The sequence below is a fragment of the Apium graveolens genome, chromosome 4 (assembly GCF_009905375.1).
Source record: "Apium graveolens cultivar Ventura chromosome 4, ASM990537v1, whole genome shotgun sequence".
Classification (NCBI taxonomy): domain Eukaryota; kingdom Viridiplantae; phylum Streptophyta; class Magnoliopsida; order Apiales; family Apiaceae; genus Apium; species Apium graveolens.
The window spans coordinates 46,418,844-46,490,932 of NC_133650.1; the positions used below are offsets into that span (position 1 = coordinate 46,418,844).

Here is a 72,089-nt window from a genome sequence, read left to right on the forward strand (position 1 = left end):
AAAGAATATTGGGTCCTTTATTTCGATGGAGCATCAAAAACAAATTCAAGTGGAGCAGGTTTGGTTTTACAAAGCCCTGATGGGTTCTTGATTGAGTATTCCATGAAGTTAGACTTCCCGACCACAGATAATGAGGCAGAATATGAAGCTTTGATAGTTGGCCTTGGCTTAGCAGGGACACTTAGAGTCAAGAACTTAAAAATCTGTGGAGACTCGAAGCTGGTCATATCCCAGGTAAAGGGAGAGTTTGAGGCAAGGGATGATACGATGGCTAAGTATGTCCGCCTAGTAAGGGCTGTGATGACCCAATTCGATGAATGCCATATTGAACAAATTCCAAGGGCGGAAAAAGCTAAGTCATATGCGTTATTAAAGTTTGCTTCATCCGAGATTAGGAAAGTTCGGGAAGTGTATACTTTCGCGTTCTGAAGACACGAAGCATTGATGTTAATCTTGTAGCTCCTATAGGTCTGGGGACTTCATGGATTGATCCCATTAAGACTCATATTCAAACCGGATGGTTGCCAAATGATGCTACTGAAGCACGGAAGTTGGCTGTTCGAGCACTAAGATACTCTTTAATAGATGGGATTTTGTATAAAAGATCTTTTGTGGTGCCTTACTTAAGGTGTCTGAGGCCCGATGAGGCACGTTTGGCTCTTGAAGAAGTACATGAAGGCATATGTGGGCAACACTTGGGGGACAGAGCATTAGCTCATAAGATGGCCCGTTTAGGCTTCTATTGGCCAGAAATGATGGCTGATGCCAAAGAATATGTGAAGAAGTGTGACCGCTGTCAGAAGCATGCACCTGTTGTTAGACAACTCCCTGAGATGCTGACATCCGTCAACTCACCTATCCCCTTTGCTATGTGGGGAATGGATATACTTGGGCCTTTCCCCATGGCCACGGCACAAAGGAGGTTTTTGATTGTAGCCATCGATTATTTTAGCAAGTGGATTGAAGCCAAGCCCTTGAACAAAATCACAACTAAGCAGGTAGCACAATTCCTGTGGGAAAGTATTATGTGTCGGTATGGAATTCCCTGCATCCTAGTCACTGACAATGGAACACAATTCAATAACGAGGAATTCAAGAAGTATTGTAAAGAGAACGAAATTGAGTTATGATTCACTTATGTAGCTCATCCGCAAGCCAATGGGCAAGCGGAAGTGGCAAATCAGATAATCCTGGATGGACTAAAGAAGAGGATCGAGAAGTCGAGGAATAACTGGGTAGATAAAATACTCCCAATACTATGGGCCTATAGGACCACCTATAGAGTCACGACTGGAGCAACTCCCTTCATGTTAGCATATGGGGCAGAAGCAGTTGTTCCGTAGAGATATCACATTCCTCTCCCAGGATTCAAGCTTTCAATGCTGAGGAAAATGAGGAAGGGCAAAGACTAGCTCTGGATCTAATTGATGAAGTGCGAGACAAGGCACATGCGAAAATAGTAGAGTATCAGAAAAAGGCTTCATTCTACTACAACCTAAGGGTTAAAGAAAGTTTCTTTAAACAGGATGACTTAGTCTTGAGGAAAGTGGAAGCTTCTGGTGTAGGGCAGAAAGGGAAGCTTGCCCCAAATTGGGAAGGCCCATACAAGGTCAAGAGTGTACAAGGTAGAGGAACCTACAGGCTGGAGACTATGGATGGTGTTGAAGTCCCGAGAACTTGGCATGCACAAAACCTGAAGGTTTACTATGTGTGAAGCCATTAAACATGATTCTCACTTGTCAAGGTGACAAAAAGGTTGAAAAGCACCTTGAAGCTTTGCTTGCTTAGGATTTACATGTTTTAGCTTTGTTTTTCAGGATTATTAGGAGTTGTGTAAGGGATGAATCCTAAGAGTTGCCATAAACTTGTTTTACAATTGTTTAGTTCATCTTATCATAGAACTGTTTGGTGCATACTATATGATTGAGTTTGCTTATCTATTTTAGTACAAGTACGAGGAAATTAAGGAACAGCTCTTAAAAAGCTAGCAAACTAATAGTACAAGTACTTGAAAGGATAGTAGAAAAGCAAACAAATAACTTAAGATAACATAATCAACCCCAAAGGGTAATAAGTTCGAGATACGAATAAGTCAATACATAAAAAGCCACGATGGGCCAAATAAGAAAAACAAACTACTCAAGATCCTTGAAAAAGTCATCATCAACGTTTCCCTCATCAGCAACAGTAGAAGGGGGAACGGGCATAGGATCAGCATCTCGAGGAGAAACAGCTGTGGCCTCAGCGGAAGTAGTCAGAGTAGGAGAGAGAGGAATATCCATAAGAAGAGGCTCTTTCCCAAGAATAACAGGGACTGGATAGGCTGTGAGAGTCACCTCCGGGATCTTCTTCCCAATCTCCTCCACTATCTGCTCCCAACAGCTAGAGAAGGTCTCCGGGAAGTTAGCATCGTACTCAGCATTTAGGACATCCTGAAAGTCCTGAGATGCCTTATACTCAGCTATCACCTCATCCCGGGCCCTCTGAGCATCCAGCTCCAGCTTACGAACTTTCTCCTTTTCATCCGCCAGCTCCTTCTCTACCTCACGAAAATGAGTGAAGTTGTCCTCGGAAGCCTTGAGGTACCTGTCCCTATCTCTCTCAGCAATGGTCAGGCTAGTCCTCACATCCTTCAGATTGTGAAGGGCAGCCTGGAGATAGGTATTCATCTGCACGAGCATAATATAGTAAGTAAGTATGAAAGAATTGAAAAATAGTCAAAAAGGAGACAAGGAAGAGGCTTACAGAAGCCATGACCTGAGCACCCAGACGCTCAATCTGTAGGTTATCAGTAGACTCTACTATCTCAGCCCTGTCACGAGGCGTAATCACACTCTCGGACCAAACAGCTGAAAGAGATATGTCCTAAGTCCAATCATGTATGAGGATTTAGGAATAACTTTTATGTAATCTGTTTTGATTTCATTGATATTAATAAAAGACTTGTTTTGTTTTTATTGCGGGCTCTATCTATTTAAATGTTTAAATAAGATATACCACAGTTTAGAGTAAAGCTTTTTATGGATTGTGATGAGATCATAATAATGAGACCTAAAAGATGATAACTCTAAACTTAAATAGTTCCTGGTCGTAGGATTACTAACTGGTAATTAATAATCCGCAGAGATCGGTACATACTATGCTTGCTTCTTTATGAAGGATGTATGTTCTTATAGACATTTGTGTGGTGACACTATAGCTAGTATGTAGGTGCTTATTATAGAATAAGTTCACTGAACATGACTCACACAGCTGAACAACTTATGGAGTTCACTCATTTGTCAGCAGTTGTTCACATAGTGATAGTTGTACAAGTATCCTTAGATTTGAGGTCATCATAGTCATCTTGTGTACACTGAACTATGTTTTGGTTTAGTTCTTAGTCTCAAGGGACAATTATAAGGGCTCTACTGGGTATAGGAATTTATACACGAAGATAGTGTATGATCAATAAAGGATCTACCCCTTCCAGTGAAGGAAGAGAATGTTCAATGCTGATCCACTTATGCTAGTTCAGGAATCTCTGGCCAGAGTGAATGAAATTAGAAAAGAGTATTTAATTTACATTAAATAGAATAAGCATAGTGAATGGGAAAGCAAGTGATTAAATAAGATAGGCTTGACACAAGTTCCATGCCTTGTATTTAATCGTGACATTGCAGGGTAGAAGGAATTGATTGTACGGTAACTACTCACTGAATAGGTTCTTGGTATTCTAAGCAGTGAATTCGTATTATCCGGATAGTCGTGATATGCTGAGAAGTATCCCTCACGATGTAGAATAAATACGATTAATTAATTAATCATATTTAATGAATTAGAGAATTTATATAAATAATGATAAAATAGTTTTATTATTATTTATTTCTACTACCGGCTTAATATTGAACCTACAGGGTCATTCCATAAAAGCGAATGATTTAATGGTGGAGGAATTAATTAATAATGGCTGATAATTATTTATTTATGAAATAAATAATTAATTGGAAAATTTAATAATTGATTAAATGAGATTTAATTGATTATAAATTAATTAAGAAAAGGTTCTTAATATTATTAATTAAGAATTTAATTTTTGGAAATTAAATCAAGTGAGAGAATTATTTCTAAAGAGTTTAGGAAAATGATTAATAATTAAAAGGTGTTTTAATTATTAGTGAGAATAATAAAGGGTTAATAATAATAATATTTTATGGGAAAATTTTCAGCTGAAAATTTTGCCTATAAATATACTATTATAGACCCTATTTTTGCCTCAACCAAAAAGATTTATAAAACCCTAATTCTCTCCATCTCCTCCTCCTTCATTACATCGTTTTCTTGGTGGATACCGGTAGAGTGCTTCACACTTGAGGAGCAGCTGCTAAGGATCTCCGTTCATCATTTTTGGATCGCCATTAAAGACCTCCATCTTTCCATTAACGTAAGCTTGTTAAGGTAAACATACTGGACTACGAATTAAATATTATTTTTTACATGGATCCTGCGGAGGGTTTCGGTTTTTTTTTTTTTTAAGATTTAAATTTACGTTTTCGCTGCGTTTATGTGCTAAAAACCCTTCAACAGCGGCAGCCTCGGAACTCCCTACCACTGTGTCCCTCCTCTGAAGGCCCCAAGTGACAGTGAAAGGAGAGGTATCCTCATCAAGGCTAAGGGGCCTCTGGGATAAAAAGGTAGGGACGGCCTCCTGAACCGTGACTGAAGGGCCGTCACCAATCCTGACCCGCTTGTCGCGATGGGTACCAACCGCAGAGCCCTTGGCAGCACGGGCCTCCCGCTTCTTGAAGATCGTGTCCAAAGCTGCCCTAGCTGCAAAAAGATACAGGCACATAAGAAGAAGGACAAATAAGGAATTAAGAAAATGGAATAAAAAGGGAAAGAAATACCCTCGAGACCTAGGTCACTTAGACCTAAATCTTGCAAATTACCCTCTGAAAGGATGAGAGTGCGATGATGCAAGTTATCAGCTGATGGCCTTCATAGACGCATCCTCATCTATCCCCAATTTTAGGTCTCTTAAAGACCCGTCTATACTTTTTGAGAAGTTGGGCCTGAAAAAATGGTCTCAACCCTCCTCGGAATCCAGAAACACATAAAACCACTCGCTCTTCCAAGTTGGATACGAGTCAGGGTTGCTGCCAGAAATAAAGCAGGAGCGGGCCAAGGATCTATGAACTATTTTGACCCATCCTTGGTCCTCAGAAGCATTTACAAATTTAAATAAATAGCGAAAGACACAAACATTGGGCTCAAAACCGTGTTTACGTGATTGGGCCATATAACAGTGAATACAACGCCAAGAATTGGGTGTGAGTTGGGTCGGACAGACTCGGGCCTCAGCCAAAAGGCAAAAAACGAAAGGATGAGGAGGAAGACGAAAACCAGCATAGAAGGTTTCCTTATAGACCCGAATGGCCCCAGGCTTTGGGTAACAGGCCCTATCATTTGGGCCTGGAGCCTCGGCCCTATAAGGGTGAGAAATGCTGAAGAGGCGAGCTATGGTACCTACTTGTTCTGGACCAAATCTAGAAGGGCAATTATATGCATCTAAGTGTAACATGTTAGGGAAGGCTTGCCCGAATTCGGTTAAAAGATCCCTAAGAGAAATAACTGAGGAATGGACAAGAGATTTTTTACCTCGGCTGGCCCTAGATGGACGGGCAACAGCTTGGGGAACCTGGGAGTGGGATGAGTCGGAATCCGCCATGGATGAAGACTGAAACCTAGGAAGCTCTTGAAGATAAGCGAAGAAGATGAAGATTCAAACAGAATCTTCAAAATAAGCCCAGAAAGCGGTGGTGTAGAAAGCCGGAAATCGCTTTGAGGTGGCGATTCTTGAGAGAATAGTTGCAGAGTGGAAAAAGTTAGAGGTGAAGAAATTTTTGGGGAAGTGAAGTGTGAGAAATGAACTCACACTCCACCCCTTATATAGAAGAGCCTGTGGAAGCTCAAACGTATCTGGGCCAAAGAAAATGGGCCTAATAAAGGCGGGAAGCCCATGAAGTTTAAATTTTGAAAAGATCTATAATGTTCTAAACCAAAAAAAAATCATCAAAATTTGTTGAATAAATCAAGGCATGAAAAGCCCAACCACGCCTAGAGGGCATGATTCCTAGGCGTGGTGCAAAACATGTCTCCTAGGCGTGGGTACACAACGCCTAGGAATTATGGACGAATTAACCTCCAACAACGCCCAGGACGCAAGTTTCCTAGACGCTGTTGGAGGGATGTCTCCTAGGTGTGGGTACACAACGCCTAGGAATTATGGACGAATTAACCTCCAACAACGCCCAGGACGCAAGTTTCCTTGACGCTGTTAGAAGGATGTCTCCTAGGCATGGGTACACAACGCCTAGGAAATACCAACGGATTGGCCCTCAACAACGCCCAGGACGCAAGTTTCCTAGACTTTGTTATGGCTCCTAGGCGCGGATCAACAACGCCCAGGAAGCATCAGCCTCCAACAACGCCCAGGACGCAAGTTTCCTAGACGTTGTTAGAAGTGTGGCTCCTAGGTGCGGATCAACGACGCCCAGGAAGCATCAGCCTCCAACAACGCCCAGGGAGCATTGTTCCTAGACGTTGTTAGAAAACTGTCTCTTAGGCGTGGATCAACAACGCCCAGGAAGTATCAGCCTCCAACAACGCCCAGGGTACATTGTTCCTAGACGTTGTTAGGAAACTGTCTCATAGGCGTGGATCAACAACGCCTAGGATGCATTGAGCAACAAAATTCTATTTTTCTGATTATTTAATTAGAAAAAGGATAAAATCAAGGAAATTGCTAATAAATTCCCAATAAATAGGGAAAATAAGCAAAAAATCCCAGAAAATCAAGAAAATTAAAAAATAATTTTCAAAAATTATTTTTGTTGAATATTCTTGAAAAATTAGGGAAAAATACCTGTGAGTACTAGTGAATTAAGGGAAAAATCCCCGGAATTAGGGAAAATTCCTATAAATTCGGAAAAAATCCCAGAATTTAGGGAAAAATTTAGAAGATTAAGGGTAAATCCCAGAATTAAGGGAAAATTCTAAAAAATTAGGGAAAAATCTCAGAAATTAAGAGAAAATTCCTAAAAAATACCAGAAAATTCCCAAAAAGAAGGAATAAGGTAAGGAAAATAATAGAAAGGTTATAAAATAACCCCGAAGCCGTGTGCAAGGCAAATCGTTGTAAATGTATAGGTCGCTCCACACTTTACGCAAAAACGACACCTTGAAAGGGAACAAATAAACTTAACTTCTGCGAAATCTTTTACGGTTTCTCAGAAGTTGGGGGGCAAATGATATGGGCCTAAAATTAGCCTAGAATTATAATTAATGTTGAATTAATTAGACCTGGTATGGTCCAGTAACGAAGCCCAATTAACGAGACCCAAAACACAACTAGAAAATCAGCATTAGACATCGCACATTAGACATCAGTCAGAAAAGTCACTGATGTTAAAAGCCTTTTTTACATCACATAAAAAAAAGTGATGTCTTTTTGGTATGTTTACATCAGCTTTTGAGTAAAGTGATGTCTAAGTTGTTCTTTTAAAAACTACGTCACATCAGTTAACATATAAACCGATGTCCAATTTTTTTTAACATCGGTTGACATAATAACCGATGTCTAAGCTCAATTTTAAAAAATTAGAGCCCGCTGCTTCTCCCTTTTGCTCCCCGCCCTTAGCCAAATTTTCCCCCCCCTAGTATATTTCCCCATCCCGCCTATTCACTCATTCACTTTAATAACATTATAACATAAAACTAAAAATAAATCAAAATCAAAACCAAAACAAAAAATTACAATCTCCACAAAAATAAAAACAAAAACTCATTCAGTCATTCCCCCTTTCTCTCTCGACTGCTAAACCTAGAACTCTCAAATATATGCTTACTATCTTTCCCCCCTTTCCGATTAGACCTTGAATCTCCAATTAAACCTCTCAATTTCTTCAACTCATCTCTTAATTTCTTACTGTCTTTCTTTCAAATGTTTTTTTTTTCATCTGTTTCAATTTTTGTGACAGATTCGAAGATTAAGGAGTTAAGTGTGTTCATTGAAGTTTAAGGTGACGAGTAGAGTTTCTTGGAGCTAAATCTTGTAGCTAAGGGTTTATTAAAGCTTAAATCTCGGAGCTAATTAAGTTGGATTTTGGTCTTGGAGTTTGTTGCTGTGTTTTTTGGGATTTTGGAGCTTGCTTTGTTAGGTATATTCTTCTTTACATATCTATCTATATATGTTTGGGCTGCATTTTGTGTAGTTGTATGTATGCATGTGAAATTGAAATGTGTAGTTGTTGCATGTGTAGTTGTATGTGTAGTTAAAATACGGATTTACATGTAATAACAAGTGCTTGTATATATCTGTGTTTGTGTTGTTTGTAAATATATTTGTGTTTAGTCTGTTTACTAATTCATATTATAATCTTAAAATCATGTATTCAGATATTCTTAGTTTTCCTAGGCAGAATAATTCAGTTTGTGTCAGTGTCGAAAAGATGCTACATGGCCATTAAGAGTTCAAATGTAGTATATTGCATTTTGGGCAGTAGGTTTCTTTTGGTTACAAATTTGCTTAGAGTAATCTCCAGTTTATGGTTGTGATATATCATATATGAAATTATATTTAAATATGCAGCATTGTCTTTGATTTTTAACATAACTCTCATTACAACTTTGCAGATTACAGATGTTGAAAATTTGATAGTAGCACCAATATCAAAAGCATCAACTAGGCAAAGAATTGGAAGGGCAGGAAGAGTACGTCCTGGAAAATGTTATAGTTGCTGAACTGAGAAGTTCTCATTTTATTGACAATAGTTTCTTTTTAGAAGTTGTGCCTATTATTATTATCTATTCTAAATATCAAGAAGATTTTAATGGTTTAGGTGTGATATTGTGTCCAAATTCTGCCTACTGTGTGCACAGTTTGAAGTGAATTAGATCTTGAAAAACAGGGCGTGATATGAGTTGATAATTTTCATAGATTGATGGGTGAATATCTTCCATAGCATCTCTCCTGGTTTGAATTAGGGGTTACCTGTGTAGGCCGAGTCTTGAATAATTTCTCCCTCTATATCATCCAACTAGACTTAATGAATAAAATACTAGTCGGTAGGTGTTTATTATATGTAATTTCAGCTTTGATTGATCATTCTAGGTTTTAACAGCTCGATAACTCATGATTTTGATATTACGCTTTCATATGTATATGCATGTCTTTATCTTTCTACTTTTTGAGCTTATCTCTGGCACTGGATGTCTCTGTTGTTTTTTTATTGCAATTATGTCCAAGTTCCACCTCTTTGGTATTTTTGTTATTGAAAATGGATGGTTGAATTTAATTATAATTCATCTTCGGCATTCTTCTCAAATATCACTACATGAGTTCTTGTTCATAAATTTATTAAGTTTTTGTTTTGATTTTGCTGGAGAGCAAGACTTTGTTGAATAATATTAATTTGAGCTATACGATATTAGGCTCTACATAGAGGAGTATTACGTCAATGAATTGTCTACAGAGGGGATTCCAAAGATTCAGAGAACAAGTCTTGTTTCCTCTGTAATTGATGATGATGCCAAACTTACTTCACCAGTTGGTTTCCAAATAGCTAAAATTCCATTAGTATGTTGCAGTATATCTTTCTTTTAAAAAATTGAATAATTTTATCTTTCTTCCTGAGCACACACACATGAGATGCCTGGTATAATTTCTGCACTTCTCTCTGTTATCCAAGTGCAAAACCACCTACCTAGACATATAGTAAACATAATTTATACTGATTTCATGATTTCTAGTACTCAGAATATTTAACTTTATGTAGGAACCAATGTTCTCAAAAATGATCTTAGCTTCAGATGAGCTTGGATGTTCCGAGGAGATCTTAAAAATTGCTGTTGTCCTTTCCATACAGGTAGACTCTCCCCTATATCATAATCTTTTTGGAATTCTTCATATTTGATCTAGCTGTTTGCATAACATAGAAATATGAACATCTTGAGTTGAATGATACAATAATTGTATGATAAGTTACATTCTAAGAGTTCTCTAATCAATTGTATACATATAGTCTACACTGGATCTTCAGAATTCTGCAAATATTTGAGATGCTTAAGATATTACTAGTAAATTAATGTGAGGCTGCAGATAGTAGTCAAGCTGCGATTCTATACACTGGCCTATATTTAGTCGCATTTGGGGCTGGTGGACTAAAAGCGGCGCTTCCTTCCTTGGGGGCAGACCAGTTTGATGAGTCAGACCCTGAAGAGTCTAATACCCTTTCTAGTTTCTTTAACTGGTTCCTATTTTTTGTTGTTACTGGGGCTATCTTTGGTGTCACTTTCTTGGTCTGGATTAGTGAAAATGAAGGCTGGAACTGGGGATTTGGGGTGTCTACTTTTGCAGTAGCAATTGCAATCTTGTTCCTGTGCATGGGAAGATCACTCTACAGGAACAATGTCCCAAAAGGAAGCCCACTCAGTCGAATAATGCAGGTGTGCACCATTTTGTACAATTACACAGGATGTATGCATGGTCATTGTAATTGTAGATAGATATACTTTGATGTCCATTATTTTGATGGGGCTAATTCATGACTTCAAATGCTTTTTTCTAAAACTAGGTATTTGTGGCTGCAATTAGAACCCGTAATCTTTCACTGCCAGAAAACGCAGTAGGATTCCACGAGGTTCATGATAAACAATCTGAGACTCTTCACAGAACAAATCAATTCAGGTGCCTACTCTTATTCATCTAAATTAGCTAGTGGAGATTCTTAGTGTTCGGAAAATTTAATCTCTCTATATTGCAGGTTCTTGGATCATGCAGCAGTTATTGTGACTACAGATTCATCTACTGTTAACAATCCGGGACCCTGGAAAATGTGTACTGTGACACAAGTCGAGGAAACAAAAATTTTAATTCGGATGCTCTCGATAATTTTAAGCACTATCTTCATGAATACATGTTTGGCTCAACTCCAAACTTTCAGCATTCAACAGAGTAATACGATGGACATAAATCTTCTTGGTTTTCAAGTCCCTGGATCTTCAATCCCTGGCATTCCACTAGTGTTTATGTTTATATTGATCCCAATATATGATCGTGTCTGTGTTCCAATTCTTCGAAAGTTCACAGGGATTCCCACTGGAGTCACACACCTCCAAAGAATAGGAGTTGGACTCGTTCTCTCAGCCATTTCTATGGCTGTGGCAGGAATAGTAGAGACACACCGCAAATCTGTTGCTGTCGAGTACAACATGGTTGATTCTGCAGAGCCTTTGCCTATGACTGTGTTCTGGTTAGGTTTCCAATATGCAATATTTGGAATGGCTGATATGTTTACATTGTGAATAGTCTAGTAAAGCTCATGTTTTTTTTAAAAAAAACTTCTGTTGCAGTCTATCTGGGTATCGTCCAGGGGATCACAGAAAGAGCTAGATGAAGCAAAGATGAGATTTGCTGCTGCCGAGGTTTCATCTCAACTCATGTTTAATTTATATAGAGCTTCAGCTGGTTTAGCAGCTGTTAAATTTTAGAAGAGTTTCAGCTGGTTTAGCAGATGTATTTCTGTTTGGGATGAACTATGTAAATGATCGATGGTGGATGTCTAGTACTTGTTTTTGCAGTTATGTAGCTTGTTTGGATTATGAAGTTTGGTTGGTGGTGGATATATGTACGTAATTGGTATAATCTATGGTAAATCAATGAATGTATGTTTGTTTTTGCGTTTGTTTTGGTTTGGTTAGTTTTGGAATGATAAAATGGCAGTTGGTATGTTTTTGGATGACTCTTATTTGGGTTTTGGGCATTTGATTGAAACAGGGGATTCATGAATAAAAAAAATAAACAAACATCACTTCATGAACAAAATAACTGATGTAAAATGTAGTCAAATAAGATATTTCATACAATAAACTGATGTCATAAGCAGGCACATATATCAGCTCACAAGAAATGACTGATGTAAAACAATATAATAGATATCACATTTTGAAAGAACTGATGTTAAACATACACAAAGACATCGGTTTCATTAAAAAAAGAAAGGTACGACATCGCTTCTGATAAAAGACTGATGTAATATGTTAAGTTACACATCAGTTTAACAAGTTTTTCGATGTTAATTTATCATATTGCTTTATATGTGATAAGTTTAAAATGATATACATGACATATGAATGAATAACTGAAACCATAGTGAAGGTATACATTGAAGAAAAATACATCACATTGTTAAGAAAAAAGATGTCTAAACTGTGTATAGACATCGGCTAATAAGCGATGTGTAATGCACTTACCTTTCTCATCGCATGCAAAGACATCGCTTGGATTTTAAATAGACATCGGCTAATAAGCGATGTCTATTGACAAATTTCTAGTAGTGAAACTCTGATTATTTATTAATTTCGTAATTAATAAATAAGGGAGATTAACAACTCATTAAAAGAGTCCAATCAGTGATATAAATCTATAGAAGATAGCCCCAAGGGCACCTACACCCACTAGGAATCTAATTCCTTTATTTTAGGACTTCTAAGTCTATCTAAAGTCTGAGAACTTGATCAACAAGTCTCTTATACCAAGTCCAATTCAAGGACTCCCAACATCTATATAAGGGGCCTCACCCCACAAATCAGAACTACGTTTTTTGACTTGATTCTCTAATTCACAGAAATACGTAGGCATCTCGTAAAAACAGAGTTAAGCTACGAAACACGAGAGCAGTCATTAAAGGCCTTGAGCTCATTAATACAACAAATAATAACCTTAGATTTTTATCCATAACACTAAATATATAACTATAAAAAGTATAATTTTTTAAAAAATACATTATTCATGGAAAACATAAAATATATTTAAGAAATAAAATTATCTTATTAAAAATTAGTTAAATAAAGAATAAATATTGCAAAAACGAAATTATTTAAAAAAATAATAAGCATCCCGTGCATCGTATGGGTACAAAGCTAGTAATATTAGTATGCGTAATTAAATTATTTGGTTATGTAATTTGGTTTATTGACGGAAGAATGCAACTAAACACTTGGTATGTAAGTATGTAATTTATCATAATCATATTTTGACAACCGTTCATCTCCTACATTTCCTCTGACTCTTTCATTTTGTGCATCAACTTTTTCATTTCTTCATTCTTGTAACTTGACGCTTTCCCCCTCAAATTTGGTTTATTTCTCAAATTCTGGTAACTTTGTGTTGTTTACATTTAAAATATATGTGCTATTTTTAATGATGGACAAGGGAGATATATCATCATCAACAACATTACCCAAGTTATACACAAAGTTGAGACTCTGGGAGTTTCCTGATCAGTATGTGATTGAGCCTACTGATGGTTCTTCTGGTTCTTGTTTATCCATTAGTCGTGTTGATGGTTCTATGCATTTGACAGGTTTGTCACATTCTTGTATGGTTTTTCATCATTATATATATACACACACACTACATGTTTACCCCCTGTTTGTTTGATTTCTGTTTTCTAGAGGAAATTCCACATTGTAGTGCCGTTCGAGTGCCTAAAATATTAACAATTTTTGGTCTAGTTGGGATGCTTAAGCTTTTGGCAGGTTAGTTTTTGTTAATATTTGGTTTTCAAATATGCATAACCACATTGTTGTAGTCCTCAGTTTGAATAGTTGATGAAATAACCTGTGCCCTCCCTGCCTGCCTGTGGCTTTACATTTAATAAACCATTGAGCAAATATTATTACAGACGACCTCTTCCCCCCCCCCCAACCATTATTGCCATTGCTACTTGATGGGGGTTTACTTGGAATCTTTTGTTAAAATTCATTTTTTAAATTTTTTTATTCAACCTACATTTACTGGGCTCCATCGTACTCATGTAGCTAGTCTACTGCTTCCATTTATTGAATTGCTACGAAAGTAAAATGAATTTATTCTATGAGTATCCTAATTTTTCAAATTTTGTTTGTAAAACTTAGTCAAAAATTTAATTTTTACATCTTTTAATTTCTGTTAATCTTATAGTAGACTGCTTAAAAATCATGTATAATAATTTTAAAAAAAAGATTTAGAAGTTAGTTGGCATTCTAAAATTATTATTTAGTTAAATAATTTTTAAATAATAATAACATAATATATATAGGGAAATTATAAATAATACCCTCTTGATATTGGCTCTTCTAAGAGGTAATATTTAACATTTTTTACTTTTAAGTGGTACATGGATCCATCTCTCTAATACCATTGTGTTAAACAAATGTTAAATGAACGTTATAAATTATGAATCATACCATTTTATAATTAACTTTTTTCATCTGCTACCATTAAATATTTTTTTTACTTTTATGTGATATCATTTAATATTTTTTACTTTTGTGTGGTACCATTTTCCCTTACTAAAATCCTATAATTTTTTATAATTTTTATAATTAATCTATATATTTTCCCTACTAATTAATTAATCATCTTAATATATTACTAATAATATCATTATATAATTCATTTTTTCAATTGGTACCCTTAAAAATAATGTTTGTCTGTGAACAATAATACAATGTCAAAAATGTTAAATGAAACCACCCAGGAAAGCCAATAAGTCAAATAGCAGAAGGGTACTAATGATTATTTATATGAATGATCGTATTTTCATTATTTCCTTATTTGAACTGTGCCAGTACCGGAAGCCTCCGACAACTCACTACCGCAGCCTCCAATAGCAATAGCAACCACCATCTAGCCTCCAGTTTCCCCCCACTACCAGCCACCCTTTTACCTTGAAACCCTAATATTGGTCAAGTAATTCTGTATTAGATATATATTTACAATTATGAAATTTGGTAAAAAATCAGAGTTCCGTACCTCGTGCTTTCCAGAAAATCACAAAACACTCCAGGCCCTTTTATAAATATACAAAACTGTCTCTGCCCTTCCAGAAAGTTCCACAACAGTACCCCAATTTCCTGAAAGTTACAATACAACCTTGCATTTTCTAAAACATGCAAACCAGCCCCCGAATTTTCCAAGAGTTGTAATTTAGTCCTTGTATTGATAAAATGGTTATTGCTACCGGAGTAAAAAACTGTTTTGATAGGTTTATCGAGTAAAGCAAAATGAGGTTACGAAATTTGGAGAATAAATTTAACGATTTGAGTTTGCAAATGTAAGATGTACAAGCAGCACTCAAATTAATTTTGGAAGAGTTTGGCGTACCACATAATCCTCCACCTCCACTTGTAAGACCTGTTCTCGCCTCAACATCAGCCTATAGGTGAAAGGATTGTAAAACTTAAACATGCTGAATTTCACAGAGAAAAAATTTCAAGGGAGCCTATTAGACAATATCTAGATATTTTAAATGTTGAAGAGATGCTTCGTCTTGATGAAAACTTTAAATTTGACATTAACTAGATTAAAAGATAAAGTCTTAAGCTCAATGCATATTTTGAAAATGCCTCATGAAAATATGCAAGTACATGTGCATATGTCTCTTCATCTACATTTAATGTACTGTATATATTGTAAGTAGAGTTTCCATTGTTTAAGTTAAGCACATGAAACCTTGTGTCATCTGAAAAGCCGTGAGTTTAACAGTAGTTACATTGGCGTCAGTGCTGGGAGCACTCGTTTAAAACCTTCTTTTCGGTGCTGAAACAAATATAAAAAAAAGGTTGTATTCAGGTCCATAAAACCCTTGTGTAGATAACTTTTTTTCTAAACAAGAGATTAAAGAACAAATAATTTATACAAAATTGTATTACACTGAATTGATCTTTATTTAGATCTCATTTACGATTTTGTTCAAAAATTACCAGATAGACTTTCATATGTGGTTCTATTCAATATGACTTTCTACAATTCTTATGAACCCCCTACCCCCCAAACGCCCTCTTTTTTCTTTTTCTATTCCATTTTGTATTAACATTGATGTTGGGTGCACCTCATGGCTATTGTAGGTTCATATTTGATAGTTATCACGGAACGCGAGTGTGTGGGATCTTACTTAGGGAATCCTTTTTATAAAGTTACATCTCTAAGAATACTTCCGTGTGACCATTCTCTCAAGAATACCCCTACAGAACAGGTAAATCATTTTTAGTAGCAATCATATACTTTTACTTTTAGTGAGCCGTTTATGATGATTACATATGTGTACATTATCTTTGTTGGATACACTCTTATGATAAATTTACACTTATTTCACAGAAAAAGATGGAAACTGAGTTTTTGGGCTTACTAAATGTCGCAGAGAAGACTCATGGTCTTTATTTCTCGTATGATGTCAACATAACCTTGAGGTGATTATCATCCACTCAAAGTTCCTAAGTTAGTCTAACAACTTCATTCTAAATAAAAGTCGTAAACGATTTTAGCCGGTTCCTTGACTACTAGCTATTTTTAGTTTGTTATGCCCTTTATTCAAGAGCATACAATATACCAGACAATTACATAGCAGTACATTTGAGTTACTACTTGAAGCGCCATAAAATTGTTCAAGACTATTTTGGAGTTCCTCAATAATCACACACAGACACACATAATCCCCTCTTTTCTGAATCTATGCTTTTCATTTTGATACTTCCAGTTGAACATAATTCTCTTTTTCTTTAAAGGACACTCAAACTTCAGTTTAATTAGAAAAGCCCTTTAAACTTCTTCATGGCACACTAAATTGTTTCGATCTGACAATAGAAAATTGTATTTAATGCCAATGTTTTATAGTTTAAATAAAATGTAATCTGTAATATTTGGTCTGTAAAACTCAAACATTTACATTGTTTTAACTTTTAGGAATTATTAGGACTATATATATAGTAAGAAATGTGCTATTAACATTTTATTGTAAATTGTAATAAACTTCATTTGCGTAGTTGGCTGCAAATTGCTTGGCCTCAAGATGGTTGAAATGTCAATTGAATCATATCTTCTATTTTGTTCTATTTATTATTTTATCCTAAAATATGATCTCCAAATGGTCAAAACTCCACGTCATAACCTTTCTTTTCAGAGTTTACTTTGCATGAACTTACCTCCTCATGTAACTCCATTTTACATGTCATGTAGTACAATGAAATTTTTGTGTACGGTCATTGTGAGGGTGAATATTCGTCCTTTTAACTGCCCTATTGATTCTTCCAATTATTTTCCTTTGGTTTTGGTTAAAGTTACTTTTCCAAAAGAAAGAACTCTTTCGGTAGTTTAGACAAATGATCTAATAAGATATGTCAAACATTGTTCACATATATTACCAACTAACATTTTTCGAGTGATGGTTAAAGTATCCTGCCTAAACTCATTGAGCCCCATTAGTTATCATTTATTAGACATTGTGTCTTTAAGGAACGTTGTATCAGTTATATTTTCCTTTTCTTTCTTATTTCCAAATTTCAAAATCTTATGATTATGTTTTTATGTCTACTTTCAAATTATTTGTTATGGTTTACCCAACCAAACCAAACGTACCCAGTATATCCCGTAAAAGTAGGGTCTGGGGAGGGTATGATGTACACAACCTTCCTTTTCATTTAAAAGAATGAAGATGATGTTTCTTGAAAGACCCACGTCTTGTGTGTGAACATGTGAAAATACGAAATATAACTATAAATAAGATACAATACACAATACCGAATAGTGACTTTTTGAAGTCATCTTTATTCCGCATAAAAGCACTTTTGATATCTTAAACTCAATCTTACTTAAAGACACTCATAGAACTTCTGCTTTGTAAATCAAATGACTTCCAGTTCAAAAAAAGTCAAAGACAAGACATCCGATCTACCAAAAAAAAGGATTAGTGCCAATAATGTATGAAACCCATAATAAAATAATAACAAAATTAAGCACAATAACAAAATAAAAACAAATGAATAAACTGACACTATATACAACTAACACCTCAAAATACAAGATCCATCTATCCCATAAGTCAATCAACCACTCTAATTCGACGCCTCCAAGACCTTCTAAATAAACGATGTCACTAAATACGTCTCTTTTTTATGCCTTGTTTTATCTTGCAGTTCACAACGGTTACATGAGTTAGGGGACGATACCAAATTTCTTCCTCTATGGAGACAGGTACCCTCTGCTTTTCGTTTAGTGGGCACAAAATATATTAATAACTCTTAAGAAATCTCAATAACTTGCCTTCGAGAGAAGTTTAACTCTGTAGATTCTATATTCTTATAGTCGGTCCCACTTTGAAAAGCTAATGTGACATATATGATTATGAACTATAAATAACATCGAAATGTTTATGCCTCAGGCAGAGCCTCGATTTCTGTGGAACAATTATATGTTGGAAGTGCTTATAGATAATAAGGTCTTCTTGCTATCACATCATTTCATTATGTGTTGTCAGTTTTTCAGAATTTATTTATACGCATGTTGACTATGCTATCTTGGTTTTGCAGCTTGATTCTTTTTTGCTTCCTGTAGTCCAAGGGAGTATCCTGGTTTTTGCAAATATGCGTCATTATTATCTACATTAGGTTTTACACGCGGATCCAACTTTAGGATTGACTTATAAAGTCCTCAGTTTTCTTAAAGTTATGCCTTAACAAGTAATCAGGTTTTCAAAGTTTTCAAGCAGCAATCGGGAAAGATATTATTGATGTTACCCTCATTGCTAGGAGGTGTACTCGAAGATCTGGTATTACCTTCTTCTTTTTGCTTATATATGTAATTTCTTTCTGAAATAAATTTTCTATCTAGCCCTGTCAATTTTTTTTGTTCAAGTTTAACTTTAATCATCATTGTGCATTTTGGTAATAAATTATGTCCTTGTTAAAGTACAATATGATCTTGAGATGTAATTTTCTATGTGACCTAGGACTTTTCATAGGTGCATAAACATTCGTCTTTTTGGTGAAGAATTATGTCTACAGTTTTTATTAGGTTTTTATATCCTTGTTATCATAAGAATGTCCATACTTGGGGGACATTCCCTATCTAAAAAGTTTACCTATATGTTCAGATTGCTAATTAGATTCTTTTCATAGAGTAGACCATGGCTCATAATTTAATATTGATTTGTCTTGAATAATATGAGTTTTCTGATTCATATATATTTATTCAGTATCAAGTTTTTTGATTACCTGTCTTTCATATTAAAGAAATAATTGTGTCGCCTACAAAAAAAAACAATTTTTTATACGTTGAAGATTCCATATGTAGAAGTCTTATGTGTCGTTGTGGAAAATATGTAGGACAATTGTGTAGACAACAGGGAAAATACCAGCACCACCCACAGGAAGGGTTGGATAAAGAAAAGTGGTTAGCCAAAATATTCCTCAATGCTTTAAGTATTCCTATTCTGAAATATGGAACTAATATCAGCCCATGTTAACTGGAACTAATATCAGCCCATGTTAACTGGACGGGATATATGGAGGCTGTAGGCTAATTTTAGTTGGCAGATTACTCAAAAATTACTTAATGTTACATCGTTTACCTTACACATTAACATAAGACCATTTTTTGTCTTGTTTCATGAAGCTTTTTCTTTTTATTTAATAGTAAACTTAGATATTATCTTTGTATTATTACTATCTGCTGGTTTATGTTTCTGTGTAATTAAAATGTTTATTTGCTCGGAATCTGTCCAGTTGACTGCACTTCACTTATCTACATATTCATTTATATTAATGTATCTAAATAACATTGAGAAGGTTATGCTACTATTTTGATGGTAGTGACATAGTCCCCCCCACGTGTCATTTGACAAGGTCTTGAAACATCTTTTAGTTAGGTGGAATTCTTTAGATAATAGTCTATAATTATTTTTAATTTTTTTAATTAGTTTACCAAGTTTAATAGGATAAAGTGATTATGAAAAAAGAAAAAGTTTATACCCAGTACATAAATGTCCTGCACAAGTTCACAATTTACACCGCCTTATCCTTATTGTCTAGGTGGCTCTCTCTTTTTTCATCGTGTTATGTTTACTTGTGAAGGGACTCGGATGTGGAGAAGAGGGGCTGATTCTGATGGGTACGTTGCTAATTATGTCGAGTCAGAGCAAATTATTAAGTTCCATGGATATAGGGCATCTTTTGTGCAGGTAACACCACTATATGTTTCTTCTAGTCAATATCTCAGAACCCTATTCATTAGTCGTTATAAACGATCATGTTAATTTAGATTCAAGTTCTTTCGAAAGTATTAACCTCATGAACTATAACATTTAAAATTTTGTTAGAATTAGTAAGGGGTAAGATACCAATATTTGATATTGCTATAGATACTAAGTCTAATGTGTAAATTTTTCTTCTAGTCAATATCTCAGAGCCCTATTCATTATTCGTTAAAAACGATCATGCTAATTTAGATCCAAGTTCTTTCGAAAGTATTAACTTTATGAACCATAGCATCAAAAATTTTGTAAGATTTAGAAGGGGTAAGATACCAAGATCTGAGGCTGTTATAGATACTAACTCTCATGTGTATCCTTTAGATTGCAATAGCCACACTCTTTTGCTCGTGTTTTTGTCCTAACATTGAGAAACTTAGGCTTGCAAATTTAAATAACTGAAGATACTTTTCTCTTTTTCTTAATGAATAATTGTGTATGTAATATTCTCTATAAATATCTTATTAACACATTTCTTAGTTATCTGTCATTTCTGTCTTTAATTAACTACTAGCTCTATGACCCGTGCAATGCACGAGCATGTTCTAAATTGCGTATTAGTTATCTTCCCTTCTTATGTTCGATTTGAAGTATCCATAATAGCGGCTAAGATTATGTTGATTAATAAAAAAACATGTTTATTTGTGTTAGTTGCTTTAACTTCTTAGGTTGGGTTTGCATTACTCACGATTATCATTGTCTTAGTTAATTGAAATTTTCAAAACACATATCTGTTTGTTTCGAATCAAATGATATGTCGATGTATTAAATTATAAAATACAAATATTGTTTAAACACTATTATAAAATTATGTTTTTAGTCTTCAATAACGACCGTACTCTAGATGTGAACAAGTTTTTATTCTTTTTAATATATTTATGTGTGTGTAATGTATTTAAATGTTAAATGTGTGACAATGAGTTACACTATAGTTTTAAAAGAGATAAGTATGTGTTGTGATCTCATTAAAAATCTAAGCTATTAAGAGTCAATAATGAAGCAATAGTAAATATAAAATTAATAATACTTAATGAGTTAGATGTAATTAATATATAGTATTAAATTTGATATTTATTTATACATATTTTTGAGGGGTAATTCAGTAATTTTAAATGAATAAATTGTCTCAATCAACCCCCTATTTGCTCTATTATATATATAATAGGTGCGTATATGTGCATCTGCACATCAGTTATTGTATTAAAGTCTTGCATAAGCTGTTGTTACATAAATGAATTTTAGTGATGGAAAACTAAAAGTTTAGGAGGAACCTTTAAGTAACCAAATTCTCACTCAATCCATGATTATTAAACTGTAGTTGTGATTAATAGACATGCATGTTTTATACCAGAGAACATATTCTATATTACCCGTGGCGCATAAATTGCATTTCTGACTGGGAAGTTGTTTTACCTATTTACTCGGTGGAATTGTTATATTTTGTTTTTCTGTTGTATTATTAATGTGATAATGATTTGATTATATTTTATGATGACTTTGTTATATGTCTTTTACAGGTTCGAGGGTCAATGCCTTTTCTCTGGGATCAAATTGTTGATCTAACGTACAAGCCAAAGTTTGAGATTGTAAAGCATGAGGAAGCAGTGAGTAGAAATATAATCTTTTCCTAAATAAACAATCTAATAATGTATCTCCTTGGCATCTCTTCTTACAGTTGACTGATCTACAGCCTCAAGTTGCGGAAAGGCATTTTTTGGATTTAAGGAAAAAATACGGGAATGTAATAGCTATTGATCTTGTCAACAAGGTATATATATATATATATATGTCAACCTTAGGGTGGTTGGGATGATTTTTTAATATTAATACAGTATTGAGGTTATGTACACAAGGTTTTCGAACCCACATAGAAAGGGTAAGTGGTGCATCTCAGGGATGAATGGCCTGTTGTACATCACTCCTCTGATTATTACCATGTACGTTTACTGTGTGTGAGCTCTTCATAACTTGCATGAGCTTATTGATAAGAGAAATGTATTTCTTGATCAGCATGGCGGGGAGGGGCGGTTAAGTGAAAAGTTCGCTGATGTGATGCAGCATGTTTCTGGTGATGACGTTAGGTATCGTCATCATTATTACTATTTTCCCATTCCCAATACACTAACCCAAACTCTTTCTTACTATTTTTTATGATTTAATTTTGTATACCGATTTTTAGGTACTTGCACTTTGATTTTCATCAGATTTGTGGGCATATCCATTTTGAGCGGCTTTCTATCCTATATGACCAAATCGAGGATTTTCTTGTAAAAAATAGGTATGATTATATTTGTAAGGCATCCTTTCCCGTGACCTAGGTCATGGGTTTGATTTTCACTCCCTCTTCTCTCTCCAATACTTTTAATATTGTGTACCACATAAAAAGAAAAGAAAAAAGAAATTGCAAGGTGTTTAATAGTTTCTCGCTTGATATGAAAGAGGAGTTATTCGTATCGAGGTTTAGCCCAAAATCGCTGATGTGGATTTGCACAATTGTTCGTATTTGACTAGAATCTAGATAGTACTATGATAGATAAAGCTAGAAATGTCATAGATCGCCATAATGGAAGCAAGAAATCTTTGTTAATTTCTGTGAACACGAAACTTTGTAATAGCACGTCCAGTTTTATCAAGAAATAATACCTGAGACGTAATATGTTTGTTCTTTTTCCTGAGTGTTTGCACGTGTCTTACGTAGGACACTTCGAGCATCAACTTTGCAATTAGAGATGTATCATTTTCAGTTCTTGTGATCTTCTGTGTTAGATAGGTAGTCAAAAAATTTAGTGTTAGTATTTGGTTTATTTTTCATTTGTTAGACATTAGTTGCCTGATCAGTATCAGTTTCATATATCAAGCTAGGAATTATACATCCCAAGTAATAATTTTAAAGGCCTCAGATATAGAATATATACATGTCCAGGTAGTACTAGGAAAAGAACATTTATAGGCCGGTAAATTAGAAGAGCTTTGTACCCCTAAATATGTCGAATGCAGGCCTGATGATCTTGTTTCGAAGCTGATGCTCGTCTAGATATATGTATTCATGTTATCTTAATTTCAGCATGTTGTCATTGGAACAATGACATGTTACTGGTAAGTAGAACCTAACAGTGGCCCTCTTCCGCAAAAAGAGTGTCATCAGATACTCCATTCTCTCAAGATTGAAAAGCTAAGTTATATTAAGTCAGACCGTAAAAGTTGAAGGTAGGCTCATAGATTTTGTATCTTTATTATCTAGTTTTTATGGAAAATAGTTAATCAAAACTCGCCCATATAAGTAGTTTAAAGTGAAGTGAAGCTGCTCTGATTAAGACTAAAAGAATGAATGTCTGAAATGACTTCCTCCGTGTATTGTTATAACAATTATACTTTGCAAAGTTATAAGATGACATTTGTTTAAGTTGGCCTGCAAGTCTTCTTCCTTACCATGATAACGAATGGAATTGCTTCTTTTTTTTTCCATTCGTGACCCATTGTAGGTATCATTTGTTGAATGAAAAAGGAGAGGTTGTTGAGGTGCAAAATGGAATTGTAAGAACCAATTGTATTGATTGCTTGGACCGCACAAATGTAACACAGGTATTTCATCATTATTTTAGTGATGTTATTGTATATGGGTGGTATATCTACTAACATATAATGGCATTGTATTTTAGTTATTACAATGTGATAATGGCGTTTAAATACGAGTGTGTATGTCTCCTAATTGATCGTTAATAAAGTACTTAACTGGGAGTTTTTTGTTACTCTTCTACGTGCTCCTTATGCAGCTTTAGAAGTTTCTATGGAGCTAGAGATTAATTACTTAAAACAAATTAATCTAAAGTTAACACTATCACTTGTATTATTTATAAAATGCATGCTCTGCATCCTCAAGTATACAGTTGATCAATGTTAGACGAGCATTTGTAGTTTGAGGTGGTGATTAAATCTATTTCTAAAACTTTTACCGTTTACGTGTGTGAAACTGAGTGGCTTCAAGTTGGTACTCAATTTAGAGTTTTGCATATATATATCTGCAAAAGCCATGGTTGATAATTTTCCATTAGATATTAGTAATAGTATTATAGATTTTTTTTTGTGACAATGTTCCATCTGGTAACTTTGAGAAGGATTTAATATTTCCCTATTTTCAGAGCATGATTGGTCGAAAAATGTTAGAGTTTCAACTTAGAAGGCTTGGTGTCTTTGATGCTGCGGAGACTATTAGTGCACATCCAAATTTTGATGATAATTATAAGATATGTGAGTTGTATTTCCCTTCTTCAACATATGTTTTTAGATAAATGTAGTTCATTGCTTTACAAATATTTCTAAATATCACTTAACTATATCCCTCTTCATGTTTATTTCTAGTATGGGCTAATCATGGGGATGACATAAGCATTCAGTATTCTGGTACTCCAGCTTTAAAAGGAGACTTTGTCAGGTAAACTAGGATCTTTTAAAACAGTAACTTATGCTATATGTATTAAAAAACTTTTGTTTGGTCCCTGTAGCGGGTCCTAGTAAAAACTACTTTAAAAAAATTATATAATTGTTAAAGATTTACATTATTCTTTGTTGTATTGAAATAGGAATGGTTAACTGCACTGTGAGCATTTCATATGGGTGATTATAATTGGCAAATATTTACACCATCCCAAGATGACAGAAAAACCAATATCACATATATACACTGTTTGAATCAAATCGATAGTAGTCTTCTAAACTAAAAATTGTGAAGAAAATGTTTAAGCAATTATTAATTGTCTCCTTAGGTAAAAAAAAATGAATGTGTTGATTGTCTGTTGATCAAACAGTTGTAAAGAATTTTTTTTGGTGATTATTAGATGTGGCCGCCGCACATTCCAAGGTATTGTTCAAGATGGATATAATGCCCTCATGCGCTATTACCTAAACAACTTTTGTGATGGTACAAAACAGGTTAGTTTGTCCTTTACTTTTAATCCGTATCATCAATATGAATGTGACCAAAAATAATAGTCTTCCAATCATTGGACTCCTAGATTAGCTAAAGTAATATTTCATGTAGCAGCAAATTACTTATATTTAGAGCATCTTCAACAACCTCTTAAATTACTTTTTAAATGATATTAAAAGATTGACTCTTATCAATTTAATGTACATTCATCTCCAACAGCACTAATATAAAGTGGAGAGTAATGAGAAATGAACCAAAATATCACTTTTGTGTGTAATATGGTCAGGAATGTCACTTTTGAAAATAATGACCAAAATGTGACTTCACGTTACATCTTGTAGCGTTGAAAAACAACCCAAAACACTACACAATGTACATGTAGCATTTTGTTTTGTTTTTTTTTTTAACTTTTCAAAGTCCATCATGTTACTTCATGTAACGTTTTGTATCCTTTTGTTTTTTTTTAATTTTGAACTTCTTTTGGTGTATTGTTTAGGACCCGAAAACATCATTTAATGTTACATTTTTTATATTTCTTTTTATTTAATATTTTTAAAGTTTAAGAGTATACCATGATTTAACCATAATTTAATTTAACAAAACCTAGGAACCAAAAATGTAAATTTTATATTAAACAATTTTAAAAGTTAAGAGTGTAACTTAATTTAATAATTTTTAATATTTTAGGGTTTACCAATTTCCTTTTGGATTTCAGAAATAATTTAAATAATTTTTTAATATTTTAAGATTTTACAATTTTTTATTTGGGTTTAAAAATATTTTTTTAAAAAAAAATATTTATGTATAAAGTAGTGTTTTGGGGTCAAAACCTACATGATGTAGAGTTTTGGTACCAACACACTACCTTGTGCACATTGAAAAAAAAAGACGAAAGAGGGCTACACCTACAAGATGTACAAATTTATGGTTTTTTACCTAAACGCTACATTATGTACAGTTTTGAAATGACATTTTGAGCCATTATTTCCAAAAGTGATATTTTGGACCATTTTTTACCCACACCTGGGGCCACTACCCAAGAGCAAGTGGGTGCTTGTATTATTTTATAATAACTTATGAGCAAGTTGTAGGCTCTTCAAAGAGATAGAACAGGCCTTTAAGATTTTGAAAAGTCTCTAAGACGGTATTGGAGCTCTAATTTTATGAAAACTGAGATTCTCTTTGGTACTATTTATCATGCAGGTTTGTTAAATATAAATGGAGTGAATCTAAAAGCAAATTTACGAAGAAATAATATATAATGTTGATATATATTTTTTGTGATATATATATATATACACAATTGCGCATGTGTGTTTTTATGTTAATGGGACTCGGGTACGAATAGTCGGACATGACATATATCCGAGTGTTGGACTCGATTTTCTAAAATTTTAGGACACAGGGACAATGTCTGAAATTTAGACACAGGTACGGGGACACATCATTTTTTAATATAAATGAATTATAAATATTAATTAATATTATAGTTTTTTATAAAAATATATATTAATATTAAGTAAAGATTCTAAATTTATTCTCTAAATTAGTTTTCATAATTTTATAAATTAATTTCGTGATTTAATAAAATTTTATAGTCGTTTATTATGAAAATTTGCAGTAGAAAACTAACTTGTCAGGTGTATATAGCTTTTAAGATATGAATTACAGTTTGACCATTATTTCTTTTAGAAATACTAGTAAATGAACTCCACCAGTATTTAGTCTAGTTCAATTCAATAAAATAATACTCACTCCGTTTTAAAATAACTGTTCACTTTTAAAAAAATTGTGCATATTAAAAAATTCTTACATTAATGATAAAATTATATTAGTATTACATACATAATTTTGTATGACATATAGTTAGTTTTGGAAATATAAACTAGTGATACAATAATTATACGTGGCATAAACTACATCTTGGAAATATAAGAGCATCTCCAAGAACTAAAACATGATTAGCTAAAATTTTATTGAACCTGTAAACATTTTTTCCCCAATATCATTAGCTATAATCATTAGCTATATTTATAATATTGTTCTTTTTTTAATTTTAAATATATAAATAAAAAAGTTTAATTATTTCTTTTTTTGAAAAGGAGTTTAATTAATTATATTTTATATTAGTGGAAATAAAATAATATATTTAATAAAAAAAATATATATTATAATATTATAACATTTTAATATTTATATCAATATTTTAAAGTAAACATTATAAAATAAAAATGAGTAATTATTATGAACATTACTTACATATAAAATAAAATATATGACTAAAACATATATTAATATATTAGAATTTTTATAAATTTAGTTAACAACAAAATAACTTTATCACATTTATATTACATAACATTATTTTTTTATAAATAAAAATACAAGCAGTACATCTATACATATAATAATTATGAATATATATACATAATTTTCATATTATAATATTATATATTTAAACCTTAAACATATTATAAAAAATATAAATAATAAAATTTAGGCTTGAATAGGGTTAATATAGGTCGGGATGACGTGGAGTAGGGATGACAATCGGGTCGGGTTTTACAAAATCCATATCCAAATCTATTCTAACACGATCAACCCTCGTGTAAATTACAACCACGATTAAACCACGTGGAAACCAAAACAAAAATTAACCACGATTAAACCACGTGGGATCCAAACACATAATTAAAATATACATGGCCATAATAGTGGATTAACAACCTGCATCAAAACCAATACAAGCAAAACACTATATACACGCATATATAATTACGACATGGACATTATATCATAAAACGTAGAACCCATTACCAGGCTCTTGATACCAATTGTTGGGAACCACGGACTTAGGGTGTTACTACGTTTTACGATAAAGATTACGAAAAGAGGATTACCTTGTTAATGGTTGATTCCACGCTCTTCTATTGTATTCCCAAATTCCCTTGAGCGAAGTGTGGCCTCCGTCTTCTCAAGTTATCCTCTCTTCTTGCTCCTTGGTGGCTACAATATGTTTTCACACAATTCCAAGCAAGAAGAGAATAAGAATATATATAGGCTACAATAGGGACCATGGATAATTAGGTTGGTCCTTCTAATTACATCTTGAGCCTAGCCCAATGTAATTAAATATTAATTCAATCCACTAAAGAATTAATATTTGCACTACCTTTCCTAATACCGTAATTTAATTAATTCGGTTCCAATATTATTTGCTTATTAAATTCTCAATGTTTAAAATATCATATGTCCATTAATTAAATAAATTACTGATAATTTATTTAATTAATATCTTTTATCCTTGATCATCCACTCAACCTTTATTTAATTATGCCAGAATAAATTCCACCAGCAGGGTTTCACATAATTAAATCTTTTTGAGCTTTCAAGGGGACATCATTAACCCGAATATTATCAGGACATGGATTCCTTCAATAAATAATATTCACCATGTATATAATTCCATCACCCAAAATATAATGATATAATTCAAAAGAATTATTTCATATATAAATCAAAGCATGTAAATAATATACACTTGTCAATTACTATTTCCGGATTAAGAACCTAAGCATTAATAATAACATAGAATCTTAGTTCTCCTTTTTAATCAGTATTAAGGGAACAATTCTAAATTTGATCTTGTTCAATATACACAAAGTATACTAGCATTATTTATTAGTCAATATAAACTAATCTAAATAATACTACAGCCATACCAGTGGATTGTCCAACACCACCTGTGCTGTGAACCTTATTATATTATATAACCGTATTTAACAATCTAATATTCTGTATCCCATTTGATACTAGATTGTTCACAATATATAATATTAGACAACATGTAAACATTCAAATGATTCTCAAATAAACTGGCCAGAAATAAATGTACATACTTCAAATAAATATTTTCAGTATACACTAACAATCTCCCACTTATACTCAAAATATTCTATATGTACATCAATGTTTATTTAATCCACTATTACATAAAAATCTATGTGTCCATCCATCTGACTCCTATCGCTTCCACATGCTTGTCAAAAACCTTGGTTGACAAGCTCTTTATGAAAGGATCTGCTCGGTTGTCTTCTGATGATATGTGAGCCACAACTATATCCCCTCGCTTTACGATTACTCGTATGAGATGATACTTACGTTCAATATGTTTAGCTGCTTTGTGGTCTCGCGGTTCCTTTAAATTTTCCCCAGCACCAGTGTTATCACAATACACCGTCAAGCTCCTAGGCAAATTAGGTACCACATCTAAGTCCAAAAGGAAGTTCCTGAACCATACAGCCTCCTTTGCAGCCTCAGAGGCCGCCACGTACTCGGCCTCCATGGCGGAGTCTGCAATGCATTTCTGCTTTACACTCCTCCATATAACGGCTCTACCTCCCAAAGTAAAAACATATCCCGAGGTTGATTTCCTCTTATCCCTATCTGATTGGAAATCTGAATCAGTATATCCCAAAGGAAATAGATCTGAGGCCTTGTAAATTAACATATACTCCTTAGTCCTTCTCAGGTACTTGAGTATAGTTTTTACTGCACTCCCATGTTCCTGACCTGGGTTCGACTGATATCTACTAACCATGCCTACAGTAAAGCAGATGTCAGGCCTCGTACATAACATAGCATACATTAAGCTTCCACATGCTGAAGCATAAGGAACTGCTTTCATGCTCTCTATATCCTTAGGTGTCGAAGGACACTGCTTCTTAGATAGAGCAACTCCATGCTTAAAAGGTAGAAAACCTTTCTTGGAGTTCTGCATGTTAAAACGAGCTAATACTTCATCAATGTAGGGCTCTTGAGATAAAGTCAACATCCTTTTCTTGCGATCCCTTATAACTTTGATCCCAAGGATGTATGCCGCTTCACCTAAGTCCTTCATGTCAAATTGTTTGAACAACCATGCCTTTACTGATGACAACATCTCAACATTATTTCCAATGAGTAAAATATCATCTACATATAGTACTAGAAAAACCACTGCATTACCTTCACTTCTCTTATACACGCACGATTCGCTTGGACTTTGATCAAATCCATATGACTGGACTGCCTGATCAAAACGAATATTCCAGTCTCTAGAATCTTGTTTAAGTCCATAAATAGACCTCTTAAGCTTACATACCAGATGCTCTTGGCCTTCCTTAATGAATCCTTTTGGTTGCTGCATATAGATGGTTTCTTCAAGACTTCCATTAAGGAAAGCTGTCTTGACATCCATTTGCCAAATCTCATAATCGAGATGAGCTGCTATAGATAAAAGAATACGGATTGACTTAAGCATGACTACCGGTGAAAAGGTTTCCTCATAATCGATACCTTCTTTCTGAGTATACCCTTTCGCAACAAGTCTTGCTTTCCAGGCTTTCACCTTTTTATCTAATCCCCTCTTTTTCTTGTAGATCTACTTACATCCAATAGGTTTTATACCTTTGGGTGGTTCCACGAGCTCCCAGACCTGATTAGAATACATTGATTCTATCTCAGATTCCATCGCCTTTTGCCAAAGATCTGCATCTTTGTCTTGTGCTGCCTCTTCGTATGTACGGGGATCATCATCATGTTCACCAGAGACCAAGTCTGAAGACTCTCCCAAAAACATGAATCTATCAGACTGTTGAACAACCCTCCCACTACGACGAGGCACTGGTGCGGTATTAGTGACAGGTTGTACATTATGTTGTGGTTGTTCTACTTGTACTACAGCTTCATGGGTATTATTTGTCCCTCCCACTAGTTCCTCTAAAATGACACTACTCATGGGTTTGTGATTCATTATATATTCCTCCTCTAAGAATCTTGCATTGGTGCTAACAATGACATCCCGATTCTTCGGACTATAAAATAAATATCCTTTCGTTCCCATGGGGTAGCCTACAAACAACCTTACTTCTGTACGAGATTCTAACTTAGTCACGTTCTTGTTCAGCACATGTGCTGGACAACCCCATATTCAAATATGTCTTAGACTCGGTTTATCCCCGGTCCACAATTCTAAGGGGGTTTTAGGAACCGACTTAGAAGGTACTAAATTCAGAAGATAAGCTGTTGTCTCTAAGGCATGTCCCCAAAACGACTTGGGTAAATCCGAATAACTCATCATCGATCTAACACTCTCTAAAAGAGTCCGGTTCCTTCTCTCTGCTACACCGTTCTGCTGGGGTGTGCCTGGTGCAGTTAACTGGGATTCTATCCCATTTTCTGATAAATATTTCCTAAATTCTCCAAGCAAGTATTCGCCACCACGATCTGATCATAGTGACTTGATACTTTTATTAAGTCGCTTCTCCGTTTTAGCTTTGTACTCTTTGAATTTATCAAAGCACTCAGACTTACGGTGCAACAAATAAACGTACCCATATCTAGAATAATCATCAATGAAAGTGACGAAATATTCATAACCACCTCTTGCTTGGATATTCATGGGTCCACATAAATCAGAGTGAACCAATTCTAACTGTTGTTCGACTCTATTCCCTTTTGCCTTGAAAGGCCTATTAGTCATTTTACCTTCCAAGCAGGATTCACAAACTGGAAATGGCTCCACTGCCAATGAACTTAAAAGCCCGTCTACTACCAGTCTTTGAATCCTCCTCAAGTTAATATGACCTAATCTCAAGTGCGAAAGATATGTTTGGTTCAAACTAGAAGGTTCCTTTCTTTTAGTAGAGTTAGAAGATGTGTTGTTCAATTCCCTAAATTGCAGTTGCAGTGCAGGTTGACTAGGATTAATTATATACAAATTGTCTTGCAATGTACCAGAACATATAATTCGTTTATTCATCATAATAGAAACATTACGATCCAAACAAACATTATAACCATCCAAAGCAAGTTTAGAAACCGAAATTAAATTTCTTCTAAAAGAAGGTACATAAAGACAATTGTTCAAAACCAAAATCCTATTAGAACCAAAAGATAAATGAATAACTCCTACTGCAACTACTGCTACTTTCGTAGCATCTCCCATGAACACGTATATCTCACCATCTCTAAGCATTCTGGATAGTTAGAACCCCTGCATAGAATTACAAACATGATCAGTGGCTCCTGTATCTACACACCAAGTGCTCGTAGATATAGCCGCTATAAATGTTTCTGTAACTAGAGAAAGAGACATACCAGTATTGTTTGTCTTCTTAGGAAGAGGACAATCCTGTTTCCAGTGACCTGACTGTTTGCATCTGAAGCACTTTCCCTTAGGCTTTTTCACACCACCCTGAACTTCCACTGCCTTCACAGCTTTCTGTGTCTGAGCCTTTTTCTTCTTCTTAATACCTTTCGGCTTAGAGGAAGAACCTTTCTCAGCCACATTCACTTGAACACTCTGCCGAAATAATCCTTCAGCTGCCTGAAGTTCTGTCAGCAGTTCCGCGAGACTACACTGCCTCTTGTTCATGTTGTAATTCAAGCGGAACTGCTCAAAACTCTTGGACAAGCTCATAAGGATAATATCAATCTGGGTTTCCCTGTCAAGTTCAGCACCAAGGATCTCTATCTCATTCAGATGCGACATCATCTTGAGAACATGATCCCTTACAGGTGTGCCTTCAGCCATCTGAGTGTTCATTAAAGCCTTCATGGCTACTTGCCTAGCAGCCCTATTCTGATCTCCAAAAAGTTCCTTGAGATTAAAGAGCATATCCGAAGCAGTGGCCATAGACTGATGCTGATGCTGCAAAACACCCGACATTGCTGCCAGAATGTAACATCGCGACATCTCATCAGCCTTAATCCACCGTTTATAATACTCTTTCTCATCTTCAGGAGCATCAGCAGCAGGCTGTTCAGACTTGGGTTCATAAGTGCAAAACTTGTACTCCTCAGCAGTCAACACAATGTCCAAATTTCGTTTCCATTCAATATAGTTAGGTCCGGTAAGTTTGTTATCCTTAAGTATGGTGAATAGTGGATTAAAGCCCATTTTATCCTGAGAATCATGCATAAAAACATCACATAAATAAGGGTGCATTAATTATTAAGATCTAAATTATTAAAATTTAATGCACTAACATCTAAACACCATAAGCTTCTGGTACGGCACGATGTGTGACATGTATACCACCTAATTTTGTTTAAATGTTACTTCGGTCCTATTACTAAACAATATGCCACGTTGGGGTGGACTATATTATTTTTCATAGCTAAGTGTATACCATCATCAAATCTTAAATTATTCGAAATCTATGGAACTTGGTACGCCACGATGGGTGGCGTGTATACCTTCCAATATTCGTAATTTTGCCTTGAATAGAATACTTCAATTCAATATTCATCAATGGTTTGATTTCCAGGTAGTGGAGGAGTCACATCAGTCTCGCTTAAAACCTACAGCCTTACAAGTTCGATGAACCCGTTTTTGACAAAATCTCCCCAAATCAGAAATAAAGAAAATCCGTATTTATTCCTTTCAAAATTTATTAATTTAAGAAGTTTGTTCTAGTAATTTCTATAACATTCTAGACACCATAAATTACATGCCACGATGGGTGACGTATATATAATTTATATTCGTTTTTATGTTAAATTACCTACAACCAATAATGGAGACCATGAGATTTAATTTCATATTAATTCCCTCTCCCACTTAGAATTTTTTTTATTAAAATTGAGGAATTTTAAAATTAAATGGGGCCCTATGTTGTTATAATTATGTCTAATCATGCATTCAAAATACACACATAATTTTAGCAACATATAACATTTAATTAAAGTAATAAATAAAATTTATGTCCATGTCGTCCTAATTAAGTTAAACATGCAATTTTAAAAGAATTACACACATAATTAACGACACACATAATCAATACATTAAAGCAATAATTAAAATTTAATGGAAAAAATTAAAATAAATTTTCCACTATTATGGCCCTTGAAAAAAAAATCCAGCTCTCAAAAAAAATCTGCCCCAAGCGCGCCCCGACGCCCCCAGCAGCCCCAGCTGCCGCAACGGCCGCAGCGCGCGCGCCTGTTGCTTTTCTAGTGAGTTTTGTTTTGATTTTGTTCGATCCAAACATCAACAGCAGCCCCTTGTAATCGCACAGCGGAACAAAAAACTACCGGAATTGATTTTCGATCGCACATAACTATTACAAAATACCCGGAACAATTACAAAAAAAATAGATCTAATACAAAACTAATTTTGTAAAATCTATTCTAACACGATCAACCCTCGTGTAAATTACAACCACGATTAAACCACGTGGAAACCAAAACAAAAATTAACCACGATTAAACCACGTGGGATCCAAACACATAATTAAAATATACATGGCCATAATAGTGGATTAACAACCTGCATCAAAACCAATACAAGCAAAACACTATATACACGCATATGTAATTACGACATTGACATTATATCATAAAACGTAGAACCCATTACCAGGCTCTTGATACCAATTGTTGGGAACCACAGACTTAGGGTGTTACTACGTTTTACGATAAAGATTACGAAAAGAGGATTACCTTGTTAATGGTTGATTCCATGCTCTTCTATTGTATTCCCAAATTCCCTTGAGCGAAGTGTGGCCTCCGTCTTCTCAAGTTATCCTCTCTTCTTGCTCCTTGGTGGCTACAATATGTTTTCACACAATTCCAAGCAAGAAGAGAATAAGAATATATATAGGCTACAATAGGGACCATGGATAATTATGTTGGGCCTTCTAATTACATCTTGAGCCTAGCCCAATGTAATTAAATATTAATTCAATCCACTAAAGAATTAATATTTGCACTACCTTTCCTAATACCGTAATTTAATTAATTCGGTTCCAATATTATTTGCTTATTAAATTCCCCATGTTTAAAATATCATATGTCCATTAATTAAATAAATTACTGATAATTTATTTAATTAATATCTTTTATCCTTGATCATCCACTCAACCTTTATTTAATTATGCCAGAATAAATTCCACCTGCAGGGTTTCACATAATTAAATCTTTTTGAGCTTTCAAGGGGACATCATTAACCCGAATATTATCAGGACATGGATTCCTTCAATAAATAATATCCACCATGTATATAATTCCATCACCCAAAATATAATGATATAATTCAAAAGAATTATTTCATATATAAATCAAAGCATGTAAATAATATACACTTGTCAATTACTATTTCCGGATTAAGAACCTAAGCATTAATAATAACATAGAATCTTAGTTCTCCTTCTTAATCAGTATTAAGGGAACAATTCTAAATTTGATCCTGTTCAATATACACAAAGTATACTAGCATTATTTATTAGTCAATATAAACTAATCTAAATAATACTACAGCCATACCAGTGGATTGTCCAACACCACCTGTGCTGTGAACCTTATTATATTATATAACCGTATTTAACAATCTAATATTCTGTATCCCATTTGATACTAGATTGTTCACAATATATAATATTAGACAACATGTAAACATTCAAATGATTCTCAAATAAACTGGCCAGAAATAAATGTACATACTTCAAATAAATATTTTCAGTATACACTAACATCAACAATATTAAAGGATCAGTTTCTTTATAAATTGCTTAAAGAATTTAATCACTCACAAACTAAATGACATCTAGATAAGAAAGTGTAAAGAAATTAACCTTCAACTTTCTAGGGTGGTTCTACAAATTCAAAGTCATTTTTACTCCTAAAATAATGATCTAAGAAAAGATTGCAATACATAGGTATGTATAGGATAGAAAACTAACCTAAAACTATTGGGAATTCAAAACATATTCAAAACGAGCTAGGTTTTAGCTAACATTTGAGTCCAACTTAGAAACCCGTCAATAACCTTAATCCAGATATCCCAAGGGCTTGAAACAAAAAAGACCCTTTTAAAGGAACGTAAAAACTTGTAAGAAAAAATTTAATAAATAAAAATATAGTTTTCAGCCCAATCCAATATATCAGCCCATTTTCGTAATTACGGAGACTACTAGCCTTGTAATTTTGCCCACCAGATGCTTGTGAATAAAATCGAATGAGCCGAGGTCCAAAACCACATTTTTCACCTTCAGAACAAGAAACCAACCAATGCCCATTAATAAAAATCCAATGAAAAAAGTCCAAAACCAAATTTTTCTCCGTGAGAAGAAAAATAACCCCCGCATAATCGTCTTCTTCTTCTTCAAAAATAAATGTCCACAATACGCAATATCAATATCGTGAATATAAGGAGCCAAATCCGCACTGTTGAAATTTGCATTTACCCAAATCTCACCTGGTAATTCGAACTCAAACCACATAGTTATTGACCTTTTTAAAAAAATAAATGCACCTTCAGAGTTAAGATCTTAGCATTAGCCTCTTCTTGCAAAAATGAGGGAACCTTTTCTTAATTGAAGCAAATGCTAGATTACCAACAATAATTTATGTTGCTTGCGTTGCTTGTTAACCAGTAGTTTGTACCTGTTCGATCATCGCTCTTACTTGTGAATGCAATTTTAACATTGCTTCGGCCTTCTTCATAGTATCAACATGTACATACTACTCTCCAAAAGGAGAGTGTTTGGTTGCATATGTATGTGAAATATTGGAAGTAAATTTTGCATCCAAAAACTTCACATCCCAGTTCTTAGTAGTCTAACTTACCAAATCACATAGCAGAACTTCTACAGTGCGAGGTAAATCAACTATGAAATCCATGAAAATATCCTGCCAATGATATTTAAGAATAGGTATAACCCTCAATCTTTTCTTTTCTAGGTAACAAAATATTATGTCAACTAAACAACTAAATGCATAATCTAAGAGAATACCCGGTGAGAAAACCAAATTACACCACAAGCAACATTAACAAAAACAGCTTATTACAAAGACTTAGCCTTCAGCTCACAAACACTACCCAAGAATTTATAAACAAAGAGGATACAAAGCTAATGCTATTCAACCGTGAGTCATGTCTGGGTTCTTTCGGAAACACATGCAAGTATAAAGCTTTTCTCAAATCATTAAGTTTTGTTCATCCTAACTTCTCAATTGCATAAAACTCTTTATCTTTGGTAAAATAATAGTTCCAACAATCAAGTGCTTGCACAATTGCATAAAAATCTTAATCTTAGGTAAAATAATTAAGTTTTGTTCACCCCTAACTTCTCACTGAAATAAGCAATAGAGTTTTTTTTTGCACTTAAACAACCCCAATCCAAACAACATTGTCATCACATTAAAGATTGGGTAAAGCTAGTATAGGCGGCTCACACAATATAACACGCATCCATATCATAAACATCAAACAAAGCTTCATCTTTAAATTTACCATATCCAAATGAGATAAGTGCTTGTTTTGTTGCCTTCACATATCGCTTTAGTTAATGTAATTTGTAGAATTACGAATTGCATAAAACCCCATTTTGAATAGGAAATTACATAAAAACTAAATCGAACAAGAAAAATACACGGTAGGTTCTTGAAAAAGATCATTTTAAGTGAAAAGTAAAAATTTGTAAGCCACAGATTTATTAAATAATAAACCCTATTCAATGGATCAGCCGTATGGGTAATTAAGTTGACTATTGGTCTTGTAATATTGCCCAAGCAATGCCCATTCATATAATCAAATTAAAAGAGGTCCAAAGCCATATATTTTTCCGAGAACAAGAACAAAAGCCCCTGCATTAGAGTTGCATTCAGTTGGTTGTCTAAGATACATTGTATGTACAACCATTCACCATGTCATCTGGCATGAAATATAGAAAAATTGATTTTATTGTTTAATAAACGTTATTCCCACAACTTTGGGAGGCATATCTATATTTATCACGAAGTTTAAAAATATGTTAGTTTTCTGTTAGTAAATACTTTTTATCAGTTTCCCAGTTCTACTAATATTCACCGCGTAAATGTGAAGGATGCAATTGATCTACTACAAGGACACTATATTGTTTCGGTCGGACGAGATACTATGCCAACATCTAAAAAAGGAGGCATTGAGGCTATAGCTGTGAGTATAATATAGAAATATATTATATTATGTCTAGAATTAATGATTTTCAGCATTATTTACTTGTTTAAAATTATGACACTTTTTTCCCCAGTCAAGGTTTTTAGTATATGGAAGAGACAATTTGATAAAACTAAACTAAAATACAGATTTACTTGATATTTTCTTATGGGATTTTCTTTGTTTATGTGTGGTTTGTGTGTGAGAGAGGGATAGAGGGAGAGCATACATTGCGTACCAAAACCATTTTTTGAAAATATATATTTATATGATTATGGCACTGTTATTCCTACATATTTTGATGTTCATGTATTTCAAGTTTAAATTATGTTGCAATACATTTTACCTAAAATACAGATGAGACTATTTGTGAAAGACATATGTAATTTTCTAAAGAATGCTCTGATTTTTGTTATTTGTAGTCATTTCGCGTGGCCTTGTCACTCATGATGATTGGGTTATTTTTTGCAATGATGTCTTTAAAGCGAGGTACGTTGGAAAATTTTACTTTTCAAGTCCCTCTTACAGGTTATAATACTTTAGCATATAGTAAATTTGAATCTGCTACCATGAAACAATAAATCTGAATAGATTTAGGTGGTATTTTCATCACAGTTTACATTTTTGATGTAGTTATTAATAAAAGAATATTTACCTATAAAAATGGAAGTTTTTTAAGTTTCAAATATCATAAACAAAAGAATATTCATAATTTTTAAATCTTTCATAAGCTTCTGTACAATTTCATAAAAAGGGAAGATCTCTGAGAAAACTACCTTTATGGGGTAGAGTAACAAAAATTAGTTATAAGGTCTATGTACATCTCACACTCCAGACCCTTTCTTCCCAAAAGGATATAATGGTTTGATTCTTTTTCAAAACTTATTCTTTGGAACTTAGAAAAATATGAGACTAAAAAATCAAATAGTTATGCATATCATACACGCCTCTTTAAAATGGTATTATGTGGTAGTGGAGCTTGGTTAAGAAATATATAGTACTAGCACTAACAACTTTGTGTTACCATACCGTTTGTACGTGCACTTTTTTAATTAATGCTACAAAAAATATTTTGTGCAAATCATAAACTCCATGTTTCACCATTACTATCAGCAAACTGCTTTGTCATTAAATTTAACTGAACTGATAATTTGCGGAAAGTTCAACCTTTTTTTTATTATTCTGCAGTCCGATATGATACATGGCATTTACTCTTTTCAATGATGTGGGCAAGCATGAGTCTAGCAGTAGCAGCATTTGTGAAGAGCCATGGTCGTGTATTTTGTAATCGTCCCGGTTTGCTTAAGCCTCCACGCTAATATCAAAACAAGTTGCTTCAAATACTGTTGAAGTCAGAGAAATTATCAGCTCTGTTTGTCAGTATCTTGTTTATTCAAAGTATCAGTTTTAGGTTTTACTTTTTCTTGATTATATATTTGATAAAATGAATCACATTCTTTTTGTCCTTCCCTTTAAAGGGTGCAACATGTTTTGTATGTTCAAGTTCTAGGTTAAAGGATGCGACATCTTTTGTATGTTCAAGTTTCTGTTGAAAAGTATTGAAGTATAAATTTAACATTGGAAACTAATCGGTGACTTGACATTGCATAATCTAGTTTTCATTTATATATAAAGTCCATTTTTATATCTACTTGGAAAACGGAGTGTTGGAGAATTTCTTAAGCGACATGAAAAATTTAGAGCGACTCTGCTGGTTGCTATATAAATCTTCATATGTCAAAACAATTTATCAAGTACTGTATCAGGATGATTTTTAATTTTCGGTGAAGCTGTTCAAATTAAAAGCCACTAAACAATTAACATGACAAATAATTCATTTAAGTCCAACAACAATCAAGGAATTTGTATATGAATTTGGTCTAACTCCTTATTAAGGAATGAGGGGTGTGGCGAGTCCCAGGCAAGGGAATGCTTTGATACATTAATTTAATAAAGCAAGCAAGCTCATGGAGAAGAAGTTTCTTTGATTATACTAGGTTATAATCTGTGTCAAGCATGGGCGGCGAGCTTAGTGTGGTCTTGTAATTTCATATCCAGGGCGAGTTATAATTTATCTTGTATTTTTTTTATGCATGAGCTTTCTTTGGTAACAATTATTTTTGCATTTTGGTTTTTTGTCGGTAGCATATTTTAAACTTTGTTATTCATGTGATTATAATCTCCCTTGACATTTTTTTGCGGAGTGCCGGTATAATACTCTACTAAATTTAGCTTAATATTAATTCTTTAGGCATGCTATTGTAGCAAAAGAAATCAGTGAAATACTACTCTACAAAGTTGAGATTTTAAAAAAACAAACAGCTAGCGTATTTTTAATGCTTCAGACATGTTGTGGGAACATTGCAGGAAAAGAAATCAGTGAACTTATTTTTCCGCTTAAACTTTGTTGTATACATGAAAGGTTTGACAATGTTTTGGTGTAGAAGAAAAAAGAGTTCTAAACACAGCAATTGACGGAGAATGACTTGCAAAAGCCTTCCAATAATTGATATTTGTAGTTTTGTACCGTGAAATTGAAGCATGGAGACCAAGTGCATACATAGCATTTTCTACACTTCAATCTTCACAATCTACACTGACATAGTATGTTCTTCCTAGTAGGTCCTTACAAACTTTTCCAGAAACAATAATTTTAACGACTTCTAACATGGAAGCTTAAGACCCATTTTGAGTAATAAATAAATATTATAACACTTACAACTTCACATCCATACATTTTCGACAGTTCCATTACAAACTTTCTTGATTACCTTGTACCTAAATAACGATAACTGACATGTGTGAGTTATATCCTCAATGCTTTGCCAATTGATTGTCAACAGCTTATTTCTCAAATATAAAGGTTTACTTGCGAGTTACAATGCATCAAAGATAGCAGCAAATAATTCTCACGAGTTAAGATAAATAGATTTTTTCTAGTCCTACAAAATTCAAAAGCAGAGCTAAGTATGGCCATTTCAACTGAATATTCAGCCTGCAATCAAACCCTTCGGAATACAATTGGCAATTTCTCCATTGCTCTGCATGATTAAGAAGAAAATTTATGCAGCAAAAAAATTCACAAAAGCTTTTAAAAAATGAAAAAAAACTGCAGAAAAGATGTACAAAAAACTGTATGAAATACCAAATTTGCAGAGATAAAGTACTTGAAAAAAATATGCAGAAGCTGAAAGAAACTGGAAACAAATTCTGCAGATATTATTTTTTGTAATATAATCTGCAAAATCTTAGATAACCTACAGAATTAGAAATTTAAGAAGTGGCTATTGCAATTATTTTCAACCGGATGATCGTTATTGGTCTTGGAGAGCCGATATCACATAGGATTGCAACCCTTTTCGTAGCGCGTACAATCTTTCAATTTCGTGTGAGGACAATAGTTTGCCAGTTCAGTTACTTACAAACACAAGATTTTAATATAGGATGGTACGATTATTGATGCAACACAGTTCATAGTGTAGGAACTAAGTATAAAAGAGTTGTAGATTAAAGAGAAAAAACTTGTTCTCAATAATTCACACAACTAACTCATACAAAAGAGATATAAACTCACATTTGTATTTTACTCAAAAAATTATATTAAACTTGATGATTACAAATTTTGAAAGAGTGTTCTATTTATAACACTCCATAAAATCTACTAAAATTTGTAATTCTCTAGGAACATGAAAAGCTAAAGGTCATAAACTTAAAAGACCATGAACTCAAAAGTCTTGAATCTCAAAGGACTATTTTAGGTACTTCCATGAACATTCAATATTGATAAAATAATAATCAAAGTTTAGCTTATAATTATTTCAACATCCCCCTTAAACTAAACTTCTTCTCATGCCAAGTTTATTCTTCAACTCCTTAAAAATGTCGGGCCTCAAAGGTTTCGTAAAGATTTCACCAATTTGATATTGTGACTTGCAATGTTGAATCACAACCTCTCCTTTCTTCACCAAGTCTCGGATAAAATGATAATTGATTCTTATGTGCCTGCTCTTTCCATGAAATGCCGTATTTTCCGTGAGTGCTATCGCTGACTTGCTATCACAATAAATAATTGGAATTTTTTTAGCGGCATGCTTGAGATCCTCCAACACCCATGTGATCCATAATGCTTGAAAACTAGCTAATGATAAAAAAATATATTCCTCCTTCGCTGCGGAGAGCCACAACTTGTTGTTTGTTTGACATCCATGTGATTGCACAAGAGCCAATAAAGAAAACATTTCCTCAAGTACTTTTACTATCATCAACACTTCCGGCCCAATCACTATCACAATATCCAAGCACCTTAAAGTCATTTGCTTTTGATAATTGAGACAACTCGCAGTTCCGGACTATTAAATCTAAATACAAAACTGAAAAATAAAATACAATTTACTAATTCAAAATCTATTACAAAGATGACTATTACAATCGCGCAGCTAAAAAGTCAATATACTCCAAAACTAAGTCATCAAACTTCAATGTTATTCAACTCGAACTCTTAGGCGAAACCTGAAAATTGAAAGAATGAGCTATACAGCCCAGCAAGTACAAATTGACTAATTATTTAAGCGAAAAACAATGGGTGTTTTTAATAAAACGAATTTTCTCAAAACGATAATAATTTTGTAAAAACAATTTCTAAAATAAATCCAACCCAAAGTTTTATATTTTAAAATTCAGAATTTCAAACAGAACAGAGCATATTTTATAATAGATCATAACAGAGTAAAACAGAACGAAACGATAATTCTTATAAACACCACAGTCTTGATCTACGCCCACACTTTGCCAATAGCCAACATCTAATTCTTATTCGTATTAATTATACCACACTTTGTCAGTGGTCGGCATCTAAAGTTCAATAATTACGCGCCCTTAATAGGTATCTAAAATTGCACACTTGTGCGCCTAATAAGGGTATCTAAGGTTAACGTAAATTACGAACGAGTTCGAAAACGTAGAGAGTGGGTTTCAAAAGATTATCGTATCTTCTTTCCTATACAGTTCGAAACATAATTCTTATATCTTATACGAAATTGGAAAATTAGAGGATCAAAACTTTTCCGAAAATAAAAGTAAGTCAAAAGGTACTTACATCAAAACCTAACCAGATCTGAAATTAGCCTTTTCACCCTCTAAATGATGTTATATTGAAAAACATAAATCACGAAAGTTGTAGAGAACGAAAAGACCTTTCTGAAAAGTCCAGGATCACTGAATTCCGACTTACGATGAATTTTCTACAAATTTTACAAGATTACTGATTTTGGTGCCTTAAAGCCCTACGAATTTTAATATAAAAGACGAGGAATACGAATAGAATATATTAATAACGATAAAAAACCCTATATCTTAACCTATAGGTTATCCATATTAGAATATGATCCAAATTTTAGGCCCATTCCTCTAATATAATTTTAAATCCTAGTCCTTATCTAATTTTAATCCTTTTTTTTTCTAATATCCTATTATAGTTATTATTCTAAAAATTACGGGATATTACATATTACCCACCTTAAAAAGAATTTGGTCCCCAAATTCACAACAATCCTATACACGTCTACGCCGCATAATCTCTATAGGTCTAACTTAAACTATGGTCCACAGGAACGCATCCTAGGGAATGTACTAGTCCCATACCTAACACATTCCGAAGGACAGCCTGCTCTTGATAACAACTGAGATAACCCGCACTTCCAGACTATTAAATCTAAATTGAAAACTGAAATAAAATACAATTTACTAATTCAAAATCTATTACAAATATGACTATTACAATCGCGCAACTAAAAAGTCAATATACTCCAAAACTAAGTAATCGTACTTCAATGCTATTCAACTCGAACTCTTAGGCGAAACCTGAAAATTGAAAGAATGAGCTATACAGCCCAACAAGTACAAATTGACTAACTATTTAAGCGGAAAACAATGGGTGTTTTTAATAAAACGAATTTTCTCAAAACGATAATAATTTTGTAAAAAAAATTTCTAAAATAAATCCAACCCAAATTTTTATATTTTAAAATTCAGAATTTAAAACAGAACAGAGCAGATTTTATAACAGATCAGAAAAGAGTAAAACATAATGAAACGATAATTCTTACAAACACCACAGTCTTAATCTACGACCACACTTTGCCAGTAGCCGGCATCTAATTCTTATTCTTATTTATTATACAACACTTTGCCAGTGGTCGGCATCTAAAGTTCAATAATTACGCGCCCTTAATAGATATCTAAAATTGCACACTTGTGCGCCTAATAAGGGTATCTAAGGCTAGTTCCGAAACTATAACATAAATTACTAATGAGTTCGAAAACATAGAGACCGGGTTTCAAAAGATTCTCGTATCTTCTTTCCTATACAATTCGAAATATAATTCTCATATCTTATACGAAATTCAAAAATCAGAGTATCAAAACTTTTCCGAAAATAAAAGTAAGTCAAAAAGTACTTACATCAAAATCTGACCAGATCTGAAATTAGCCTTCTTGATCCTCTAAATGATCTTGAAAAACATAAATCACGAAAGTTGTAGAGAATGAAAAGACCTTTCCGAAAAGTCCAGCATCACTGAATTCGGACGTAGGATGAATTTTCTACAAATTTTACAAGATTACTGATTTTTGTGCCTTAAAGCCCTACGAATTTTGATATAAAAGACGAGGAATGCGAATAAAATATATTTATAACGATACAAAACCCTATATCTTAACCTACAGGTTATCCATATTACAATATGATCCAAATTTTAGGCCCATTACTCTAATATAATTTTAAATCCTAGTCCTTATCTAATTTTAATCCCTTTTTTTCTAATATCCTATTATTATTATTATTACTCTAAATATTACGGGATATTACATACTACCCTCCTTAAAAACAATTTGGTCCCCAAATTCACAACAATCCTATACATGTCTACGCCCCATAATCTTTATAGGTCTATCTTAAACTATGGTCCACGGGAACGCATCCTAGGGAATGTACTAGTCCCATACCTAACACATTCTGAAGGACAGCCTGCTCTTGATACCAACTGAGACAACCCGCACTTCCGGACTATTAAATCTAAATACAAAATGGAAACAAAATACAATTTACTAATTAAAAATCTATTAAAAAGATGACTATTACAATCGCGCAGCTAACAAGTCAATATACTTCAAAACTAAGTCCTCGAACGTCAATGCTATTCAACTCGAACTCTTAGGCGAAACCTAGAAATTGAAAGAATGAGCTATACAGCCCAGCAAGTACAAATTGACTAACTATTTAAGCGGAAAACAATGAGTGTTTTTAATAAAACGAATTTTCTCAAAACGATTATAATTTTGTAAAAAAAATTTCTACAATAGATCCAACCCAAAGTTTTATATTTTAAAATTCAGAATTTAAAATAGAACATTGTAGATTTTATAACAGATCAGAATAGAGTAAAACAGAACGAAATGATAATTCTTATAAACACCACAGTCTTGATCTACGGCCACACTTTGCCTGTAGCCGACATCTAATTCTTATTCTTATTCATTATACCACACTTTGCCTGTGGTTGGCATCTAAAGTTCAATAATTATGCGCCCTTAATAGGTATCTAAAATTGCACACGTGTGCGCCTAATAAGGGTATCTAAGGTTAGTTCCGGAACTATAGCGTAAATTACGAACGGGTTCAAAAACGTAGAGACTGGATTTCAAAAGATTCTCGTATTTTCTTTCCTATACAGTTCGAAACATAATTCTTATATCTTATACGAAATTCGAAAATCAGAGTATCAAAACCTTTTCGAAAATAAAATTAAGTCTTTAAGTCAAAAAGTACTTACATAAAAGCCTGACCGGATCTGAAATTAGCCTTTTTGACCCTCTAAATGACTTTATCTTGGAAAACATAAATCACGAAAGTTGTAGAGAACGAAAAGATCCGAAAAGTCTAGCATCACTGAATTCAGATGTAAGATGATTTTTCTACAAATTTTACAAGATTACTGATTTTTGTGCCTTAAAGCCCTACGAATTTTGATATAAAAGACAAGGAATACTAATAGCATATATTTATAACGATACAAAACCCTATTACTTAACCTACAGGTTATCCGTATTAGAATATGATCCAAATTTTACGCCCATTACTCTAATATAATTTTAAATCCTAGTCCTTATCTTATTTTAATCCCTTTTTTTTATAATATCCTAGTATTATTATTATTCTAAAAATTACGGGATATTACAATAATAAAGTCCATCAAAACTCTGATTACAATAATATCCTAGTATTATTGGCTTATCGATAACTCTGAGTTCTCTAATGACAAATTGACTTATCGATATCTCAGAGTTCTCTAGTAATATTTTGACTTGTCGATATATCAGAGTTCTCTAGAGAAGAAATGACTTGTCGATATCTCCAATCTTCATGTCTTCAATTTGGCTTGTCGATATCTCTGAGTTCTCTAGTAGCTTTTCCTGACTTCTCGATAAGTCATTCTGGAGTTCTCGAATGACTTCTCTATGACATTTAATATGTGACTTGTAGAGATCTTGACTTAGAATATTTTTCTCAAAACAGATTTATTCAACTCCAAGCTTCTTCATAATTCTTCTGAGGTATGATCTTCTTCCAGATAGAATTCTTAGGCTTGATGCTGTTTACAGAAAAAGACTTCAGTCTTCTCTTGTACATTTTTACAGACTTAAATGTTATAATACAAAATACAAAACATAGATTACAATACAACTTACTTAGGGTTGTCAATTTGACTTAGTCTTGTTATTGTACAGGCATGTCTTGCACAACAATCTACCCCAATTTGTGAGAAGATTGCTTATCACAAATTCATGCCTATTAACAAAACTAACCCCAAACTATAATGGAAAAGTAGTCTTCACCTGAGTTGCACCAGTTTAGAGGTAGAAAATCACTTTGCTTGTAACAATTCCAGATGGCCCTCTCAGTGACTTGCACTTTTTCAGCATGCTTAGCGTGAGTTGATTGGTATTTTTAGAATGTTGTTAGCAGTTTGTTTGTATAGGAATTTAGGCTTTGAGGTAGAAGGTTGTTCAGTGTATGAGTTTGTTGACTTTGAAGGTTGAGCTTGATTTGTTTGGATTTTTAGGGTTTGTTGTGGTTGTGGTTGTGATCCATCTTCCTTTCTCTTCCTTCTTCTTTTTTCCCCTCTCTTCCTGTCATTTCCCTTCTTCTTATCTTGCTTTTTGCCCTTGTCACCAGTTGCTCTTGAGGATTGACTTGGATTTGAGCCAGAAGGAGGTTGATCATTTGGCTTCTACCCATCATGATTCTTGTCATCCTTTAAATTATAATCTGTTGTAGGCAACATGGTTTATACACTTTAAAGATATCTCCCCAAGATCCTGATCATTTCCTCATTTTCAAACTTCTTGTGGATTTTAGTCTTTAGATCAGTTTCAAGGGTCATGATCAATCTCAAGTTATTCCTTACACAATTTTTAGGAACTGTGAAGTATCTGCACTTTCTGGTTTGTGGACAGATATAGACAATCCCCCTTCTTGGATGGAGATAGGCTTCAGGAAAAGCAACTATCTGAGCATTTTTTAGTTCCTTTAGTGTTATAACTAGTATTTTATTTATCCTTTAATTGATATATATGGGTGTATATATTAAGTGAGTTAAATAAAAACTTTGTGAATATGTGCTTGTGTAATTTGAATTATGCTAAATAATTGTGTGATATTATTGGAATTTTAGAAAATAAGAAATGCATTATTTGCTATTTCAGTAGGTTGTAAAACATTTTATTATCCAAGAAAAATCATTTTTAAAACTATTTTTATTAAAAAATTTTGAAATTGATCTTATTAAATTCTTGAAATTCTAAACTATTTTATAGTGTCACTCTTGTAATTTATAGATTTATGGTTTTATTTATAAAATGTATTCTTTGTATTTAATTAGATTAATAATTATGTGATTACCTAATTGTCCCTCCATGCATTTTTACCCTTAATACAAAGTGAAGACATTCATGTCATTATCCACTCCACTAACTCCTTTCTACCTAACCAAATGACCACTATAGCCTTACATGCATGTTGTGCTAGTTAAGAAATAAGGACAAGGAAGTAATTTACCACTCCACTACCCATTACATAACTAATAAAATGATCAAACATGTGATCATTCTCCACTTGAACACTCCACCCTCACCCTCCTCCTCCCTCCCTCTCTCTCTCGGCCGAACACACATACACACACTCCTTCTTCTTTTTCATTTCCAAAGACCAAGAATTCTAGTGTAATTTCACTCCCTCAATCTTGTTAAACCCCTTCCATACATAATTGTGTAGAGTTTTGCATGTTTGTTGAATGATTTGGTGTTGCATGTAAAAGGTAAGTACACAAATCAAGTGGAAGGCCTTAGTTCTTATGAACTTAGGGTCCGAACTAAGAGTTAAATTAGAAAAGTGTTGTGAAGGGCAAGACATGGGAGTTTCACTCACATGCAAGTGCCACTCCTTCCCTCTTCCATTCAGCCATGACTTAAAAGGAGCCGAATGGAGTGGTTGTTAGTATTATTGTTTGATAATGATTGCTATGTGCTTAAATCATGATTTTTGGAGATATTACCATAGTTTAAACCCTTGTATGTTATATATTTCTTATAAATATGATCATGATAAGGTTGCATGTTAGTTTTATGGAATAAAATCTATGTGCTAGTAAGATATCTTTAATATAAGTCAAAATTATAGTTGCATGCCATAATTTGTGAGATTTTGAGCCTTGAATTGATTTGCATGTGTTGATAAGTGCTTTATTATGACAATATATAGTTTGTACAGTGGTTTAATAAATATATTCAGTTGGTATTGCATTTGAATATTGTGATCTATATTCGTTTTGTGCTTAAGTACTCAAAAATGTGATTTAAGTGTATGAATGATCTCCACCACGTGTTAGTGTGTTAAATGAGAGTATTATGATAGTAATTATGTTTGTTTGAAGTTTGGGTTCATGGTTTATAAGTTGGAGTTAAGGTGAAAGAAGATATAATAGGTTTCAGCATTTTCCAGATTTGAGGTTTAACTTTTGAGTGAGAAATGAATGAGCATTTGTTAGGTCCTGGAAGGCCTAAGATACCAGAGGGTTAGGACTTGAACTATAGTCGATCCCAAAAGCTTTAAATTTAAGAAATCAATCCATTTTGTTAGGTGCACAAGTCGAAACTTGAATTCTGCCCGAACAGGGATAGTTTGAGTTAGGAGCAAGTTTGAGCTTAGAAAGTGATATTATGGGTAGGCCCTCATTAGACCTCGATTAGCACTGATACTAGGGAGTATGTGGGAGGTTTACAAGCCATAGTTTGAGAGTTTAGAGGTAAAACCAAAGATATAAAGAGAGAGCAAAATAGGGCAGTTCAGGTGTCCCTGGAACAGGGGAGAGTCAACTTTGGGAGTAGGCCCAGGGAGGCCTAGGGTAGGCCTTGGTGTCATTCCAAGTGTACAAGTTAGGTTTAGGTTCTGAGATTCCAGTGTAGTAATTTCAGCAGCAAACGTTAAGTGGAAGAGGGAACAATGACACTAGAAACTATTTGATGTCGCCTAGGTGTTGCACTTAGGAAGACTTTGACTTTACACTTAGGTTTTGAGTCTTTAGAGGTAAGGCTTGAGTTGACTATTGAGTTCTTATAATATTTAGAGGTTAGTAGGAGGTTAGGACAGGGTTTTGGTCAAGTGAAATTAGGTTGGTTTGATGGGGCACTTTGAATTAGGAGAGATAGTCGGGTGACACTAGGCTAGTTAGCACTTCGAGTCATTTGTATTGGTGGAGTGAGATCATTCAATACTTAATAGTGCACTATATTTTAAATAATATATTTTGTGACTAAATGTGTTATTTTCTCCTAAATGACTACTTGGGACATGATGCTATTATATCAATACTAAGAGTCGAACGTGTAATTAGGCCTAAGTGCCACTATGATTCGAATTTCCTATAACTAGGATGGAGATTTTGTGAGAATAAATTTTGATGAGGTTTAATATTTTGTGTAGGCTCAGGAGAAGATAGTAAGCTTGCCGTGAAATTCGAGTAGTGCTCCCGGTTGCTTCCACGATCAAGACGAGAGTTAGTCCAGCCTTCTTAAGGCAAGTGTTTCCCCCTTGTCAATTCTATTTTTGCAAGTATTCTTAAACCCTCTCGAGATATGTTACAAATTATTCTGAACTTTTAAGATGTATTGCAAATGGTTCAAACCACTCCTTTTAATTATGATAACATGCTCGTATAATGATCATTAATATACTTGTCACTATGATATATCGTCACAAATACTCTGATTTTAGATTGAGATATTGCAAATGCTATGCCATGCTTACGATTATTGGACTTGCTTTAAGTCTATTTATGCTCTTATAAAAATCACACCCTTATCACTATTTTGTTTCTATTTAAACTAGTACCTACCTTCGATTTAAACCGAATATCTTGGCCATTTCGAGATACCCTTATAAACAAAAATACTCTAATTGCCTTGATTGTGTAATCTCTCTTGATTAACCGTTATTCCTTTTTACTCTCACACCTCCAAGTTACCAACTCTTTACATATATCCTTATAATCATACCCAAACTTTGTCACTAGATATATGCCATATATAATACTCAAAATTTGAGATCTATATCTTGTTGACTAATGTTATGATTCTTTTTCAATACTTTCTTCCCTGGTTGTCAAACCATTGATGTCCATCTTTGAAAACCCTACTAGTGAGAGTTAAATCATTCTGATAAGAGTTTCATAACTTGAATCCTTGATTGATGATTTAAACTCCTTTGTTTAGAATCTTGTAAAATTCTCCTTGACATCAGTTTTATAAAAGATAATTGCTCTTTAAATAAAAGAATATTTTCTTGAGATTGGTGGATTGGACTAAGACGCAAGTCCCTTTCACATGTATTATATTAGGCTTAAAAGATGCCTAGGAATCCCAATCAAAATGTTTAGAACCCAGCGAGGTTCGGTATTACTTCGTGACTAATCACCCGCTGTAATCCGTGGCGTCATAAAATGATTTTGAACAATGATTTGTTTATAATGTGTTGATTTGAATAATGATGCCATACACCTCAATTTCCGGATTACAATTTGCTATGATGTTAATTCTTGTCTTATGATATACCTTGCTGAGAGTTTGGCTCACTTCTTACTTTTTATATATGATATTTCAGCTAGCAAGTATGGTTAGATTTAAGCAGACTGCTCGTAAGTCTACCGGTGGTGATGCTGAGGCTTATGTGAGAGCTCAGGTAGTATAGTTGGCATTCATGTGAGGACCGGTAGCTATATATATAAGTTGTAATAGTTGTAGTGTTGGACTATTAAAATACTGAACCTTTGTGATCTTGGATTTTGTTGTTAACAGCCTTTTGTAATAACTTTATATTTGTTACTTGTATTCTGTTAGTTTATTTTGGGGTTGTGATAGTTGTTGGTATCAGAGCTAAGGTTTAGAGTCCCTGAACAGTCCACATAGGTGATATGATATATATAGGAAATACGAGAGTGTAAGTAGATATCATCCGAGTAAGTCGCTAATATCTTCTTTCGTATATATTGTCTCTCAGCAAAGGATGTATTCTTCATCGTCCTCGGCGCCATCTGGCACTATTGCATTCTCCGTGTAATACCCCCAAATCCGGGGTCGGGGATCCGGGTTGTCACGAGTTTCATTTCCCTTAATAACACTTAATCTTAATAAACAACCAACTACTACGTACTGTGACCCCATAATATATACATACACACACCACAAGTTATAGTCTCAGAGATGAATACCAAAAATAATACAAGTCATTTTATTCCACAATTATAAGTCATTACACCTCAAAAGGGTTTCTGAATAAATTTAAAGATTCTTTGCAATTATTCATAAATATATATAAGTCTGGTACATCTAAAAGTTGAAAGCCTAGCCTATTGGTAGTTTCTACCTCAGCTACAACGGCATCAACACCTACAGGAAACTGCAGAACATTTCCTATTCGCTCGCGAATTGGGAGCTTGGTCCTGTTCATCTTGTCTAGCTATTTTTGTGTGATGAAAGAATGAAGCAAGGGTGAGCAACAAGCCCACCGAAATAATATGTATAATAATTAAAAATATATGAGCATCTTCATAGTACTCATGAAAGTCTTGGTCAAGCAGAAATGAACCAAGTTTGATATCTTAATGCAACGAAGTCGCAAAATATTCAGTATATATATACATATATACTTCTCAAAATCTTTGAAATCCTCTGTCATGTATAATATACATAGAGTTCCAGTTTATAACTGTATAAAAATATCGTTGCAAGGTGATCTCATATATCTAACCTTGTCTCAACGTTTTTCTGAAAATCTTTGTCGGCATAAGATAATCATTAACTAGATATAAGTTAAAAAGATGAAGTTACAAGATACTCCAATATACTTATATATTTTCCGAATACTACTTGAAATCTTACCGTTCAAGGTATAAATAGTTCATCCCGTGGATGAAGCTACAAGACAAACTTGTAGAGAATCAATCTTTGAAATATCATCAACATGAAATGAAGTTACGAGATACTTCATTTGATGAAGACATCATTTTAAAAACTCGACCCTGCCCACACTCAACAATCGCCCAGCCGTAGCCTTTCTATCGAAGTGCCTTGGGTAGTGTTGCAGAAATATCCAACTGGACAATGAACTCATTATGGGAGTTTTTTATGCCAGGAAGACCATTCCCGATGTTCAGTCACAGTAGTGCAACCCCATAATTTTCTACATGTAGAGGAGAACAGTCAGATTTACTTGTCGACCGAACGCTGGACTCCTAAGGAATGGACCATCTTAGCAGAACTTCCGGGCCATTTGAGCTAATAAATAAGGCTGGGCCGGCGCCATTCGACCACTTACGCCACTCCTAGTTCAGATGAAATCCATGACTCTGAAACGTAAAGCCCGTCTCCCCTTTCCCCAAGTAGGAACTTGTTGATACGACTCTACCAAGAAGTCGCATCTAGTTGAAAAGAAAAACTCACCGATATTTCCCAGGCGATGCCTGTTAATGGATTAACTTATTCCAAGTATTTTACTTCCCGAATGTTGGGTAAGTAATCAAAAAATCTTTTATCAAAACAACAACCTTGTTGCGAATATACAAATACATCACGGAGACGGATCCCTCAGATTTTTGAGTGAAGATTTAAATCCCCTTCGAAAGGAAGATCTTAAATTTGAAAACGAGTTTTGGGATCCGCTATATCTTTCAAAAATAGTTTTGATAAAGTTTAAAAATAATCTCTGAAAATATTTAAGGTAAGAATGATTTGATAGTATCAATCATTTTCCGAATACTTGGCGAATATTGACACATTATTCTTTAAGAAAATAAAGAATATTATTTAATAAAATAAGAGGAGTCATAAGTCCTCGAATAAATATTCAAATAATATTCATTAAATAAAATAAGCGGAGTCATAAGTCGAATGAATATTCAGACAAATAATTATTAAATAAAATAAGTAGAGTCATAAGTCCTCGAATGAATATTCAGTCTAATATTCATTAAAAAAAATAAGCGGAGTCATAACTCCTCGAATGAATATTCAGACTAATGTTCATTTATTAATAGAAATAAAATAAGTTTCATAAGTAGAAACTCTATTCAAATACTTAAACTAGTCTTTGATCGTAATAGGAATCTTATATGAATATTCCAAAAATAATATTCACTTATAATATAAAACTATCGAATAAACCTTATTCGATTAATAGTTTTGAAAACTATTGATATATATATATATAATATACTTGGGAACATCGCCTCCCGGTTTAGAAAGATGTTCAACTCTGGGTCCCCTATATTAAGGGTTAATCAATTGAATCAAAAATGAGATATCAAGATTACGAAACAGGCATGCATATATATATATATATATCATATCAACATGCTACAATATATCGCAAGACTTGCTAATAACAACCATGCACTTATCACAAGATAATGCATAAACAAATATATACATCACAACAATAGTATAACGGGTAGAAAACTTGCCTGAGCGTTCTGGGGTAGACTTAAGCTTAGAGTGGGTCCGGTAACCTATGAACAACAACATAAGCCGGAATTAGACTACGGTCGCTTAAGAAACTAGTCAAAACTCACTCATACCCTAACAGTCGCTTATGGTCGCTTATATGCTTAACGATTTGCGTTAATCGCTCGCGTACCCTCGACTCCACTAATTTTAATAAATTAACCGTTATGAATTTTAAGGCGACTCTTTCGCAAGAATTTTACCAACTCCCTTATTCACTTGACATAATTCTCTCGTGTTTCGATTAATCATTTAAGGGTCTCAACTATGGTCTCAAAGTTACTCGAGGTTTCGGGATTCGCTCGCGAAACGCCATTACTTAAAATGGTCATTTCTCATCGCTCGTAACTCGGATTTAACCGAACGACATATCAAAACAAAACTCGTAACATGAACTATCTAAACATGGAGAAGGTCAGAAGCTTATAGTGAGTTCACGGGTCCTAAAGTTTCATGCAAAACAGTCTAAGGAAAACGAGCATTACGACGGCTATGTTTACGATATTCCCAAAATAATTAACACTCTAAATCCTCATCAATTCACTCACAACCACCAACACAACAATATTCAACCATCATACTACAAACTCAGTCCCCAACTCCAAGTTTTACCAATTTATCCAACCAATCAAAGACCCAATATTCAAAACCAATACAAATCCACCAAAACTACTTATAATCAAAGATCAAGCCTTAATACTAACAATGCTTCAATAAAACTTAATGGAATCATAAAATCAAAGTTGGATTTGAATTTTATACCTTCTTTAGATCCTTAAACCACTTACAAGATATTGTAATCCTTACTAGAGCTTTGATCTATGTTTATCATGTTCAAACTTGCAAAGGAGTTCAAGAAATGAGTTACAACTTTTAGAGTTACAATTAGTCCGATTTAAAGAACTGTAAATATGAGGGTCTTACTATGATTATTTGGACGAGACTTGTGAACAGGAGTTGTAGGCCATCTCAATACCTTTCCAACGAGTTATAGAACATAATATTTGAGTGAGTATTGAAGTAGATATGATAGTTTTAATTTGCTGGTATTATTTTGGCCGAGAGCAAGAAGCTTGGAAATGGGAGGAGAGAAATGAAATGTTGCTTGGTTGATTTTTTTTGAATGAAATGAAATGCTTGGTTGAAAATTAACCTTTCAAAATATCTTTGTTTTTGCTTTAATAAAGTGATGATCTCACCTTGATTATATCATCACAAGGACACTTGTTCAATCCTTATGGTTGGATGATGTCATCCTCCCCTAATTCATTTGATTAGTGCTTAATTACTTGGCTAATGACCGCTTATCTGTTATACGGTCCGCTTAACTTTCATTTTCGTTCGTCGTTTGAGGGATCATATCCGGAATCTTATTACTTGGGTTCCCCTAAACCTTTCTAATATTTTATATTCCTTTTATGATCCTCTCTTATTATCCTTTAATTTAAATCCTTTTAATCTCTCAATTCTTTCGGTATCTGATGGATTTTTGGGAAAAATCAAAGTGTCCTGATTCGAATTCTAACGAGCTTTACATACACTCATTTACTTTATAGAATACTAATACGATCTTAGAATTTCCATAACAGTATTCCTATATAGCGTGGTCTGATAATTTTCCTTAATCAGCATCATCAACAAAAAGTTACTATTCATCAGTGTTTCAAAAATTCCAAAAATTAGGGTTATTACACTCCGTGTACGCCGACTTGAGGCTTCAGTTTGATAGGCTCCAAGGGAAGTACGACCGACTTATGGAGCGTCTGGATGTAGCTTTTCAGGATGATACTTGGCTTAAGGAGGAACCTAAGGCACAGTTGATTACGAGACTCGAGTCCTTGATGCGGTTCATTAACACTAAGCTCGGGGAGATGCCAGCACACTGTGACTGCAGCAGCCAATACACCATCAAGATGGTAGCAGATGAGCTTCAGGGCATTGTGAAGGTACTTCAGAGGGAGCAGTGGGAAAGGATTCCGATAGCTCAAGACGATAGCGAGGAGACTCATGACGATGACCGTTAGGCCGAATTAGGAGTCAGACTTCCTATTTCCTCTCCATTTGGCCATCCTTTATGTTGATTGTATTTCTCGAACTATATAGTTTCCTTATTTCCTTTCCGAATATGATGTTGTTGACCTTTAAGATTCAAACCTTATTTTGGTTATGTTGTAAGATAACCTTGTTCTAATGATTAATCTACTATTGTTTCGTTCACCATCATTTCGTTTCATTATCGTTTCATTTTAGTTTCACTTTCGTTTCTAGGAACTGTATATCACCTTTATTGCTAATAACTGGAATTTGAGTGCATGTGACCCCTCGAATTTCATAACACCTGAAATGATTTCCATACTCCTAACTATTTTTTTGAACCTGTTATTTCAGAATCATGCCTGTGATCATCGCAATTGTTCCAAGCCTATTATATGCGCTCTCATTGTTCCAGTTTTACCTATCTTTTTTTTTTCTTTTTTCCTGCTTATAATCATGTATAACTTTGTTAGAATCTAAAATCATGCGATCAAATTAATCCTGTGATAACCTAGCTTTGAAATATATGTCATAATCATACCTTCTTGTTACCAATTTTCTTTTCAGAAATATGCCTCCTAGAAAGATGAAGCAAACCAGTACTGCTTCTGCAATCGACCCCAATATCCTTCGAATATTGGAAATCCTGCAACAACAAACTAATGCAATTGCTCAACAATAGAAAACTCTTCAACAACAATTCCAACAACAACAATTTCGAAACCAAGAGAATCACGATCAACACCGACATCAACCAGATCCACTAGAGAAAAATTGTGACTTTCAAAACTTTCCAGAATGTGAACCCTCCAACTTTTCATGATACCACTGATCCAATAGTAGCCAACACTTGGATAAGAGAAATGGAGAGATCTTTTAAATTTTTTTGACTAGGGGAAGAACAGAAGACCATATATGCCACATATTTCTTAAAAGGGGAAGCGATTTATTGGTGGGATTCGGTCAAAGCTTTGGAATAAGTTCAACCAATTACTTGGACTAGGTTTAAGGAGTTATTTTTGGAGAAATATTACCCCCGGTATATGCAGAAGCAGATGGAGATGAAATTCTAGGAATTGAAACAAGGAAGTATGAAAGTCTTGGAATATGAAAAGAAGCTTACAGAATTGTCAAGATTTAGGACCAAGTACATGGATACTGATGAAGAGAAGGCTCAGAGATTTCAGCAAGGGCTCGAATATTGGATTCGAGATAGAGTGTCGATATTTGAGATTGGTACCTATACCGGGGTAGTTCAGAAGGCAACATTGATTGAAATTAATGGAGCATAGTCTAGAAAGGAAAGAGATAATAAGAAGAGGAAATTATTTCATCAGAAGGAGAGGTCAGAATCAGGATACCAGAAAGATAGAAACGTGAAGAGAATTGGATTCCAGAAAGGATGGAATGCCAGAAAAAATGGGAAGTAAACAAGAGATAATATATTAAAGGGAACCCTCAACAGAATCAGGGTCAAGAGAATGATGATAAACAGCCAAGGGTCGAATGTAGGCATTGTGGGAAGAATCATTCGGGAATTTGCAACAAGCTCAACATGACATGTTATCGATGTAATCAGAAGGGACATTTGGCCAATGAGTGTAAGGTGCAAAAACTTGGAGTAACATGCTAAAAGTGCGAAAAAGTTGGACATATCGCCAAGGAGTGCAGGTCAACCGGATTAATCAAGAACATGATGAATGTAGCAAGCACTAGCACCGCGGTACCACCATAAATGTTGGCGTTACCTCCACCACCTACCGTGACTCCACAAGAATCAGCAAGGACTTTAATCTGAAAATGAAGGATGCTATTTAGAATTCCGAGGTGATAGCGTGTAAGCTTTCGACAAATAATATTGATGCTAAAGTATAGATTGATTCAGAAGCTACAAGGTCTTTTATATCAGAAACTTTTGCTAATAGATTAAAATGTGATAAGAAGAATATGAGTGAAGTGATAAACATAGTAATTGCCAATTAAGAAAATATATTTGTGAGTCAATTTTGCCCTCAATGTGAGATTGACATCTCCGGGCATAAGTTTTCAGCCGACTTGATACTTTTCAAGTTAGGGGAGTTTGATATAATATTAGGAATGGATTAGTTAGGAAAGAATAATGCTTAGATAGATTTTAGATCTAAAAAGGTCTATGTACGAACAAAGAATGAGAATAAGGTGATATTTAAGGGCTAGAAGCAAGCACAACTATTTCTCACCGCTATACAAGCCAGTAAGCTACTTAGGAAAGGATGTGAAGCATATTAGCCTATGTAATAGATTCATAGAAAGAAGTTCCTAGTATAGAGGAGATTCGAGTAGTGAAAGAGTTCCAAGATGTGTTTCCTGAGGAATTACCAGGGCTACCGCCAGATCGACAGATCGAGTTTGAAATTAATCTCACTCCGGAAACTGAACCCGTTTCGAATGCACCTTATAGAATAGAACCAAAAGAGATGAAAGAGTTAGCGGGCCAGATACAAGAACTTTTGTATAAAGGAGTCATAAGGCCAAGTACGTCACCATGGGGTGCACCAGTTCTTTTTGTAAAGAAGAAAGACGGAAGCACGAGACTCTGTATAGATTTTCGGGAGTTGAACAAGATGAAGATTAAGAATCGATATCCGTTGCCGAGAATAGACGATTTATTTGATCCACTGAAAGAAGCGAAGTGTTTTTCCAAGATTGACTCGAGGTCGGGATACCACCAGTTAAAGATCAAACCAGAGGATATCCCAAAGACAACGTTTAGGACAAGATACGAACATTATAAGTTTTTAGTAATGCCGTTCAGATTAACCAATGCCCCTGCAGCTTTATGGACTTAATGAATCGAATTTTCAAGAAATACTTGGACCGGTTTGTTGTGGTATTCATTGATGATATTCTAATATATTCGAAAACAGAAGAAGAGCACGAGCAACACTTGTGGATAATTTTGGAGATTCTTAGACAAGAGAGGTTATATGCAAAGTTTTCAAAGTGCAAGTTTTGTTAAAAAAAATTCAATTATTAGGGCATATAATTGGAAGTGAAGGAATTAGAGTGGACCCCGCAAAGATCGAAGCGATTATGAGTTGGGGGAGACCAAAGACTCCTACTGAAGTAAGAAGTTTTCTAGGATTGGCTGGATACTACAGAAGGTTCGTAAAGGATTTCTCAAAGATCGCTACGCCGCTGAACAAGCTGACAAGGAAGAATCATAACTTTGAATGGAATGCGGAATGTGAAGAAAGCATTCAAGAGTTAAAACAGAAATTGGTTACCGTGCCAGTATTGGTATTACCCGATGACAAGGGAGATTTTTTGATATATAGTGACGCTTCACATAAAGGATTAGGCTGTGTGCTAATGCAACACAATAAGGTGATTATATATGCATCACGACAACTTCAACCTCATGAACTGAAATACCCAACCCACGATCTGGAATTGGCAGCTATAGTGTTAGCACTCAAGATATGGAGACATTACTTGTACGGGGAAAAGTGTGAAATCTACACGGATCATAAGAGCCTGAAGTATATATTCACCTAGAAGGAACTCAACATAAGACAACGGAGATGGTTGGAGCTAATCAAGGATTACAACTGTTTGATACATTACCATCCAGGAAAGGCGAATGTAGTAGCCGATGCCTTGAGTAGGAAATAAAGGTTGAATACGATAACCATGCCAAGGGAATTATCTGAGGAGATTGAAAGATTTGAATTAGAACTCTGTGTTTGCGGGATGTCGAAAGCGATTTGTCACGCCATGACTTTTCAGCCATAACTATTACAGAATATAAATAAATGTCAAGAAGAAGTGATGAGTCGAGGGAATAATCAACTGATGGGGGAAGAGATATGTACGAAAAAGGATGAGCAAGGAATGTTAAGATTTTCATTAAGGATTTGGATCCCTCAAGTGACAGAATTGAAGAACGAGATACTACAGGAAGCACACAACTCGAAATTTTTGATTCATCCGGGGAGAACAAAAATGTACCAGGATTTGAAAAAAGAAATTTTAGTGGCCAAATATGAAAAGGGAGATTGCATATTGGGTCTCCAAGTGTTATACTTGTCAAAGAGTAAAGGCGGAACATCAAAGACCGAGCGGGTTGATTCAGCCATTGAAGATTCCTGAGTGGAAATGGGAAAATATCGCCATGGATTTCATAGTAAGACTGCCTCAAACAAAATCTGGACATGACTCCATATGGATTATAGTTGATCGCCTTATGAAATCAGCACATTTCTTACCAATCAACGAAAAGACTTTATTGGATAGGTTGGTTCATATGTACGTACGCGAAATTGTGTTACGACACGACGTACTGGTATCGATAGTTTCAGATCGAGATCCACGATTCAACTCGAGATTCTAGAGATAGTTTCAGGAAAGTTTGGGCACAAAACTAAATATGAACACCGCATATCATCCACACACGGATGATCAAAGTAAGCGAACTATATAGACAATTGAAGATATGTTGCGCAGCTGTGCAATTGATTTCGCAGGAAGCTGGGATGAACACTTACCACTTGTAGAATTCTCATAAAACAACAGTTACCACTCCAGCATCAAAATGCCTCCATATGAAGCTTTATACGGAAGAAGATCTCCGACAAATTGGGACAAGGTAGGAGAAGGAAAAGTAATCGGTCCTGAATTAGTTCAACAAATGAAGGAAACAGTCGCCATAATTAGGAAGAGACTAATTGTTGCTCAAGAAAGACAAAGGAAGTACACAGATCCTTCCTGAAAGGATGTGAGATTCCAAGTAGGTGAAGTTGTGTTGCTGAAAGTGTCACCATGGAAGGGTTTGAACCGGTTTGGGAAAAAGAGAAAGTTGGCACCACGTTATATTGGTCCTTTTGAAATTTTAAATCAAGTAGGAAAAGTATCCTATGAGTTAGCTTTACCGACTCAATATCAGCATGTTCATAATGTATTCCACGTGTCTTTGCTTAAAAAGTATAATCCGGATGTCAATCATGTGATAAAGTATGAGCCATTAGAAATTCAGAAAGATTTGTCTTATGTGGAGTAACCTGTCAAAATACTCAACTGGAAAGAGAAGAGTCTTAGAAATAAGTTAGTAAAGATAGTGAAAGTGCTTTGGAGGAATCCCAAAGTCGAAGAATCGACATGGGAATTAGAGTCAGAAATGCGAGTCCGGTATCCTCACATATTTCCTTAAATTCCAAGGACAGAATCCTTTAGAGGGGAGAGGATGTTATAACCGGTATTTTATTTATCCTTTAATTGATATATATGGGTGTATATATTAAGTGAGTTAAATAAAAACTTTGTGAATATGTGCTTGTGTGATTCAAATTATGATAAATAATTGTGTGATATTATTTGGAATTTCATAAAATAAGAAATGCATTATTTTTTATTTATGTAGGTTATAAAATGCATTTTATTATCCAAGAAAAATCATTTTTAAAACTATTTTTATTAATAAATTTTGAAATTGATCTTATTAAATTCCTAAAATTCTAAACTATTTTATGGCGTCACTCTTGTAATTTATAGATTTATGGTTTTATTTATAAAATGTATTCTTTGTATTTAATTAGATTAATATTTATGTGATTACCTAATTTCCCCTGCATGCATTTTTACATCTTAATATAAAATGAGGACATTCATGTCATTATCCACTCCACTAACTCATTTCTACCGAACCAAATGACCATTATAGCCTTATTTGCATGTTGTGCTAGTTAAGAAAAAAGGACAAGGAAGTAATTTACCGCTCCTTTACCCATTACATAATAAATAAAATAATCAAACATGTGATCATTCTCCACTTGAACACTCCACCCTCACCCTCCTCCTCCCTCCCTCTCTCTCTCGGCCGAACACACAAACAAACACTCCTTCTTCTTTTTCATTTCCAAACACCAAGAATTTTAGTGTAATTTCACTCCCTTAATCTTGTTAAACCCCTTCCATATATAATTCTGTGGAGTTTTGCATGTTTGTTGAGTGATTTGGTGTTGCATGTAAGAGGTAAGTACAAAACTCAAGTGGAAGGCCTTAGTTCTTATGAACTTAGGGTCCAAACTAAGATTTAAAATAGAAAAGGGTTGTAAAGTTCAAGACATGGGAGTTTCACTCACATGAAAGTGCCACTCCTTCCCTCTTTCATTCAACCATGACTTAAAAGGAGCCGAATGGAGTGCTTGTTTATATTATTGTTAGATCTTGATTGCTATGTGCTTAAATCATGATTTTTGGAGATATTACCATAGTTTAAACCTTTGCATGTTATAGATTTCTTATAAATATGATCATGATAAGGTTGCATGTTAGTTTTATGGAATAAAATCTAAGTGCTAGTAAGATATCTTTAGTATAAGTCAAGATCATAGTTGCATGCCATGATTTATGAGATTTTGAGCCTTGAATTAATTTGCACGTGTTGATAACTGCTTTATTATGATAATATATATTTTTTACAGTGGTTTAATAAGTATATTCAGTGGTACTGCATTTGCATGTTGTGATATATATTCGTTTTGTGCTTAAATACTTGAAAATGTGATTTAAGTGTTAGTCTTGCTATTTTGTTTATATAATTTGGTCATGGTGCATTAGGGTATGAATGATCTCCACCACGTGTTAGTGTGTTAAATGAGAGTATTATGATAGTACTTATGTTTGGTTGAAGTTTGGGTTCATGGTTTATAAGTGGGAGTTAAGGTGGAAGAAGCTGGAATAGATTCTAGCATTTTCCAGATTTGAGGTTTAACTTCTGAGTGAGAAATGAATGAGCATTTGTTAGGCCCTGGAAGGACCAAGCTTCCATGGGTTAGGAATTGACATATAGTCGATCCCAGAAGCTTTAAATGAGAGAAATCAATCCATTTAGTTAGGTTCACAAGTTGAAACTTGAATTCTGCCCGAACAAGGACAGTTTCAGTTAGGAGCAAGTTTAAGCTTATAAAGTGATGTTATGGGTAGTCCCTGTAACACCCCCAGATCCGGGGTCGGGGATCCGGGTTGTCACGGTCTTTCTTTCCACAATATCACTTCACTTAATTAATAATAAATAACCTCATGCTGTGACCCCATACTAACACACACCACAACCCGTTATAGTCTCAGAGATGAAATTGAAATAAGTACAAGTCTTTGAATCCACCATTTAAAAGTTATTACAACCCAAAATGATTACTTGATAAATTTACAGTTAATTGCCATTATCTGCCACAAGTTATAATTATACATAATTTGATTCTCAAAAGTAGATGGTCTGAACTACAATGGATCTACCTCTGCAGCTATAGCAGCTACAACATCATCGGGAAGACGCGGGACGCTTCCCACGCGCTTGCGCTGGGTCTGCTGGAGTCTGGCCATCTCTCCTAACTGTTGTTGTGTGATGAAGAAATAAAGCAAGAGTGAGCCTTACAGCTCGCAAGATAATACATAGTGATAACAATAATATAAGTATCTAAATGGATACTTACTAGAATCTTTATCGTGTGTAAGATAATTACTTACTAGATATAAGTAAAAACAAGGAATGAAGTTACCAATACTTCACTACACTTATATCATTTATAAAGCTACTTGAACTACCACCGTTCAAAGTATTATAAGTTTTAAGAAAAACATCCCATACATGAAATCACAAGTTAAGACTTGAATAGATTCAATCTTTGAAATATTATTGAATGAAAAAGTTATGAGATACTTTATTTAGTCCCGATATATATATATCCACATATATATATCTCTTTAAACATTTCCTGGAACCTCTGTTATATAAAGTATGAACAGAGTTTGAAACATCCAATGAATTTTGGAAAGGAAAAGAATTTTGGCATAAACCAGATATCTTGCTGATCAGGCAAAGATACCAATAAGTAACCTTTTCTACTGTAGATGGATGAATTCCTCACCGGTCATCACCCTGGCCGCATTAGGACCTCGCGCTAGACCGTTACCCGGCCCCTCACGCGTTGATGGACTGCCACCCAGCCACTTACACAATAATAGACCGTACCCCGGCCTGTCGCTTATGCCGACTCAATTAGATGGGCTTACTTCCCGAACGTTGGGCAAGTAATCAATTCATTTACCAAAACTGCAACCTCGTTGCGAATATAAAATACACCACAGAGCCGGATTCCCCAGGTTTTGAGCGAGTATTTAAATCCCCTTAAAAGGAAGATCTTAAATATAAAAAAAGAGTTTTGGGATCCACTCTGACTTTTAAAAATCATTTTGAAGACTCGAAAACACTTTAAAGAGTGTTTGGAGTAAAGCTGATTTAATAAAGTAAATCAGTCCCCAGAATATTTAGAAAATGACCGAATATTATTATTTAAATAATATTCCCATAAAGAATAGTCTTTATAAAAATAATTGAAGTAGAAGTATTAAAATTTATACTTGAAACGAGTATTAAATAACCAAAGATATACTTATATGAAAGTATTATCTTTATTTGAATAATCGAAAATAAGTTTGATTATTAACACCTTATTCTTTAATAAAATAAAGAATATATTTCAGCAAATAATCGGAGTCATAGATCCTCAAATGAATATTCAATAATATTCACTAATAATATAAAAGAGTCATAAGCCCTCGAATGAATATTCAAATAATATTCAATAAATAATATAAAAGAGTCATAAGCCCTCGAATGAATATTCAAATAATATTCAATAAATAATATAAAAGAGTCATAAGCCCTCGAATGAATATTCAAATAATATTCAGATAAATAAATAAAAGGAGTCATACGCCTTCGAATAATATTCGAAATAATATTCAATAATAAATAAAGTTTAAAGTTATCGAATAAACCTTATTCGATTAATAGTTTGGAAAACTATAACCATATATATATATAAATATATATATATATATATCCATATCCATATATTCAAAATCTACTCGGGATCCTCGACTCCCGGTTTTAGAAAATATTTTCACCTTTGGGTCCCTATACTAAGGATATACGCAACTACTTGCTTATTTCTAGCATAGGTATTATGCAACTATAAGCATTGAAATCAACAGATAGATAACCAGATTACGAAACAGACATGCATATATACCACATTAGCATGCTCCAATATATCACAAAATTTGCTAATAACAATCATGCAATATCACAAGATAATGCATATACATATATTTACATCACAACAACAGTATAACGGGTAGAAAACTTGCCTGAGCGACTTGGGGGTGAGAAAGGCTCGGGACGAGTCTGATAACCTATAAACAACAAGTAAGTTGGAATTAAACCAAAATCACTTGTAAATCTATACTTTAACTAACTTAGACTCTAACGCTTGTTTTGCGCTCACTGATTTGCTTAAGTCACTCGGGTACCCGCGGCTCCACCATTTTTAATAATTTAACCTTTACGAGTTTTAAAGCGATTCCTTCGCGAGTGTCTTACCAACTGCCTAACACACTTACCATAAATGTTTCATACATTAATTAACCCTTTTTGGTCTTTAACCTATGTTTCAAAGTAAGGCGAGGGGAAAAGTTTCGTTCGCGAAACGCCGTTACTTGAAACGGTCGTTTCTCCTAAACCGTGCATCAGAATCGAACGAACTACATATCAAAACGAAGCTCGTAACATGAGCTATCTAAACATGGCAGTGGTCATATTCTAGCAGGGGGTTCTCGGGTCCTAATGCTATGCACAAAAACAGTCCAAAGAAAATCGGACGTTACGACGGCTATGTTTACGCGATTTCCCAATTTTAACCATTCAAAACCAACCACAAACCAACCTCAAATCCAACATACAACCAACATCTATCCTCATCACATCATAACAACCCCAACCAATTCAATTTAATCATTTATACTTATGCCTAAGCTTAATTTAACCATACTTAAGTTCTTTTAATCAAAACCACAATATTTACCATTCTATTTTACTACCATTCCAAATCCCAAACTCTAAATCACAACAACAAGCTACAATATCATCCTACTAATCAAAATCATCTTATAATACATAGGGATCTAGGGTTTGGAGATGGTATACCTTCCTTGAAGTGGTGGGATGAGCTAGGAAGCCTTAAGAAGCTTTGAGAAGTCTTAGGAAAGCTTGGATCTTCAAGAAAAACAAGAAAACTTCAAGTTAAAAAACTTGAAAACACTATTCATAGTCTTCTTCTTTGATTAAATGAAGAAGATTGAGAAGGAATTAATGGCTTAAACTCATGATATAGTCCTAACTAAGCATGAAGATGATTAGGGAATTATCTTACCAATTTAGGAAGCTTGGATCTTGAGTTTTGAATTGTTCTTGCCTTATGAATAGTAAAAAGCCGAGAGCTTCAAGAACAAAGCCTTGGTTGCTTTTTGATTTTTGATGAAAATGATTTTTGCTTGGCTTGGTTGCTTGGTTTTTGTGCTTGCTTTAGTCAATTACCTTTTTGCCCTTGAATTCGTGTGGTTACAAAGCCACCACACCTCCTTCCTTCCCATATCATGCCTATGTCATCCTCATGATGTCATCCTCCCTTCCTTGTCCTCTTTCTATTGGTTGGATGACATCATTCCCACTAATCCCTTTGATTAACTTCCTAATCGTTTGCCTAATGACCGCTGATCTGTTATACGGTTCGCTTAACTTTCGTTCTCGTTTATCGTTTGAAGGATCATACCCGGGATCTTATTACTTAGGTTCCCTTAACCTTTCTCAATACATTATATTCCTTTTTATGATCCTCTATTATCATCCTTTAATTTAAATCCTTTTTATCCTGTTACCTTATACTCAATTCTCTCCGTATCTTGTGGATTTCCGGGAAAAACCAAAGTGTTCGGAATTGGATTCTGACGATCTTTACATACACTTATATACTACATAGAGTACTAATAATATCCCAGAATATCCATAACAGAACCCCTACATAGTGTGGCGTGAAAAGTTTCTTCATTCAGCTAAAACACTATTCACAAGGGTTACAAAAAGTTGAAAAATTTTGGGGTTATTACAGTCTCCCCTCCTTAAAAGGATTCTGTCCTGGAATCAAACAGAAAACAAATGGGGGTACTTTTCTAGCATTGTGCTCTCTAGTTCCCAAGTTGATTCTTCCACATTATGATTCTGCCATAGTACTCTGACTAGCTTGATCACTTTGTTCCGAAGCACCTGCTCCTTCTTATCCATAATCCTTACTGGCTTCTCCACGTAAGTTAGATCTGGCTGCATATCCACCTGCTCGTACTCCACTATGTGCCTAGCATCCCGATGATACCTCCTTAGCATTGACACATGGAACACATTATGAACTTGTTGCAAATTAGGGGGTAGGGCTAGCTCGTAAGCTAACTTTCCAATCCGTCTTAATATCTCAACAGGTCCAATGTATCTTGGGCTTAGTTTTCCTTTCTTTCCGAACCTCATTAATCCCTTCCAAGGGGATACTTTCAGCAGTACTAAGTCCCCTACTTCATATTCCTTGTCCTTTCGGGCTAGGTCTGCATATTTCTTCTGTCTATCTTGGGCTGCTACAAGTCGCCCTCTGATAAGATCCACTATATCTTTGGTCCTTTGGACCACTTCGGGTCCGAGCATCTTCCGCTCTCCTACTTCATCCCAGTACAAGGGAGATCGACACCTTCTTCCGTACAGGGCCTCATAAGGCGGCATTCCGATGCTAGCATGAAAGCTATTGTTATAAGAAAACTCGATCAACGGCAAGTGATCATCCCAACTTCCTTTAAGGTCTATTGCACAGACTCTCAACATATCCTCTAGTGTCTGGATAATCCTTTCACTCTGTCCATCCGTTTGGGGATGGTACGCGGTACTCATATTTAACTTGGTCCCCGCACACTCCTGAAAGCTCCTCCAAAATCTGGAGTTGAACCTAGGGTCTCGGTCTGAGACAATGGACGCTGGGACTCCATATCGCGTCACTATTTCCTTAAGGTAAATGTCCACCAGTCTATCGACTGTGTATCTCTCATTGATAGGAATGAAATGAGCTGACTTTGTCAGTCGGTCTATAATTACCCAAATGGCGTCGTGATTGGCTTTCGTCCTTGGCAAGCCTACAACAAAATCCATCGCTATCTGTTCCCATTTCCATTCGGGAATCTCCAGGGGTCGCAAAAGTCCACTGGGTCTCTGGTGCTCTGCCTTTACTCTTTGGCAAGTCAAACACTTGTTTACCCATTCTGCTACGTCCCTCTTCATGTTGGGCCACCAGTAATATTCCTTCAAATCCCTATACATCTTGGTACTTCCTGGGTGAATGGAATACCTTGAACTATGGCTTTCATCCAAAATCTCATCTTTAAGTTCTTGAACATTCGGAACCCAAATTCGGTAGGAGTACCTCATTATCCCTTTATCATCTTTCTCAGTATGGATCTCCTCTCCAGTCATTGACTCTCTGCCTTCATTCATTATTTTCTCCTGGCATAATCTGATCTTTTCCAATAACTCTGGCTGCATTGAGATCTCAAAAAGCTTTTCAGTTCCGGTTCCGGTTACCTTTACTTCTATTTCCATTCTCTCAAAATCTCTCATTAATTCTTCCGAAATCGTTATCATTCTGAGTCTTTCCTTTCTACTAAGGGCATCAGCCACCACATTGGCTTTCCCTGGATGATAGAGAATCTCACAATCATAGTCCTTGATTAGTTCTAACCATCTCCTCTGGCGCATGTTGAGCTCTTTCTGCGTAAATATGTACTTGAGGCTCTTATGGTCTGTGAAAATCTCGCACTTCTCTCCATACAAGTAGTGCCTCCAAATTTTTAAAGCAAATACTATTGCCGCGAGCTCAAGGTCATGAGTAGGATATCTAACCTCGTATTCCTTCAATTGTCTCGACGCATACGCAATAACTCTACCGTGCTGCATAAGCACACATCCTAATCCTTTGTGCGACGCGTCACTATATATCACAAAATCTCCTTTTCCGTCCGGCAATGCCAATACCGGAGCCGTTATCAACCTTTTCTTTAATTCCTGAAAACTGTTCTCGCATTTCTCCGTCCATTCAAACTTCTCTGTCTTACGAGTAAGTCGTGTCAAAGGGGCTGCGATCTTCGCAAAGTCCTGTACAAGTCTTCGATAGTAGCCGGCCAATCCTATGAAACTCCTTACCTCTGTGGGTGTGGTTGGCCTTTCCCAATTTGAGACCGCCTCTATCTTGGAGGGGTCGACCAATACTCCTTCTTTATTGATCACATGTCCTAAAAACTGTACTTCATTCCGCCAGAATTCACACTTCGAGAATTTGGCATATAACTGTTCCTCTCTGAGTATTCCTAGAGCTATCCTCAAATGCTCTGCATGTTCTGCCTCAGTCCTTGAGTAGATCAAAATATCATCGATAAAAACTATCACACACTTGTCCAAGTACTTCTTAAATACTCTATTCATTAAATCCATGAAAGCCGCTGGGGCGTTGGTTAATCCAAAGGACATTACCAAGAACTCATAATGCCCATACCTGGTACGGAACGCTGTCTTGGAAATATCTTCGGGTTTAATCTTTAGTTGGTGATATCCAGTTCTCAGGTCGATCTTGGAAAAATAAACAGCATCCTTTAGCTGGTCGAACAGATCGTCTATTCTAGGTAATGGGTACCTGTTCTTTATGGTTAGCTTGTTCAACTCTCGATAGTCTATGCACAACCTCATGCTCCCATCTTTCTTCTTAACAAATAAAACTGGTGCTCCCCACGGAGACACACTGGGTCTTATCATATCCTTATCCAAGAGTTCCTGCAATTGGATAGCTAATTCCTTCATTTCTAACGGGGCTAACCGGTAAGGTGCTTTTGAAACTGGCGCCGTCCCTGGGGCCAACTCAATAGCAAATTCAATCACTCTATCGGGTGGTAATCCCGGAAGGTCTTGTGGGAATACATCTTCAAATTCGTTGACTACTGGAATATCTTGTAAGTTGGGCACCTCCTTCTGCGTGTCCACCACATAGGCTAGGTAAGCCTCACTTCCTTTTCGTAGCATCCTTTTGGCCTGGGCCATAGTCAAAAATTTCTGCGTCTGCCTCTTTCCTCTAAATATAACTTCTTTCTTCCCGGGGATATTTAACTTAACTTTCTTCCCTTTACAGTCTATCTGAGCATCGTTGCTAGATAGCCAGTCCATTCCCAAAATCACATCAAACTCCCCTAATTTAAAAGGAATCAGATCAACGCTGAAAGATTGCTCCCCTATGCCTATCTCACAGGCGGGGTGAATCTGGTTAACAGGAATAATTTCATGATTGGCTATTTCTACTTGTAAGGGTTCTATCAAGGGTTCAGCCTTAAGTCTTAACTTACGCGCAAGGTCCTTTGATATAAAAGATTTAGTTGCTCCCGAATCAAATAAAACATTTGCACTGACTGAATTTAGAGAAAGGGTACCTGCTATCACATCTGAATCTTTCATAGCATCCTGGACTGTCATGTTGAAAGTCCTCGCAGTAGGTGGCTTATTAGAAGCAGCCCTGCTTGCTCCCGAAGCTGCTGGTTTGTTCATTGGGCATTCCTTCTTCCAATGACCCGGGCGTCCACACCGATGACAATTGGTGGTTGGAACGACGGCAGGGGCTGACGAAGGGCATTTATTTGAGTAGTGGCCTTCCCGACCGCACTTAAAACAGGTTACTGGCCTTTCTTTACACTCCCCAGTGTGATTCCTTCCACATATGTTACAGGCTGGCAATGGGGGTCGAGACTGGTTGGAATAGGACATTCTTGACTTCTGGCCGCCCTGGCTCACACTCACACTCATTGGCCGCTTAAACCCAGTGTTCCTTCCTGGTAGGGACACTGCTCCTCGATTAAATCTAGTTGGGAAGCTCCTTCCTGCGGAACCTCCACCCATGCTCATACTTTTCCTCTTTATTCCTTTCTTCTCTCTTTCCTTCTGCATCTGTTCACTTCCAACTTCTACAATCGTTGCCTTTTGCACCAGAGTGGCATAGTCCGTAAGCTCAAGGATTGCCACCCTATTATGAATCCACGGTTTCAGTCCCTGCTGAAACCTCCTAGCTTTCTTTTCCTCGGTGCTCACAAACTCCGGCACAAACCTTGATAACTCAGTAAATTTTGCCTCGTACTCTGCTACAGACAAGTTATTCTGCTTTAACTCCAAGAACTTGAGCTCCATCTGGTTTTCCATAAACCTCGAGAAATACTTTCCCAGAAACAACTGACTAAATCTCTCCCAGGTTATAATAGCATCTGTCTCCATATTTTTCTTGGCCTCCCTCCAGTAGTTAGCTTCTCCTTTCAGAAGGTAGGTAGCAAATACAGTCTTCTGTGCCTCCTCGGTACTCAAAATCTCAAAAGATTTCTCCATTTCCTTTAACCATGCCCTTGCCTCAACTGGGTCGGCTGATCCGTGGAACTCAGGGGGCTTAAGGGACTTAAAAGCCCTGAAAGAGTTTGCCACTGCATTGTTACTTCCTTGAGGGGGTGGGTTGGGTTGACGTTCCAAATTCTGCCTTAGGAGTTGCATGAACTGGCTCATGGGATCCATGCCTGGGTTTGGTACTGGTTGCTCAACCTCGGTTTCTCCTTCTTCAGCCTCTATCTCAAATCCCTCAACATCATATGTTTCCTCTTCCTCTTCATACAGGGAGTCATCCTGTTCCACATAATCCTCATCTTCCTCTTCACTGTGTTCTTGGTTTCTATTATCCTGATTATGGCTTCCCTGGTCCTCAGATCCAGGGTTCGCCCTAGTTCCAATCTTTCTTGGCGGCATGATTCTGATAATAATAAAAACAATTATTGGGAAAATTCAACATTAGGTCACAATCATATACAACATTGTGCCTTGCACAGCTCTTATAATGGGGAGAACGTATATCGCAATTCTATTATTTTAAGAAAGTTCTAATACGAAGTGCAGTAATAATAATGATAAAACAGTGATCCCGTCACTATGGAACTGAACTGAAAGGAAACAAATATATACATAATGCG

General features: G+C 34.8%; 1 protein-coding gene and 1 pseudogene across 1 annotated transcript; both read left to right on the plus strand.

Moving 5' to 3' along the window:
• The first annotated feature begins 10,098 nt into the window (after positions 1 to 10,098).
• LOC141718527 (protein NRT1/ PTR FAMILY 4.5-like) lies at positions 10,099 to 11,343 on the plus strand (annotated as a pseudogene).
• Positions 11,344 to 13,202: 1,859 nt separating this feature from the next.
• Positions 13,203 to 39,583, plus strand: LOC141716726 (phosphoinositide phosphatase SAC6-like). Its single transcript, XM_074518918.1, has 20 exons — positions 13,203 to 13,403; positions 13,495 to 13,578; positions 15,931 to 16,058; positions 16,181 to 16,272; positions 17,995 to 18,052; positions 18,240 to 18,296; positions 18,388 to 18,421; positions 18,546 to 18,626; positions 19,930 to 20,036; positions 21,623 to 21,709; positions 21,796 to 21,873; positions 22,116 to 22,186; positions 22,285 to 22,383; positions 23,588 to 23,687; positions 24,245 to 24,353; positions 24,465 to 24,537; positions 24,941 to 25,034; positions 37,902 to 37,994; positions 38,417 to 38,483; positions 39,183 to 39,583. The coding sequence occupies exons 1-20, from the start codon at positions 13,241 to 13,243 to the stop codon at positions 39,311 to 39,313; spliced, it is 1,806 nt and encodes a 601-aa protein (XP_074375019.1). The 5' UTR covers positions 13,203 to 13,240; the 3' UTR covers positions 39,314 to 39,583.
• Positions 39,584 to 72,089: the final 32,506 nt, after the last annotated feature.

Excerpts from the sequence above, each read along its gene's own strand:
- LOC141716726 (XM_074518918.1), top strand. The coding sequence starts at position 13,241 with ATGATGGACAAGGGAGATATATCATCATCAACAACATTACCCAAGTTA. Across the intron at positions 18,053-18,239 it reads TTCTTCCTCTATGGAGACAG|GCAGAGCCTCGATTTCTGTG; the intron begins GTACCCTCTGCT and ends TTTATGCCTCAG. Across the intron at positions 21,874-22,115 it reads CTATTGATCTTGTCAACAAG|CATGGCGGGGAGGGGCGGTT; the intron begins GTATATATATAT and ends TTTCTTGATCAG.